Raw genomic sequence first — 72089 nt, forward strand, 5'->3', positions numbered from 1 at the left:
GAATTTATCCTACCCTCAGTCCCAACAATCATAATCCTCCAATTTATAGGTTTTTAATCACTTTAGACCCTTCAAATTAGATTTTAGGCAAAACCCCCAATTTGGGTGAAACCCTAAGTCTCAATATATAATTTCACAATGATAACGAAATTCCCATCCTAGAAGGTGATAATCGATAATCTACACTTCTAGATGATATAAACAATAATATAAACCATATTCCATAATTTTCAATAAGGGTTTCATGAATTTAGGGTTCTAGAGCTTTCATCCACCATTAATGAACCTTAAAACTAACTATGAAGACTTAAGCAAGGAAGGTAAAGGAACAAGTAATGGTTAAGATTTACCCTCAAGGAGAATCCACCAAAGCTATAGAATATTCGCCTCTTTCTCTCTTGAAAACTGTTTTTTTGAAGTTATGGGACCAATGACTCAAAATTGTCAATATAAAAGTGGGTTTCTGCCTCATGTCGACCGCTGCAGCGGTCACTATGTTCGCTGTGGCGGTCTGACCCACCGCTACGTCGGACCTCATTAACTCCCAATCCCCGAAGCGGCGACTGGCGCCCCGTTGTGGCGGACTCGTTGTAGCGAACCCCGTCCGCTGTGGTGGACTCGCTGTAGCGGACCCCGTCCACTGCAGCGGTCGCATCAAAACCAAAAACTCTAGTTTTTCACCAAGTTTCCACCCAAAATCCCGACATCAATACGAGGCCCTACACACACAAACCAGACATGCACACATAAGAAAAAATCCGCTACGGACTCACCCCTGGCCTCGGAATCCCCAACGGAGGTCTAATTCACTAAGTCAACCCCCAACGAAAACAAACAAGTGCACAAAATACTATCGCAAACCTTTGCTTTGAAATTCTAAATCTTTAAGTTCTCACTAGACTCGTTCCTAGTCTCGGAATGAACTGCCACAGGTAAAATGGTCAAAACGCTCCTAACGACTTAGCAAGTCATTACAACATACACTGGAAATATCTTCTATAAGAAAGTATTGGGTGAGAAGCGCTTCATTAAATATTTGTACCTCATAAAATTAAAATAAATAAATAAAATTAAATGTATTAAATTTTTTTATTTATCTTCATAGTTTAAAATAATATCTAATCATCTTGACCTCGACAAACAAGTCATCATACAATAATCCACATCGATAATCACAAAAGAATGTACTTTATTCTTTAATGTATAATTACTTTTCTATGCTTTATTTGAAAATTTTAATATTATTTTATAAAATCATATAGTACGTGATTCGGCATTTACGTGCAATAGACGTGCCGAGAAACTAATATATTAGAAAAAAAAAATTAAAGACCTCCCCTCACATTTGGCTTCATCACGCTAATATCCCTTGTGATATTCATTAATTTTAAATTCTGAAATCATCTTTGTTAGGAATGTTGCATAGTTTAAAATTAAAAAAATTAAAAAAATTAACCAAGATATTAAGAACTCATTTGGATGGGCTTATGGCTTTTGACTTAAAAGTCAAAAGTTAGGAATTCTAACTTATGACTTTTTGCTTCTTTTTGTTGTTTTGGCTTAAAAGCACTTTGTTATTCTACCCAAACACTACAAAAATACTTACAAGCTATTTTACCTTAAAAACACCTAAAATAAATCAATACAAACAGGCTCTAAAAAAAACAATTTAGGGGAAATAAGCTATTTTAGACGTGTTAACTTTTCCCATAAAATCAATGAAATCAAAGAAATTAAGATTTTCAAATTTCAGTCTCTCATGGAAATGGTAGGTGGCATGACCGAGAAAGTTATTTATTAGTATATTGACACAATACTACATTAGTTTTATTTCATTTTATTTTACGACGTTAAATTGTCCTTTCGAGGTCGTTTGATAAAATAAAAAAAGTTACATGCAAAAAAAAAAAAATGATAATATAAATGACCAAAAAGACACTTGATAACCAAAAATTGTAACAGAATACATATATTCCTTATGGCAAAAAAGGACACGCATGAACAAAAGCAATAAGTTAGTGGATTTGAGAAACAAACAATATGAGTATATTGAGACTATCTACATGTAGTCTTTTCTACATTAAACAAAGAAACCTCGTTAAAGAAAAGACATATTCTCTCATCAATAATTTTATATTTTAATAACACTTATTAATTAATTTATATGTTAAAGGAGAAAAAATAACATTTTTTATCATGCAAAGGAAAGCGCATACATTAAAGCACATGGTACAATGCCTATATGAATGTCTAATGTATAGAATTGCTATGTTGGATATTACTTTACTACTATATATAAGAGGGAATACTCATTTTTTGTAGTCTTCACATGAACTTCCTTGTTTCTTTTTACCCCTAATTAAATCTTTAATAACTTTGTAACGACCCGTTTCGTCGTTACTTTGACTTCTGGGAAATTCGCGACCTTGACCCCCCCTTAAAAACACCTCCTAATCTTTACACTCTTAAAATCGCTAACTTGATCGGACCAGTTGTGCGAATCGCGTGTAAAATATTGAATTTGGGCCACTGGGCCCAGTTATGCCGTCATAGCGATAGGCAGCCGACCCGATGCTTGCGCTGTAGCGACTATGTGCTCCGCCGAAGCTGACTTGCAGATCATTTAAAGGGCCGCCCCAGTGGTTATTCAGTCGCTGAAGCGGTGACGCTGTAGCGATGGCTAGACTGCCATAGCAGTTGACGAGCAGATATATCACTATTTAAAGCCCATTTGTTGATTTGACCTAATATTCATTTTCCCAAATCTGCAGCCGCCACTAAGAGAGAATTCTAGCCCTAGAGACTTAAATGTTGGGAAGGTAACTCTCTAAAACCCCTTATTTCATCCTCTTTTAATTCCCTCTTTCTTCTTGCACCATTTATGATTATGGTAGAATACTAAATGAGGGTTCTTTCCCAAATCTTATAAGGCCCTTTGGGTAAATATGGTAATGATTGACCTAGAATAATTAGTAACTTCAAGATAATTCTTTTGTTGCAAACCTAGACTAAATAGCAAGTTCTAAGCCTAAACCATCATTGGTTAATTTGTTAGAGGCTAATAATGACTTATGTGAAGTAGTAAGGTAAGTTTGATTTAGGTAAAACCTTGTTTTCCATAAAAGAGGTGAATAGCAATCATCAAGAATCTAGAAGGATTATTTTAGAAATGATGATTTTACCCCTATGACCCGGATATTCCTCAATTGTTACTCACTCGAATGCACCCATCGTTCTTAGAACTTCCAGACCTACAAGTTCGCTACGAAGATGGAAGATGGAATCCAAATGGATGTTCGCGCACCTGTTCGACCCTGAGATAGGTTACGGCTTCCTATCTTTGGTAGACTCTGGTTAGACTTACATATACGTGTATCAGATGAAATAGAGAATGCATGTATAGGATTTTGGAGATTGGGATGGAAAACCTAGGTTGGTACTCTTATGTGATTTATGTGTTTGGGCTTGTGGCCTGTAGACTCTCTAGGTTCATGTGTTGGCGTTTCCTGCGTAATAGTGGAATCTATGTGACTTAGGAGGCTAGTTGTATGGCACTTGACTTATTACGTTCTGTTGATGAGGATTTCACATATGATATGCATAATCAAGTCATATGTTTATTGATATTGCATCATAATTTGGTATTGAAGATAATAAACGAGTTAATGAAACATGGAATAATTCTAGACTTGATTCTTAGTGTTTGACCTGATAAGTTAGAAAGCGTATTTATCATATGTTGATGTCGTAGGGAAGTAAAGGAATGATGTGGTGTCGTTGACTCATCTTGATCTATTTACTTGTTGGTTTGTTGACACATTGAGACATTGGTAATTGTGGCTAGTGATATATCATGGATTTGACATTGCGGTACATACTCGTTCGATACTGAGATGAGCATAGTGATTCATTGTGGCTTATTGTGTAGCCTTACCGTTGATGTTACTTGTATGCCATGTGTGGTACTCTTTATGATTACATTGGTTGTTGATATCACATTTCATCATATTCATACGCATTTTCGTGATACATTGACATATGCATGGTTCTGGTACTGATGATGATATGTGAGAGAGTGTAGCCTCCGAGGTTTTACGTCGGAGAGCGTAAAAGAGAGATGAGTGTTCGTTGCCCGAAGTTTCTTGCCGGAAACAATGGAGTGTCCGATGCCTGAGGTCTTTGCTGGATCGTGAGAGTGTGCTTGTGATCCGAGGTTATATTCTGGAGTGAGTGGTACATGGACTTCGCGGGTCCCCCATGGGTCATGATCGCCGAGACGTGGAATCAATCCGTCCGGGACATGTTGTATAAAGCTGCATATGCATTGCATACATTAGTGCATTGCATTGTATCTTGGTTTCTGTTGATCGTTGTGATACTACTACGATGTACTGATTCGGATTGCTGTATTGAGACTTGACACAGTTGGGTTTAGCTGCTATAACCATAGGCCATGATCTCGAATTACTTATATTTGATCTTTGGTTGCTCCTGTTGTATATGTTTGGCTTCCTAATTTCAGGCTAATAATGAATATCAGAATGACGAGATAACTTCCTGATTCTAAGAGTGAATAGTGCAAATGGTAACTGACTTGTGATACTTGAGCCGAAATGTCTATGGTATGTTGGATGTGTTAGAAGGGGGTATAATGTAAGTTAGGTAAATGAATCCCTAAGGATGAGCTTTTGTAGAATAAGAACTGTATATTTGTTGAGGCGAGTGGTAGGTGGTGTGTGTTGTTGATTTGGTTGTCTACTATGCCTATTTGTAGATTCTACTGCCGTTATGTTCTTCTAACCATTGTCGGCCTATGATGCTTACCAATACTAGTATTGTACTGATACTACTCTTGCTACACCCTTTTTGGGGTGTAGAGTTTTTCAGGATATTGATTGATTAAAGTTTTTCGGAAGATGCACGGTGCCTATCTTGAAGGCCTCCATCGCTCTCCTTCCGAGATGGAGGTTCAGTCTTTAGGTTTATTGTTGTACTAAGGGTTCAATCTTAGTCGCTCTTGTACTAGTCTAGACCAGGTCATGGGTAAATGAGTTATTGTATTTATTAAATTGTTGTAAATACTTCTGTTATTTTCTTTATATATATTGGTTTGACTTCCGCTTTTGATTATAATATACCTTGATGGTAATGAACCCCGTTTTTCACTTACAAATGATTTTGTTTTTGGGCTAAGGGTTTGCCTATCGAGATGGGAATGGTAGGTGCCCGCGCGGTCCTAAAATGGATCGTGACAAACTTCCAAAGTCCTCACACATTTTGGTAAATTTTATGAACTTTAAGGACTTTAACCATACTACTAAAAATGATGATGTCATAAAAAAGATGATTGTGGCACCCACAAAGCACACTAATCATACATATTAGAGTCTTTCTTTTATGTGGAAATATTATCAAACTTGTTTCAAATATTCTTAATTATTGAATTAAATATTTTTTCTTATAATATTATTTATTATTTGTTGATGTTATTTACCATTTATTATTTGCTATTTTAAATTTTTATTCGTCCGATTAAACGTGATACGTGCTTGCAAACATGCATAATTAACAAAGATTTCACTTAAGAATAAACACAAATAACTTGTATCATTGTTAAATATTTTTAAAATGTATATAAATGTAATTATAGTCCTTCCATCTCAATCGAAAAATGAATTTTGAAGTACGATAGTTAAGTACTCTAATTTTACGTGCACACACTTTTACCATAAAATTTATCTAGAAATACTATATTTAAAGAGGAACTATAAAACAATATTTTCATATATATTCTGAAAATCTTTGAAAAAGACTGTAGTTAAAAAAAAATACAATTTGATCTCCAAACAGTAATAATACTAAACAATTGCAAAAAAACATATTCTTCACTATTATAATATTTTGCAAAATATATGATAGTTATCTTAAATAATTTAGGATAAAATAGTTAAGTTTAACATGAAAAAGTTATTACAATGTAGATTTCATAAAAAAGTTTATTAAATTAAGGAAAAGGAAAAATATGCTATTTCTTAACATACATATTTTGGAAGAAAAAAGAAATCTTAAGATTAGAACAACTTAATCTCATTGTTCTTTCAGTATTTCTTCTATGGTTTAATTTGAAAAAACATCTACAAAAGTACTGTGACATCTCGAAAATTTTTGTGTCGTTCGCGTCGTAAGTAAACTAACGCAAGCTCAAAGAGGTCATGAAACGCTTATAAGGTTAAGAAATACTTTTAATAAGTGCTAAGCAAGTGTCTAAAGGTTTCGGGATCAAGTGAAATGAAGGAATTAAGTTTGTTGAAATTTTGGGAAAACTTGGTAGAATTTCGGACAGAAATTTTAGTCCAACTTTAGAAAGGCATATCTCCTAGAATATGAGGAGTTATGGAATGCATAACCTATGTAAATTAAAGTTCATTGAGTCTTCTTTCTAATGCAACAAACCGTTCATCGATATCACATCGGAGTAGAAAGTTCTGGACGTTTCAAAATTGACCGTCAGAGCTTCTTCACGAACGCGAGCCAAGGCCTCGCGAACGCGAATAGCAAAATCTGAGTCAGTGGAACCGACTTTCTAGGGGTATAAATACCCCATCAACCCAATTTTTTTCATCATTATATACTTCTATAAGCTCTAGAAACCTCCAAATTCATCCCCTAAACACTTATAGTCCATTAGATCAAGAATTCAACAAGATTACGCTAAACTAGTCCGTGGAAAGTGAATGTTCTTGCTTCTACTTGATGTTGTGGTGAGTTTGGCCTTGAAGAAAGTTTTGAGAATTGAAGTTCTTCAAGTAGAAGGTATGTTCTTCATCTTGAATTTGATATTGAGTTATTTTTGGAGGATTTTAATGGTTTAAAGTGAAGGAAAAACATAGTATAAAGGTTGTAGTTTGATATGTGGATGTTGTTGGCTTATGGATTGATTTTTGGAAGTTTTGGGCTCGATTTGTATATGCTTGTCATGTAGTATCTTGATTATGTTATTGTTGATATTGTTAGTAATGTTTGGGAGTTGTTTTGGAATTTGGAGGAAGTAGATGATATAGGGGAAATGCTACCCAAATTCTCGTAACCCGAATTATCCTTCGATATACAACTTATCTAAGTTGATGTATGAACATGATGGAAATATGATTAAGGATATATTTTTCAATATAGGTTCGGGTGAAGGGCAAGCATCGGAATAAAGGATTATTTTGAGTGGCGGCTTGGCGAATAAGGTATGTAAGGTTTTCGCTATCGCTTTCCTTGGCACGAATCAATAGAACCCCTAGCGTGCATTATCAGTCCATTCGAGTCTATTCCGGATTTCCAACATTTTACGAAATATATCAATTTTACGAAAAATACGTATTTTATGAGAAGTACATATATTTTATGAAAGATACATATTTTTCCGAAAATTTCAATTTTTACGGAATTTTTGATATTTTTTGAAATTAAGTAAACGTCCCTAGCTAAGTCGTTCATTGACTCCTATTGAACCCGTCCGTATACTTTATGAAAGATCCTTATGATGTTAATGTGAGTATTATCATTGAGTCATTCCTTGGCCTCGATATGTGTCCCATAATATGTTCAGAGGTATAACGACCTTACGTCACTCCGAAAGACCCAATGTCACTTCTTTGACTCCTCATGCAATATATACATATATATATGTGTATGTATGCACTATTTTACTCACACCGAGCCGGGTTATAGTTGGCCGGGTACGACACTTAGATGTGCAACCACTGGTCAGTTGGGTATTCACACCGAGTGCCATTAGGGCCGGGTACTTTATGATATGATGATGTTTTTTGGGACGTGGGAAATCATGGACGCGGGGAGGATGATGATATACACACCGAGTCCTGAAAAGGCAGGGTGCGCTTCACATCGAGTTCCAAAAGAGCCGAGTACGCTTCACACAGAGTCCCACTAGGGTCGAGTACGTTATATATATACATATTTATATATATTATGTATATTTACTTGCATATGAAAAATGATTTTCTTATGCATGGCATATTGTATGGTTTTAGATGTCACAGGTTACCAGTTATCACTATTCTCCCATGTTTACATTTATATTTCTTCGATGTCATTACTTTCCGCCTTACATACTCAAGACTTTGATTCGCACCGACGTCCCATCGCACGGACGCCGCATTTCGTCCCGCAGTCCCGACGCATGCATGCGCAGACCTCTTCGCAGTAGATTGACAACTCAAATACATCGGCAAGTGCCATACCTCCGACTTGCTTATTTTGGTATACGTTTATGTTCACATGTCATGCATATGTTACTTTTGGATATGACGGGTCCATGTCCCGTCCAAGATGTCAAGTATATGTGTTTCAGAGGCTCATAGACACAAAAGGTATAAAGATGTTATGTATGGCCTTGTCCGCCTTGTTTTGGGTTTTGATATTCTTTTGATAGCCTTGCCGGCTTTATGACATTCATGATGATGTAGCGGCCTTATCGGCTCGCTTATGTATATGTATATGCTGGATTATTGCATATTTCTGTAGTTGGGCTTTTTCTGCGTGCGGGTGTCCTTCGAGTTATATTATATGATACCCCTCAGTGGGATGTGACAAGTACTTTGCAATACCCACACTTGTAATTATTTAGAATGATTTATAAGTTAACTTTATTGATTTCATCATACTATAACAATATTGTAGCATTAATATTGTTGACATTTAATATCTTTTTACAAAAAATAAATTAGCTAATATGAGTTCAATTCAAAGAAATAAATTAAATTAATTTAACATATAAAAAGCTCAATTTGGATCATTAGAGACTATAATATAAAAAAAAATCAATAAAGTAGAAATTAAAAAATCTTTCATTTGTTTTAATTTTTTTTAAATGTCTATATATAAAATAAGAAAATAAGTTTCTTTTTAACTTTCAGATGTCTTTTTGTAATTTAATATTTTAGAATTCTTTAGAAAGTGTCAAACTAAATTTACAAAAATAAAAAAGCAAGAACAGAAAAAATTAAAACAATATCCACAAATTCAATTTTAATGTCGGTTAGCACGGGCCAAATTACACTAGTAAGTATATAACTACTTGAAGTAAAAATTCAAGTAATTTGAAATGCTTTTATATTGACTTTTATTTTTACATAGTTAATAAGGAATAAATCGAATAATCTATTAGATTTCAATTTAAAAATACTTTTAACAATCAAGTTGCTCTTGCAAGGCGGTTTTGTTTTGTTGATTTAGAATTTTTAAAACTTATCAATGAACATTAACTGGAAGCAACAATGAAAGATGACATCAACAAAAAGTTATAATGGGAAAGAAATTTAAGCTAAAAAACAAAAGAAGGAATGGCATTATCTCCCTCAAGTCCAGAATATCTTTTGTATACATGAAGTATAAAAGTGACAAAGTACAAAATTGTAGTTTGGTATAAAGACAAACTTTTGGAGGGAAAAAGTTTATTCTTTCCAAAGTAGCAATTTATTTTTTAAAAAGTTCATTCAAATGTATTTTTGAAGAATACTTTACAACTACTGAAATGTTAAAATAAAAAAATAAATAAATTGACTTGATTTAGTTGAAGGCTTTTTAGATCACATCTCTTATAATACTAGATACATTAGCCCGTGCTCTGCACGGACCCAACAACTTAGATGTCGAAGTTCATTTAGCTTCTACTTTTTAGTCTCATTTCATTTTCGACAAACTTCTTGTGTTGCTTACACTCATTAGGAACTTAAACTTCATCCTTTTATAATGTATCCTTTTGTACTATAGCAATACAAAGTGAACTAGGGAAATATCAATTGATATTCTAGTCTTTCACAAATCTGAAAAAGGTCATTTTTTTTTCTATTCAAAATTGTAAGTGGTGATAGCAGATCATTGTCGCATAGATATAATATATTTTAATATTATTCACTTGTTAGAATAATACGATAATATTAGAAAAATTCGGATAAACAAAAGTGAGGAATTAATTTTCCAGAAAATGAAAAATCCAAAATAATGAGTGTTGTTAAGTTATTAAATGGAAGAGGTTACAAATAAGGAAATGGCGAATACACAATAATTGATGTTCTGAATGCTGCTGTCCATACTTAACAAAATCACCACTTTCATTATTATACTGTACTATTCCTATCTTTTAAGCAATTGAAATGCTCATAGAAGTAGCTCTGCATTTTTGGATTTCTTTATTGTTCCATTGTTAAAATATCAATATTAGATTAGGAAACAATTGAATAAGTAGAAGTGAGAAAGTAGAAACAAATTTCTTTAGAGGAGATGAAATTCCAAACTGAAAACTTTTACAAAATCAGTAATATGTAACCATCACAAGACATCATCACATTCAATACCTTTTCCAGGCATTAAAAATGACTCAAACTTTGAAAGATTTACAAAAATGCACGGGTGAGCTTGAGGTAATAAGATGCACAAGGAGGGGCCACACTCAGAAAAGTTAATACTACACCTCTTTAGAGATACGAAAGAGGATAAACAAAAGTCTGGCAAGCTTTTCTGTCAACCAAGGGAAAAGTATCTATATAACAGCACCAAGTACGATAACCTTAAAGCACAAAAATTGTGGAATACCAATAAAGTCCCTGGTCGGCAACCTGGCACGACGACCTCCCGCTGCAATTTAGGGCTCTTATATATATAGGAATATATCGTTTTAAAATGTAAATTAAAATAATATATGATAGAAAAATGTGTATAAATCATTCCAATTGAAACCTTAAAATCATAGAAGCTCATCAATTACAATTCATGATACAAGAAAAATAAAACTAACAATCAAATGTAATTTTTTGAACAAATTATTGTTAGAGAAAAGTAGGAGGGAGGAAAAAAGACAAAAGAAAGAAAGAAAAAAGACGTCATGATTTTATCCTGTGATAGGATTTGACATGTTTTGTTGTATCCTCACACGTCTGGAGATGAAAGGCAAATTCGTCATTTAACCTGAACTGTTAATTAACCGTGAAACAACCATATTTGAGGTGAGCAATTTACATGTTAGATGTATATTTGACTCGTACTTAAACAAACAAATAACCACCGAGAAAAACAAAACATAAAACAAACATTACCAGTAATCTCAAAAATTGAAAAAACACATCAAATAGAATAAATAAAAATTATTACAGTTCATAATTCAACTACTCAACCATGCTCTAAAGATTGAATCTAAGATTTTATTTAGTAAATATGACTACAATGTACTATTGTATTCCTACACTTACAATTAATTTTCTTGATAATAAGTTCGATATAAATATAAACATGTAAGCTGAAGAATTTTTTAGACGTGTATGCACACGAATAGCACGTGATAAATATATGTTCAAAAAATTATTATACATGTACTAGAATCATGAAAGTACGCTGAGTAACCGTTCAATGGTGAAGAGACGACAATTTAATTTTCACTTTATTTGGAATTTTTGAAGTTGGAATTGTATTTGGTTATAGTTTTTACAAAGAATATCTGGTTGTTTGAATCAGACTGAAAGTGAAAATAACGTGACAACTGAGTTTTAGGTGTTTTCTAAATTCCAAATATATCTTCAAGTTATATATGAAGTTTTCACGGCCAAACGCGAATTTTAAATAAATTTTAAAAAAACTCAGAAAAAAGTGAATACTTCTCATGGCCAAATGGGTATTAATGATGTCATGGTGTCATGTAGTGTTACAGTTTGTTAGATTTTTCTCTCTTTTTATAAAGGCTTAATGCATATGCTGCCCCTTAAATTTGCCCCTTTTTTTCATTTTGACACCTTAACTGAGTGTTGTTCCTATTGAATCCCTGAATTCATCCTCAAGTATGTCTATTAAACACAATCCGACTTGCATAGTATTCCATCTTCAATGTAGCAACATGCTAATATATATTCTAATTTAATTATGTCATCTTTTAGCTAAGATTAGTAGCAATTGAGAGGAGAAAAAAGAATAGCTCTTAATTAAGCTAGCAGTGGAAGAGCAGAACAAGTAGAAACAGACACATTCATGACCTAAAGAATAGCTTACCGTTGTCTAAAATATTACTCGACTTTCATTTCCCGAATTTAATTACTGCTTCTAATAAAAATTAGATTTAGGGGGTTTGATAGGCACACTTAAAGACGAGTTTAGGAGTTCAATAGAAACAACACCTAATTAAAATACCAAAAATAAAAAAAATAGTCAAAATTTAGAAGGCCGCACATGCATTAAACCTTTTATAAACTATGTTCCTTTCTTTTCTCTGCCATTGATTCCAACTTCCAACTCCTCGACCCCCCACTAACAGAGAGAAAGATCGCCAAAGACTTTTAACAGCCCCTTTCACATATCCCCACCACGACGCTTACCCTACTACCCCTAACCCTACCCCTCTGAAGCGTAAGAAAAATCACACAGAAAATAGAATACATACACAAAAAGACTATTTGGTAAGAGAAATCCAAAAAACCAGAAACTGAAATCACACAGAGTGAAGAATGTGAGATATAGAGAGAGAAAGAAAGAAAGGGCTTTAAGCACTAAAAAGAACGCTTAAAAGAAACAAACTCCTTAACTTTCTCTCTCACTAAAAACCACCAAACCCCCACGCCCCACTCCCCCAGACCCCCTGACCCCCACACACAACTCCTACCAACCCACCCCACGCTACCTTACAGTTTGATCAAAACAACCTTCAAACCTTCTTTTCACACATACACTCACTCACTCACTTTCACATACAGACACTCTTCTTCTTCACTCTGTTTATAGATATTTACATATAAATACAAAACAAACCTCATATATCTATCTCTCTACACGTAGAGTCCCTTGTACATATATATACACATCTTGTTTATCGGTGGTAATTACAACAACAACAACAACAACAACAACAGAGAGAAAAAGAGAAAGAAAGAAGGCAAAAATGGAGAAGCGGTACAGTGGGACAAACACCACCGAAGGTGAACCGGTGGATCCGGTTTCTGAATGGTCTGTTCCCGTTCGGCAAACCGGACTTGAAGGTACATTTCAATTTCATTTCAATTTCACTGAATTTGTGTAATGTGGGTTTTTTAACAACTGTTTTTTGTGTTTAATGCAGAGCCTATGTGGCAATTATCAGTTGGTACGGGCCAAGAACCTTACCCTGAACGGGCTAACGAGCCCGATTGTATTTATTACTTGCGTACGGGTTTCTGTGGTTATGGTGCTAGGTGTCGGTTTAATCATCCACGGGACCGGACTTCGGTAAAATTTTTGTTAATTTTAATTTGGGGGTAAAAAAAAGATTGAATTTTTAGGGGTCTTTTTGTGGTAATTTTGCTTGATCACTGGTTATTGTGTGTTCAATTGGGGTTTGATCGTATGATTTGTTGGGTTTTTCTCCAGATTGTTGATTTTAGGTGTGTAAAGTTTTAGTTTGATCTTTAATATTTGTGTTGGACATTTTTGAATTCTGTTGTGAAAATCTTGATAAGCATTGGCCCGAGTTAAATTTTCTTAGAAAGTATATATTTACACTAAGTAGTTGGGGTAGTTAAAATCCTGGATCCGCCTCTGGTGATTGGAGTTTATGATTGGAGTTTAAAAGATCATTTTTTTGGTTCAGCTTTCGGTGGTGTTGTTTTTTAGTTTAATCTGTGGGCAAGACTGGGGTTTAACTTGCATCGAATGTATCGGACTTAATAAAAAAAATAAAATAACGTGCATTGATTGTAATGGCCTTAACAAAAAAAAAAAAAAAAAAATAGAATTAACATGCATTGAATTTTAGGGCTCATTTTATGGTAATTTTGATTGATCACTGATTTTTATGTGTTCAATTGGGATTGATCTTTATGATTTGTTGGGTTTTCTCTAGTGGGTATCCCAGATTGTTGATTCTTGGTGGGTAAAGTTTTGATCTTTTTTATTTGTGTTGGACATTTTGAATTCTGTTGTAAAAAAAATTAACGTGCACTGATTGTATCGGCCTTAACCAAAAAAAAAAAAGAAAAAAAAAGAAAGAATTAACATGCATTGATTGTATCGGATTTTATGAACTGACCGACAGGTTTTGGGAGCGATGAGAGCTACTAGCGGAGAATACCCTGAAAGAGTGGGTCAACCTGTTTGTCAGGTAGGTTTTCGTTACATACAATGCTATCAGTTTTAGAATGTTGGGTGTTTTATTGAATGATCAAATTTAGGAGAAAATGTGGTTTCTGGATTTGGCTCTCATTTGTTAATCAATTCGTCTGCTTGCTGTTGATTCTGTGCTATATAAGCTCCCATCTTTTTAGTACAATCAATTCGTCTGCTTGCTGTTGATTATGTACTAGATTAGCTCCCATCTTGTTAGTGCAATCAATTCGTCTGCTTGCTGTTGATTATGTACTAGATAAGCTCCCGTCTTGTTAGTACAATCAATTCGTCTGCTTGCTGTTGATTCTGTATAGTTTGAGCTCCCATTTTGTTGATCAAGATTCGTCCTTTTCCTTTTTTTGGATCTCTGATGTGCTAAATGGCAGCTTATGTTTCTCTTAAATCTGGTGTAGTATTTATAAAATGCATACTAGAAAGATTCAACTTGCTAGATCTGTCTGTGATAATATTCATCATTTTGCTCTCTGATAAGTGCATTAACTTCTTCTCCTGTTAGACATGATTCGTCCTTTTCCTTTTTTTGGATCTCTGCTGTGCTAAATGGCAGCTTATGTTGCTCTTCAATCTGGTGTAGTATTTATAATCCTCCTAGACTTGCCATGTTATCTTTCATTCAATTTGCTAGATTTGTCTGTGATAATATTCGTCATTTTGCTGTCTAATAAGTGATAAGTGCATGAACTTCTTTTCCTCTTAGACATGAATTCGTCCTTTTGTTCCTTGATCTGGAAATTTTCCATTACCATGTGTATGAGCTCCCATCTGGTTAGTACAATCACTTCGTCTGCTTGCTGTACAATTTGAGCTCCCATTTTGTTGATCATGATTCGTCCTTTTCCTTCTTTTGGATCTCTGATGTGCTAAATGGCAGCTTATGTTGCTCTTCAATCTGGTGTAGCATTTATAATCCTCCTAGACTTTCCATGTTATCTTTCAGATGCATTCTTGAAAGATTCAATTTGCTAAATTTACCTGTGATGATATTCGTCATTTTGCTGTCTGATAAGTGATAAGTGCATGAACTTCTTTTCCTGTTAGACATGATTCGTCCTTTTGTTCCTTGATCTGGAAATTTTCCATTACCATGTTTTTGAGCTCCCATCTGGTTAGTACAATCACTTCGTCTGCTTGCTGTTGATTCTGTACAATTTTAGCTCCCATTTTGTTGATCATTATTCGTCCTTTTCCTTCTTTTGGATCTCTGATGTGCTCATGGCAACTTATGTTGCTCTTCAATCTGGTGTGGCATTTATAATCCTCCTAGACTTTCCATGTTATCTTTCAGATGCATACTGGAAAGATTCAATTTGATAAATTTATCTGTGATAATATTCGTCATTTTGCTGTCTGATAAGTGATAAGTGCATGAACTTCTTTTCCTATTAGACATGATTCGTCCTTTTGTTCCTTGATCCGGAAATTTTCCATTACTATGTTTATGAGCTCCCATCTGGTTAGTACAATCACTTCGTCTGCTTGCTGTTGATTCTGTGCAAGTTGAGCTCCCATTTTGTTGGTCATGATTCATCCTTTTCCTCCTTTTGGATTTCTGATGTGCTAAATGGCACCTTATGTTGCTCTTCAATCTGGTGTAGTATTTATTATCCTCCTAGACTTTCCATGTTATCTTCAGATGCATACTGGAAATATTCAATTTGCTAAATTTATCTGTGATAATATTCGTCATTTTGCTGTCTGATAAGTGATAAGTGCATGAACTTCTTTTCCTGTTAGACATGAATTCGTCCTTTTGTTCCCTGATCTGGAAATTTTCCATTACCATGTTTATGAATTCACCTCTGAAATTAAAAAAAAAAAAATTCCATATCTGATTTAAAAAAAAAAATAAAAAATCATGCAAGGGCCGGCAATTGTGTACTATCCTCAATTGTCCATGTAAATTTCAATTTTAGCCCACTGTTTCATCCCTTCTGTTATCATTTTATTGATAATGTCTTTTGTCCATGATGTGTTTTATTGTTCATGATAATAGTATATTTTAAATAAACATTTCCTGATATTGGAAAAGCATGCGTGGTTGAATTATCTGTATTACGAACTGCTTTGTTGTCTCTGTAGCAGGAGCCTGTTTTCTTGCTGACCTTTTTTTTTTTTTTTTTTTTTTTTCTACTTCTGCTAATGTTATAAGCTTTAATTTTAAGAATTGCATTCTGGATTGCTTATTTGTGTTAGTAAATCATGCTTCTATTTTTTTTGTCTATTTTGTATTTTGGAATTCAATTTTTGATTCAGTGGCTTAGTTTGAGTTACTGGGTTTAGTTCAATTCTCATCATTGTAATGTTAATAATTCTTCTGTTGGAAAATGTGCTTCCCCTATATACCAGCTCCCCATGATTCATATGTTGGTTTAGTCTGAGGAGTGATGATTTTCTACCCTTGTCATGAAAATCCTCTTTATTTGAAACTTTTGTTAGGTAATCCTCCTTTGATTCTATCATTCTATGTCATATACATTTTCCGTCTGTGTTTCCTATTTTCATCTCTTGATTATGTATAAAGTTCTGCCTTTGTCTGTTGTTTGGTTTATTAGTACATAAAGAAGCTCATTTGTTTGCCGTCCACTTTGGAGCTCTTGTGTGGTATATCATGAATTTGTTGTCTCCTTTATGTACTAAATATTATTACCACTTCAGTGTCATGCTGAAGATGTTTTTTTTTTAATCTGCTAATTTGTTAAATATATCTTGGAAAAGGCTCCTAAGTGTATGTTGATTAGATAGCTTTGCAATTGAACACCAAACATGCAGTATTTTCTCCCAATTTTGCTTAGTCAACTCCATTTTGATGGAATTAGCTTCCTATGATTTTTGTCCAATGTTAAAGTAGCTCATCTTCCTACTTTTTAGTAAATTATCAAAAGAAAAAAATCGAATGTTATCTCTGCTTGCCTTTATCCTTATGATATTTCTTTTGTACTTATATGTTGTCAAATGACAAACCACTGATTACTTAAAAATATGATATACCTATTTGCTCAGCCAAAAGTGACTGGTTATGTGTCCTGTTTCTCTGGCGACTTCTTTTTTTATATGCTTATATATTAAACTGCAGTTTTCACTGCAATAATACTAGTTGTTTCTGATTCTGGCTTGCAGTACTATATGAGGACAGGGATGTGTAAATTTGGTGCCTCATGCAAATACCATCATCCAAGGCAGGGAGGTGGATCTCCAGCACCGGTGACAGTTAACATCCATGGATACCCGCTGCGTCCGGTCTGCCTTCTTTTTATTTTTCAATCAGTCATCATCTGCTTATTTTGTTTGGTCCCATTCCTTGTGTTTTCTTTTTTTCTTTTTTGTTTTACTCCTTAAAAAAGTTTCAGTATTATTGAATCCTTCTGAGTTGGCTCATAGAGTTCCTGTCACAGGGTGAAAAGGATTGTTCGTATTATGTCAAAACTGGGGAGTGTAAATTTGGCGTCACTTGTAAATTTAATCATCCACACCCTGCTGGAGCACAGGTGCCAGCAGCTGGACCTGGACCTCTGACTGCACCAGCAGCTGTTCCTGCACCGCACTTTTATCCAACGGTGCAGTCTCCTTCTGTTCAATCAGCACAACAATACGGGGTAGTTTCTGGCAACTGGCCAGGTGCAAGGCCAACTCTACTTCCTGGTTCATATATCCCCGGGGCTTATGGTTCTATGCTTCTTCCCCAGGGGATGGTTCCTCTACCAGGTTGGACTCCTTATCCGGTAGGTACACCATAGATGCTTCTTTCACCCTTTGATGTATACAATTTTTCTGGATGCACTGATGATCTGCTGAGTTTAAATTATGCGGTATAGGCACCTGTTAGTCCGGTTCCGTCCCCAAGTACTCAGCCTGCTGCTGCAGCAGGCCCAATGTATGGGCTTTCTCAACTATCTCCTTCGGCACCTGCCTACACAGGACCATATGGATCTGTTCCTTCTTCTGCTGGTCCTTCAAGCAGCAGCCAAAAGGAGCAAGCATTTCCAGAAAGGCCTGGACAACCGGAATGTCAGTATTACATGAAGTATGGGGACTGTAAATATGGATCGTCTTGTAGATACCATCATCCACCTGAGTGGAGTGGACGTAAATCAAGTTTTATCCTCAGTGCTATGGGCCTCCCTATTCGTCCGGTGAGAATCTTTAGATTGAAATTCTACATATGATGGTCAGCACATCAATGTCTAAATTTGTTGGTAAAGCATTCTCCATGTTAAATCTGACCTTTTCTTTCTCTAATCTTCAATCCAAAATTACATTACTATTTGAGAGACAGACTCCTACAAATGCATGTAATTGAAAAGAAGACATTATGTTGCCTAGGATATTTAGGATGAAGCGGTGCACTGATTGTGGTGATAAATTGCATGAAGTGAAGTATCACGGAGATCCGCTTTTTGAATTATTGCGTCAGACAAGTTTCACAAGGAGGTTATCTGCATTTGTTGACATTATTGCTCTAAGAGTGGGCAGGGCTGCTTTTTGGAAGGACAAATACTAAATTTGGGAAATAGCTATATGACTCTGTGATGGAATAAGTTGAATTTGCCTTTTGTTTCAAAAGAGACGATTGTCATGATTGAATATGGTATCATTAGTTTGTCATCTGTGGTGCAGTAATAATTGATATAATGATTACTTCTCTTCTTCTCATACTTGAGGAAAATACTTTTCAAGCAAAAAGGTAAGTGCTTTTGAGATTCTTGGGTTTCTACCTCGTAAAAGAATTAGGTAGAACGTTTGCTTTCTTTAAAAAATGGACAAATCTTTTGGATATCAGATTCATTGAATTATTCTCTTAGGACAAATAGTAAATTGAAGAGTGTTGAAGGATACATGGGCTGAAGACACTAGATACTTGTTGAAAATACAGATTAATTCTGATGATGAAATGCTGGTCTTAGTAGCTCATGCTCACTTCCTTAGCAAAAAATAGCTCATGCTCATATCCCTAGCAAAAAATAGCTCATGCTCACATTTCTTTCTGGACAGCTTTTGGGTCTATTGACAAATAATTGATGTTTAAAGAAAACCATCATACTGATTTCAAACTTATGACACCTTAATGAATCAGCAGTTAGGCATACTATCTTGCTGTGCCTGTTTTACCCAGATCTATGTGGTTGTTGCAGCAGTAGTACCTCTCTTAGTGCTCGCTCCTATGTCACATAGAATTTGGCGTACATCCTTTCTGACAAGTTTGCCCATGTCTCTTATGTTTCAATTAAGGTGTGCCGCAACTGCTGCTGATCATATCTGAAATTGAGTTAGAATGTCCAAGCAGAAATTGTTGATTTACAATGTGAACGATCTGTTAGATACTGTACATGCTCCCTAAGCATTTTTCTGCTGTTCTTTCCATACCAACTTGGGGTATGTAAATGGGTGACATCATATGAAGTTTCAGTGGCTCGGTAAACACTATGAAATTTCAAATTGTTCGAGGTACAAATATTATAAAAGTTCAGGCTTTTACGCCTGATGCTTGCAGATGGTGAAATCTTACCCACTCTTCGGGTATTGCCGAACTTAACTTGTCTAAAACAAAAACAAAAAGGAACAATTACTGAACTTTAGTGCATGTTATTTAAGAGTCAAATAGCTTATCCAAGTGGCAAGTTTACTTGGATTTAAACTACCTTCAGATTGGTGCTTATCATTGAAAAAAACATATATTCTTGTATGACCGCAACATGTGGTGTGTGGGCTAGGCGCACATCACGAATTCAAGCCTTCTGGCAAACCAAGTAAACCTGTTATTTAAGTGGAAAAGGGTAGTGGGCGGGCCGTACAATCAATTGCTCAAAAAAAGACTAATGCCTTTCCTTCCATTATTTTTGCTACTTATGTTTCCATTAGATCTGTATGATAAGTTGATATAACAGTCTGGTTTTAGTTGTAGGAAGCAATTCTATTGGCCTTTTGGCAAGATTCTTGGTGCTCAACAAGTGATACCATAAATATGTGTATTCTTGAACTGAGATGCATCGCAGCCTTCATATACAAAGCCATCAGCTATTAGTCGCCCCTTCCATGAAGTACTAGTGGCATATTGTTGTAATTTAAGTTTTGGTGCTGTTATATATACAAACTGTTACTCTTCCTTAAACACCGTTATTTCTTGCTGAACTCTGTTAGTATTTGAAATAAGTGAAGTCTGTAGTTTGAGTTTATTCACTGCTTCGAGGATTTGGAAGATTCATTTTGTTTTTTTTTTTTCATCTGAATGATTTTTTCAGGGTGCACCAATTTGCTCTCACTATGCACAAAATGGAGTCTGCAAGTTTGGGCCTTCTTGCAAGTTTGACCATCCAATGGGAATGAGTTATACTGCATCTGCTTCTGTTCTTGCTGATTTGGCTGTTGCTCCTTACCCTGTGGGATCTTCTATGGGTATGTTGGCTCCGTTGCCCTCATCCTCAGACTTGCAGCCTGAACTCATTTCTGGATCTGGCAGGGATGCCTTCTTAACTCAAACATCTTCCATGAACACTTCAAGCGCTTCAGTTGGTTCAATGTTTTCAATGGGTGCACCTGCTTCTCATTCCGGTGTTCAGCAATCTGTTGTACAGGGTTCTAATCCTTCTTCCAGTGGTGGCAGCAGTAGCAGCAGCGCAGGCCATGGAAGTGAGGCTCGCACGTCAAGTTGAGATAAAAGATTGAGTGATCACATTTTTTATGTTGCTCAATGATCGCATAACGAGCAGTCTATTTTTTTGGTGCTAGTCCCTTTTAGGAGGATTTTATCTTATTAGCCATCTTGGTTCTTTCAATTCAGATCTAGTACACACTCTGGTTCTGGTCCATCTATTGTTCATAAAGTCACTATAAGGCCACCTTTTTTCATTTTGAATAAGTGATATCCATCTATCCTTGAAAGGTCCAATTACCCTCAGTAGAGGTTTGTAGCTAGTTTCTGAATAACGAGAAAGAGACACCACCTTCCATTTTAGATCAATCTGCAACCATACCCCAATTTTTGGACCTTGTTGTGGCTATTTATGTAGTAGTCTTTTAGCAAACAAAAACATCCCTCCTACACCATTGCCCTTCGAAATTTGGCTGTCTTCACCTATCCTTTTAGTCCTTAAATCTCCAAACTTGGACTTCGGAATGAATACCAAGGTCTTCTTTTCCCCTGCTTTCTCAAGGCTTTATTGTGAAGAAACAGTTGATGAACTTACAGATTCTGAGCAAGACAATGTTTCATTGTCTTTTATGGTATTTGTTCGATACTTATGTTGTAATATGGGGGAATTGCTCGAATTTATCAAGTACAGTTTAAAATACCAAGTGGACAACTTTGACTGTGTAAGAATTGCTACTTTTTTCTTTTTCATTCTCTCTCTCCAATCTAGTCTCATCAGTGAGTCTTTATTGCTATTATAGGTTATGGTTTCCCCTCTTAGCTGCTGTTATTTACTCCCCCTTCTTAGTAAGTGGTCTTACTATATCTAGAGCAAATTAAAGGAGGAAGCATAATAAGTCATTAGTTCATCAAAATGACTCATGGTCAAAATTTTATCTGTTTCTTGAATTTATCTCCTAAATCCACTAAGTCTCGTAACTCAGGTCATCATTGATGAGTTTAGAGTTTGGTGGGTGGTGTGCGTACATTATCCAAAGTGGCAATTACTCCTAATTTAGCACGTTTACTTTGGAAGAAACTAGTAAAAATATTTAAAAGTATCTTGCTTTTCTATTTGAGTTTTTTTGTCATTTCAAGTATCTTATTCTGGCAATCTAATTTCTTTTTTTTACTTAAAAGTGTCTTATTTTGGTAACCTGGATTTGAGGAAGAGAAACTTACAACTACCTAAAACAAAAATCAGATACTAAACTTATGAAACCATGAAATGTGATGTTATTAATCCTTTCAGAGCACTGTGCTTTTAGGTTGCCACCCTAGCTGCAAGTACGGACCATATGTACGACGCCATTCTCCCTAGTGTCTTACAAGGTGTTGTAAGGTACTAAGGTCTATTTTTCTGCTCTCTTTCTTCCTTTTAATTTCGCTCTCTTTCTTCCTTTTAATTTCACTTTCCCTGTTATACTGAAGAAGTCGCTGTTTCCTAGACAAGACTAGTAAACTACTGTACGTATCTAAGTGGAGATTGCATGTAAGTCTAGAACTTACGTCGTACTGATGTCATTATGCTTAGTACGACTTACTTGTCACTATGATCTTAATTTACCAGTGTCCTGATTAATTTTTCCTTCAATTAATTTTCAGTATGATATATTACGCATACATACATACATACATAGTTTTACAATATGATCAACTGTAACAATAAGCTTGTTAATGAGCATGATGTTTGTTTCTGGAAGCACTGGTGTTTCAAGACCTACCGGAATAATGCATGGATTTGAAATAATCTCTTGAGCTTCCAATCCCGTTCCAGTAATTGGAAGGTTGACTAACGCGTAAAATAATGTCGGAATATATACTTGACAAAATCCATATATAGAACGTACACTAAAATATTACACTCCTTGTTACATTATAACTTAATTATCCGTTGCTTCGATATGCTGAGAACAAGTCTTGTACAGCAAAAAGAAAAGAACTTGAGAAACCCTATTAATTAAGATGACACTGAAAAACTCGTAGCAACACGAAAAAAAAAAAGAAGAGGAGGAATTAATTAGGGTGGCAAAGGAGAATTAATTAGGGAGGCAAAAAAGTACATAGATGGTATTACATTGAATGAAGCTGCAAATATATCAAAAGAGAGTAGTGTATCCAAACTCAACATCACCAAAAGGTTGAAAAACAGTAGAGGAAGTAGTAGGAGTTTCAGTAGGCATCATCATCAACTGATCATTATTATTGTTATCAGAGCCTGCATTCTCCATGCTTGGATAATAGCAATTTCCCACATCCAGCATTTGATTGTTGTTCATCATGGCTGACAACTCATCACATGAATTCTCCCATGACGATGACATGTACTTCTCTTCATCCAAAAATCCACTGTCGAATGAAAATTTCTCAGATACCATACCATCAATGGAATTGAAACTAGTCATCATGTTTTCATGATCTTTGTTTTCCTGGCAAGTTTTAGTAGTAGAAGAAGGTGGTGGTTTCAAGCAGCTATCAGGAACTATGCAATCTAACAAGTAACCTGAATTAGTGTTATTATTATTATTAAAATCACTAGAAAAGAAGCTATTGTTCTCATTTGGTGATGAACCATATGAAGATGACTCATTACTATCAGAAGTAGTGGTAGTAGTGGTAGTCACAATATTCTTGTTCTTGATGATATTGTTGTTACTTTGAGTAGTAGTATTGAAGTTGAAGTGTGATGAATTAGGATGCAACAAGTTTTGGACATCAAAAGGAGTAGAAATAAGTGAAGGGAAATTAGTATTAGCAGTATCAGTTGTGTAAATAAAATTAGTTCTTGCTTGAGTGCCTTTCATAGAAAGTGCAGCTCTATCATAAGCCAGAGCAGCTTCTTGAGCAGTGTCAAATGTGCCAAGCCAATGCCTTTCTTTAGTTGTGGGGTCACGTATTTCCGCTGCGTAACGACCCCATGGCCTCCGTCTAACCCCGAGGAACCGCCCCGGCTCAGCCTGCTTACGGCGGCCCCGCTTCTCACTAGGCTGACATATGGCTGTGTTACGTTGTAACCAAGAATAGCCTGTTGGTGTGCGGATTGGTTCGAACATACCAAATGGTAATTGGTGGTTGTTATTATGATTATCTGATGATAATGGTGTGGAAGAAGAAGAAGACATTTTTGATTTTTTTTTTATTTTTTTTATGATGAGACAAGTAGTGAAGTTTGGAATGAATATGGGAAGAGGAGGTAGCTCTTTTTAAAGAGTGTTGGGATGATTATGGGGAGAGGGAAAAGGACAGTATGCACGTAATTTACTGTTTAAAGATTTTGATTTTGTTTTCCTTTCTAACAACTTTTAGATTTCTTTCTTGTAACTAGTATCTGTTGCACTGTATTTGGTACAGTACCTTTTAGTTTATGAACCCCTGTATCCCAGCCTACACATATCCTTCACCCGGTAAAAATGTATTCATATTTATACTAATTTTATGAATACACGAGACATATCTTTACATACACTTTTATTCTTAAAAATTAAATCAACTTATACACGTTCTCATTCTAAATTATGAATCTAAAAATAAACATCGAATGTTGAGTAATTTTTTACCTCCTTGACCCCCCTCATACATGAAAGCAGAGTAGTACGTGTACATGCTTTTCCTTTAGGTCTCTACTTAATTGTTTTAATAATGACGGTGTTCACGCTAGCTTGAGCAAATTTTGATAATTATATTAGATATTTGCTGATTTTTATCTCTATTACTCTCAAATAATTTTATTTATTAGGATCACCAAAGCTATAAGGTAAGACTGCGTATAATAGAACCTTGTGGTCCGGCCCTTCCCTAAACCCTGTGCATAGCGAGAGCTTGGTGTACCGGGCTGCCCTACGATCACCAAAGCTAGCTTAGACCGATGAAAAAAAATTACATAACACTTTTTTAGTTCTAATATGTAATAAATGTATGGGGGAAAACGAAAATGAAAAGCAAAGGGTTGTTTGAAGTTTTCATGCACTTGCTTAGAAATATGCTTTCAATTTATCTCGATTATATACCTTTGATAATTGCAGTATAGACTATAGAAGCCACGGAAGAATGTTGGAACCTATTACTAGCATATAGTGCACTTCTTTTTTTATCCAAAAAAGAAAAAGTGTTTGACCTCATCTGAAAATATTTACCTAAACATTGTTTAATCTTTCTGTGGTTAAACGGGATTCTGGACTCGTCTAGTTCAAATTCTTCCAAAGATATAATTTCCTTGAACATACATTTGTAAATGAAGTGCCACAGCTTTTACTGCTAAAAAGAATCTGAAAAACAATAGATTTTTTAAAATACAGATGTGTACGTGTTCATATCACACTAAAGAATATTAAATTGAAAATCAGATTGTTAAGTGTCTTTTAATGGGGATTATCTCTTTATCGTATCGGATGAATAAATAAATAAAGAACAGTCATTAGCAGGCATAAAGACAAAGTTAATTGTAATGTAGTGGTGGAATTAGGATCTAAGTTATAGATATTTTTAGTATTTTTTTTTACTATTGGTGAATTTTAACATGCTGACAGCATGTTAGTTATCATTGTTATTCAAATTAACCAATTAATGCACATAAGTAAATTTATTTGTAATTACCTACTCTCTCCGGTTCACTTTAATTGTCGTCCTTCCTAAAAATAGATGATATAAATGGTTGTCATTTTAGGAAATCGAGATATAACTAACTATTCCCTCCATCCAATTTTTACTTGTCCACTATACAAAAAATAGATGTCCACTTTTACTTATCTAGTTTGGAATAGTAAAATAGGGGTGGGATGACTTATAATAACTAGGGTAATATACTAAATTGCCATTTTATTTATTATTTCTTAAACGATGTGCCAAGTCAAACATGTACTAGTAAACATGGACGGAGGAAGTACTGTTAGCTTCCACATTCATCGTTGCTCAATAAATGTAGAGAGAGATTAATATGGTGAAAAAAAGAGTATTATTAATTTGAGATCGAAGAATAAGTAGCATAATTTTGTCAAATTACCTTTTAGTTAATATTTTTCCTAAGACGCGTAAAAAAAACATGACAAGTAAAATGGACCGAGAAAAATAATAAATGACCTGATTGCATAAATATGTTAAAATTTTATCAATACATAGAACTTAAACTAGTAAAAGTACTGCCTTAAAAGTTGAAGATTCGGTCATTGTTAATCATTTCTCCCTCTCAATTACTTGGAGCCTCCTCCGAAAAGAAAATGTATAAAAGAAGGGTTAAAAGCGCGTACGAAAAATTTGTCCACATAGTCCTTGATAATCTCAAACATTTGAATTTTGGAAGTAAAATTTATTGTACTTATTCACTTTGGATTATACTCTCAAGCACATGTATGTCCGCGTTATATGCAAGAAAAATATCAAAATAAATTCTTCTACACTTTTGTCTTCTCATATGTTTTTTCAAAGGAGCAGTTAAAAGGTGTTGTAACTCCAATTAATTAAGGGATTTAAGATCATAAGATACCAACAATAGAAAGATAAGTATGCCATGCATGTTACACAGGCAAAGGGGATTTCGAGAAAAAGCACACAAGTCAAAGCTAACTCTATCTTTTCTATAATTTGTCATATCTATAGGCTTCACGCACTAACTTAATCATCATTGTTTCGACAGGATTAGTGTCTTTTTTATTTTATTTTTAAATCTAACCTATGGATACAGTAAACTATTTTCTATTATCAATGCAATTTAATATTATTCCAAAATTTTAGGTTAAAAATAATTATAAATATAATTAGTTATCTACAGTTACCTTTTAAATTATCACTATAAAAAAGATTATATTGTTAATGTACTAAAGTTAAACTCTTTTCTTTTTAAACTCTTTTCTTTTTCCCTTTCCTCTTGATGGGTAAATGGTTATAGAAACTCAACATTTTAAAAAATAAATAGAATATAACAACTTATCATTTTATTTGGTTAGTTTATCTTGTTTTATGCTAAATTTTTGTCAGGGTTTACATTTCTATGCAATGATTGTGATATAAAGATGATCAAAGAGATTTTTAATGCAATTACAATTTATTCAAGGAGTAACATGCATCTTTAGGCTGAAAATAAAACTCCTATTTCAACAAGATACTGTTTCAAATTGTGCAAACTTTGAGGATAGAATGGTATCTCATTGCTTATTAGAACGGCTAATTGGAAAGTAGTTACCTGCATTAATTTAGTGTTCACGTAAAATTAAATAATTTAACCTTAAGAGTCACAGACTAAAGTGGGATAATAATCACTTTGTAATCATCGTTAAGTGGTAAAAAATTTAAGTTATATATATTGTCGGTGTAAGAAATATTTATGCTATCATGTCATCTTTATATGTTTGTAGCTAATAACATATCTTATTTAAGAAAGGCTTAATAAAATAGGTAGCCCCTTAAACTTGTCGGATATTCCACTTAGACACTCAAACTAAGCCCTATTTCAATTTAACATCTCGACTCCTAATAAAGTGTTCCAATTAGACACTTCCGGTTCAACTTTTGGAAAAGATTTTGTGTCTGTTTTCATTCGTCTATTACGTAGGTAAGTTAAACACATAAAACATGATCTCCTTTAATTATGCGCATTCGCCTAAATAAGCCCAAAACCGCCATGCATTTTCTACTTGAGTCGTTGACGCACAAAATTAAAGGAGATGATATATTTATATGGTTAACTTAATTATCTAATACACATGAAACCCGCACAAAAAAAAAAAAAAAAAATCAAAATCAAAATTTGATCCGAAAGTGTCTAACTGTAACACTTTATTAGAAGTTGAGGTGTCCAATTGGAATAGCGCTTAATTCGATTGCCTAAATGGAATATCCAGTTTATGGGGGCTGGTTATGAACTAAGCCTTTAAGAAATATTTACGGCATCATGTCATCTTTACATGTTGTAGCAGATAGCCTGTCTTATTTTTAAGATTACAAGTCTCACATTTTAATGAGTCTTACATGTAAATATCTTGTGGATGACCTAATCGTATAAAAATATTTTTTTACACTAACAACATCTACAACTTAATTAAACTCAAATTTATTTATTATTATTATTATTATTATTTTGCTTAAACATATGTAATTTCATTTATTACTAACTGTTACAAGATGTCTTTGCTGCATTTTTGACTCTTTGAGACCGATTATACATTAAGAAAGTAAGGTTACTGTTGTAAAAAAAAAAAAATCCAATTTGGTGCAAGCACCTAATTTGAGTAAATTTTTTCACGTTACATTTTATCTCTAGGGACAATTTTCACCACAAAAAAACTAATAACTCTTCATAGTAAGTCTAATACAGTTATATGAAAAATAAAGTAGTACTCCGTAATAAGTTGCAACGGGTTGAATTGCATCGATATTTCAGATTATAGCTTCATTTTTGTAAGTTATAACTTTGTGGTAAAAGATCAATTAAGAAAAAGTAGCATGGTCAAGGTTACTGAATTTCGGAAGAATCGCAGAAGAAAAATCTAATCAATGAGAAAAACAAATATAGAGGTGGAAAAGTGGGAAATTAATTTTTGTGCGTTCAAAAAGAGAGAAATTCTCTAAGCAATTTATGGATCTCTGTCTTGTCCAAAAGTGAGTTATAAAAGGCTATAGTCAAAAGTGCAAAGAAAAGGCGTTAGGAACACATGGAAAGCAACAAGTATCAAAACTACTCATATTAAGCAAAAAGAAATTAGTATAATTAGTGGGGGGCACTAATTAATTAGTCCATTATCTAAGCAGTTTTAACATGACACTTTTAACTTTTCTTGACTCACATGCCTAAATGGCATTGGGAACAACATAAACCCCCACCCCCAACACAAAAAGAAAGAAAAACCCTAATCATAGTCATAAAATCAAAAAAATTTGGTCAACCCCTTTTTATGTCTTTTTGTTACTACGATTTCTAAAATATATAATGCTTTGCCACCACCCTTCCGGTCTCTGTAGTGGCTTTATTTCATAAAATTATTGAACTACTATTATAAGTTAAGGAGTGGGACAAATGTGAGAATTGGGATATGATTTAAAAAAGACACGACATTATATAATTGAGGTTTGATTAAAATACTAATCATCTGTCATCTTTCTTGCATGACATGGACAAAATCTATGACCCTTGACTCATCCACTATATGTTTCTTTCCCCCCTAAATTAATTCATAACTTGAATATATACAAACAATAATTTGCAGCTTATAATTTGTTGCTAAATAGAATTAGCAATGAATTTACTGTTAGCTATAAAATTTATTTGTTGCTAATTTTTATTTTTTAGCAGTGCACGTTAAACTCTAAAAAAAAAAAAAAAAAAAATTGTGCTTGTGAAACTATTCAAATGCAGATTCGAGATATTAAATTAGTAAATGTAGCATACTACTGTATCCATTATTATTTTATTTTGTATTAATAGGTGAGTATTTACTACACACACATTACATATATAAAGTTCAAACTGAGAAGACTCGATGTAGCCGCACCCGTTACCAAAATACTACACTATAACTAGAATCTCTTAAACTTTGACATGACGAAATGATTCATACTTGTTGAACCACAAAAATTTAGATAAATGTGCTCTTGAGATAATTGCGCCCTTATGGTATCCCATCATAATTTTGACATTTTGTACAAATCTCTTTGTTTTTACAACATCTATTTTTATAAATGTCGAGTTCTTTTTTGTAATATATATTTCAAATGTCACTAAATAAATATCGAATCCTTACTTTTTATAGTGTCTAGATAGACTTACTTTTTATAGTGTCTAGATAGAATATTATTTCTTATTTAACTTTGGAATTATATAAACATCAAGTTTTTTTTTTCGTGGAGGGAGAGATACTTCGAAAAACCAACGAATTCATGTTTAGCATTTGAAAAGGATGAACAGTTGGTCAAGGGACATATGAAAAGATGTGAACCACTTGGGATTTAATTAGATAATAAAACAGTGATCATAAGTTGGAATTTCTTAAATTGAGGGGTTTGTGTTTTCGGATATTCTTGAAACAAAAAAATGATAATAAGGAGGTGAAGTGGGGGCCTCCCTTTGAAATTTTAATTAAGTTTCTATACTGACAAGGGAAACTTACATGTGTAGAGGTCAGATTAGAATTTTGCACATTCTCCAAAAAATTGCACACACTTTTGGTCTAGGAATATAATATAAAATAAATAAAATTAGGGTCATCCGGAATTTGGGGATAAAGATTATGACACATTCTAAGCCAAGGACTTGGAGAACATGAGACCTTGGACTTTGACGGGATTCTCATTGTAAGAAAACGATTTTTTGGTTTCTTTGACCAACCTTCCTGTTCAAAGAGCTTTACATGAACATGGCTCCAATTACTAGTACAATATACAACTTAATGCTGTGATGAAATTTCTGTCCTCAAATATTAAATAGAGATAAATCTCTTTGTGTGGGAAGCGCTTTACCTCTTTCAATGGATCTATTTCGCGCCAACCTAAATTAATCAAGTCATTTAGGCGTGGAGCTACGTATGTCAAAGAATGGTCAATTGAACAACTTTTTCAGAAAATTATACTGTATATATAGGTCAGATATTACTTTATATATATATATATATATATATATATATATATATATATGTGTGTGTGTGTGTGTGTGTGTGTGTGTGTGTGTGTGTGTGTGTTTGTTATTTTAGCTACCACCTACTGTGTTGAAGAACCGGGTTCTGTAGACAACAAACAGGAGTAAATTGCAGAATATCATAACACAAGGAATCTTACCATAGAAAACTCTTTGTTTAAGGGAGTAAAAAAACCACGACCTACCCTCGTAGGATTTACCTTAAAAACTTCACAGACTCAAGCAATTTTAGGTTACAAACGAATAACCAAAGAGACTATAAACTTAGTACCTTCGGCCCCTGCAATCGACCTAATTGTAGTCAACCCTTTCAAGACTAATCCCTAGTCTAGAAATCTAAATACAACTCCAACAATGATCGCATGTTACAATACTCTAGAAAAAAAATATGTTACAATTAAAGATCAAACGACTCAAACCTAACCAACGCAAGAACTAAACAGTTGCTTCCTCTAGAACAAGTTCTCTCATTGGTCAGTTTGAATCACTACTTGCACTCCTCACAGTGACTGCTATCTGCCAAGAATATCTCTGCATATGTGCGAATAGCCTAAGCTTCAATAGCAATAATATGATGCTTTATATAGAAGTAGGGTTGGCTGAATACTTCTACATTTTGTTCTTCAAAACCAAACCTAGTTTGGTTAAAGATTCCAATCCTACTTGGACTTGGTTTTCTTATTTGTTTCAACAACCTCCATATGTTTACTCATATTTCCAAAGCTCTTTCCTTTTATGAAAGTGCAGTAATATTTCCTTGTTGATCACGAAGTCCTTGATGCAACACGTGTAGCCCATAAATCCAATTTCACAAGGAATTTCACTTTCACTAGGAATCAGCTTCGCAACTTCTGATCAGCAGTCGTCTAGGGACCGTTCTTTCAATGTCTGCATAATACTTCTGCAACTCAGTTTTCATCATAACCAGTATCTCTAAGGGGCTTGGTTCTTTGGTAGTTGTTTGTCAATCAATCATCAAAACTAACTCCAGCTCTGCGCAATTGTATTTGTATATGCGCATAGGTTGATCGGCTTCTAGAAGTACATATTCTTAGATACATTTTATTTGTTACTATTTTCTTGTGTATAACTTCATCTCGACCACTTTATTCTTGATATATGTGTTTCGTGTGTAGTATATGATTTGACGGAAAGCAGACGATTTGATACAAAAAGAGATAGTAGAATGACTTTGTAGTATGATTAGACGTCTTCACAAGTATTCATATTGAGATAGGCACCCGAGGGCCAACTACGTATGAAAAGAAGTTGAAAATGACATTATCGTGAGATTTGGCTTGGTGCGACGCATGGGATAGGTACCATGTGCGGCACCAATGTTAGTTCTTACAAAACCTGTAGAATTTCACTCTCTAAAGATTTGGCTCCCGCACCAAGCATATTTTACTGCAACCCGAGTCGACTATATGAAATGATTCGGCACAAGTTAAACCTAACACTATAAATACACATTCTACACGTTTTTAGAGGCAATTCAGACTTTTGAGAGGAGAACAACGCAAGGACTGCTAGAGCATCTGAGTTAGTTATCTTTTGTTTCTTCTATTCTTATAATTGAACGATTATAATTCTGTAGACACGTCACGCATGAGTGGTTAGTTACTTATTACTTTAGGGTTTCAAAACTATTCATAAATGTCGTTAGATGAAGATTTATGTTAGCATATGTTATGATTATCATCGATATCCATTGGTTTAATTAGTTTACTTACATTATACTGAGCTTAATTATTTAATTGTTTGATCACCTATTGAATACTATCTATGAATCTAGGTTGTACGCTCGAGAAAAGAGGTCTATTTTGCACTATAGGATAAGGTAGAGCTTGTTTGGTGATCCAACAATTCGTTTGGAATTGATTAGGGGCTCTGATTAACTTACAGCTTGCAAGTGACAGACCTTCTTGCTCTACTCCGTACTGGACCTCTCCATTGCCAAGTCCATAAAGGCAACAAATGTGGTGTTCCTCCGAACCTCCCACAACCCACATCTTTCTGATGCTCGAAATCAACTCACGAGAAAATCAATCAACCTTCTCACCCTCGGTAGGGATAATGTCACGCCCCGAACTATGGACTAGAAGTAACACGACACTTAGTGTGTTGTTGCATGTGATCGAGTGAACCACATGGCTTGCTGAACCAACATGTGACATGAACTGAAGCGGAATATAAGTTAAACATGCATGACTTGTGAAAACATGGAGTTCAATAATCATAAGTCTGAAAATACTATTATATCATGAATGCAGAAATATAATAATGTAGCCAACGAGGCTAACTCAACTGGACATCTGACATGACATAACTGATTAGTCTTTGAAACCTCTAATATGAGTCTGACTGCTAAACTGTTTATCGGGACAAGGCTCCCGGCATACCTTGATTGCATAACTAACATGAAAATAAAGTAAAGGTAACACCCCGAATGGAATGGGGCTCACCAACAGTTGATGTGTGAATAGTCCTAACGAGCAGATTCGTCATCCTGTAAATCAATACCTGCATCATGAAATGTAGGCCCCGGGGCATTAAAATGGGACGACTGTACATTTGAATTGTACTGGTATGTAATGCAACTAAGTGAAATAAACATGGCACATGAAATAACAAGAACTGAAACTAAAACTGTAAGCTGAACAGGAGCATCATCCGACAAGAATATGTATGTGTATATATATATATATAACATGAGTAAAACATTTTAAGTGGGAGAGCCTTAGTATAACCGACATGTAACCACCGTGTGAGCACGTGGCGTCTGATCTCTGCCCGATCATCTAAGTCATTTCATACCTTGTCGGGGTACGAGACATGAACATGACATAATGGATCCAATAACCCGCAATGGGTAAACATGAAGGAATCGTCCTAACTGGGGGAATCGATCCTTATCCTACATTGGCATACGTAGTTTCAGGTATTAAACCTTCTCGATAATTTGTGCAATTCCCAAAACATGAACATGGATATAATTGGCTTAGAAGCCCATGAATTACATAAACATGATTGCAAACATGATTCGTGGGTGTAATATAACATAAATATAGATATATATTATAGCTTGTATGAAAACGAAACATGTGGATTTTCATGGAAATAAGAACCTATGGAATTCAAAGCATGGGTGTTCATGGATTATGGACGGATTCCCGATAACCAAAAATGGAATATCAAGAATACAATAACAAACTAGTAATACAAACATGATATAGCATGATACATGTAACTTAGGGTTATCATGAATTGAAATTAAAACCCTAGGTTTATAGAACTTCGTATTTTCATGGATGAATCATGCGTGGGGAAGAATAATGATGTTCTCACATGTAGATAGAAACCTTACATACCTTAATCGCTCCAAAACTTGTACTAATGGTCTGAACTTGAGAAGAAATACAAAAGCTTTAATCTTGAATCCTTGTGATGGGTTTTTTTTCTAGGTTAGGAACAATGATTTTCTATTTAGAATTCATGTATGTATGTACGAATTCAATTGGAATACTTGCAATAGGCTTACCTTGGTGTATTGGATTGATGGGAGAAGAGAACCTTCGTGCTAGGGCTTGAGAGTATGAAAAATAGGATTAAAACTGAAGTCCCGTATTTGTACTTTCTTTGCATTGGGAAAAGTACGGGCAACATGTACAGCCCGTACAATAATGTATGGCCCGTACTTTGTGGCCATACCTGGAATGGCAAATTCCAGTAACTCCTAATTCTTTCTGATGAGGTAAAGGCACCATGTATGGCCCCTACTTTAATGTTCGGTCCGCCAAATATCAAAAATCTCGAATCCTCTCTGATGAGGTACGGGCTGGAAGTACGTCCCGTACAATATGTACGATGACATGTACAGCCCGTACAATTGACGAAAAACATGCAATTACCGTTCTGAGGCAAAAATTCCAAATCCAACACTTGCCACCTTGGTTTCTAAGTCCCTGAATCATGAATAAAGCTTAGTTCGAAGGTATGAGGTGTTACAATGTCTCCCCCTTGGGATCATTCGTCCTCGAATGATGGGTCATGGCTGAGAATGTGACTGGACATGGCTTGAGTACATGAAAGTGAGGAAACATGACATGGAACATGGAGACTGAAATAACATGACATGGTTTCATGAAAACATGAGCATTGGGACATGAGGCATGATTAGAGAATGCATGGACGCGAAACGTGAGGCATGAATAAGTAAGGGACATAACATGGATATAGATGGTATTTACCTTGAACGCTTTCTGCTTATTCCTCAAACATATACATATATCTGGATTTGATGCCTTCTTCGGCTTCCCATGTAATCTCTTCGACTTTTTGGCTCCTTCATAGCACTTTTACTGAGGCTACTTCGTTAGTTCTCAACTTGCAAACTGACGATCAAGAATAGCCACAAGGATCTCCTTATGGGTTAGGCCATCCGTAATCATTATAGTGTCAGTAGGAACAACCAACGAAGGGTCTCCCACACACTTCCTCAACATGGATACATGAAACACTGGGTGTACATCAGCCAATTCTTGCGGCATTTCAAGCTCATAAGCCACTTGACCAATCCTTTGCAGGATTCTATATGGTCCAATATATCTGGGACTAAGTTTTCCTTTCTTGCCAAATCTCATCACACCTTTCATAGGTGAAACCTTTAATAACACCCAATCATGAACTTGAAACTCTAAGTCTCTACGCCGCACATCTGTGTAGGACTTTTGGCGACTCTGAGTTGTCCTCAAACACTCCTGAATCAACTTCACTTTCTTCATAAACTGATAGACCAAATCTGGTCCCAACAACTCTGTTTCACCAATTTCAAACCAAGCAATGGGTGATCTACACCTTCGCCCATACAGAGCTTTAAATGGTGTCATCTTTATACTAGCATGATAACTATTATTATAAGCAAATTCAATGAGTGGCAAATGATCATCACAATTACCTTTAAAGTCTAAGACACATGCCCTCAACATGTCCTCAAGGGTTTGAATAGTGCGCTCTACCTGGCCATCTGTCTGAGGATGGAAAGTTATGCTGAGGTTTACCTTGGTGCCTAATCCTCTCTGAAAGGATTTCCAAAAGTTCGCTGTGAATTGAGCACCATGATCTGAAATAATGGACACTGGGGCCCCATGCAATCTGATAAGTTCGTGAATATATAACTTAGCATAATCTTTGGCTAAATCGGTGGTCTTGAATGGAAAAAAGTGTGCTGATTTAGTAAGTCGATCCATAATCACCCAAATCGAGTCATGTCTACGAGATGAGCGAGGTAGACCTGTTATAAAGCCCATGTTTATCATCTCCCATTTCCAAATAGGAATATCACTATTCTAAGCCAACCCACCAGGACTCTGGTACTCGGCTTTCACTTGCTGATAATTCGGACACTTAGCCACAAAATCTGCTACATTCTTTTTCATATCATTGCACCAATAAATATCCTTGAGGTCATGATACATCGTTGTGGAACCTGGGTGGATAAAATACCTTGAATTGTGAGCTTATGTCATAATTCGCTTTCTAAGCTCATCAACATTTGGAACACATAATCTGCCGCGGTACCTTAAGGTACCATCATCTCCGTTGTCTAATGCTTGTGAATCCCCTCCTTCAGCTACTGTAAGAAGGGATCACTAAACTGCTTCTCCTTCACTTCGGCTACTAAGGAGTAATAAGCCCTGTTCTGAACAACAACTCCACCACCTTCGGAGTCCAAGAGTCCAATTCCTAGGTTAGCTAAGCGGTGAACTTCCTTTATCATAATTCTCTTATCTGCCTCAACGTGAGCTAAACTTCCCATGGATCGCCGACTAAGAGCATCGGCTACTACATTCGCCTTCCCTGGGTGATAGAGAATATCCACGTCATAATCTTTAAGCAATTCGAGCCACCTCCTATGCCTGAGGTTCAACTCTCTCTGCTTGAAAATATACTGCAGGATTTTGTGATCGGTGAAAATATCAAGATACACTCTATACAAATTGTGACGCCAAATCTTAAGTGCAAAACCCACAACTGCCAATTTCAAGTCATGATTGGATAATTCTTTTCATGAGCCTTAAGCTATCGGGATGCATAAGCTATAACCTTACCATGCTGCATTAAGACACGTCCGAGACCAATTCCCCAAGCATCACAATGTACTACGAACCTTTCGGTTCCCTCTGGTAGCATCAAAACTGGAGCAGAAGTCAACCTCTTTTTCAACTCTTCAAAACTTTGCTCACATGCATCTGACCACTGAAATTCGACCTTCTTCTGAGTCAACTTAGTTAATGGAGCTGAAATAGAGGAAAATCCCTCTACAAAACGTCTATAATAGCCTGCCAGACCCAAGAAACTTCTTATATCGGATACTGAGGTGGGTTTGGGCCAATTGTTCACAGTATCAATTTTCTGAGAATCAACTTTCACACCTTTACCTGAGATTACAAAGACTAAAAACGCCAGTTGCTTTAGCTAAAATTCACACTTAGAAAATTTCGTATAAAGCTTTTGATCATGAAGTGTCTGCAACATTATTCTGAGATATTCTGCATGATCAGTCTCACTACAGGAATGCCCCAAAATATCATGAATAAAGACAATGACGAATAAATAAAGATAAGCCTTGAAGACCCTGTTCACGAGGTCCATGAAAGCAGCTGGTGCATTTGTTAACCCAAATGGCATGACAAGAAATTCGAAATGGCCATAACAGGTTCTGAAAGAGGTCTTTGGAATATCAACTTCGTTGACCTTTAACTGATGGTATCCTGATCTGAGTTCAATCTTTGAATAACACTAGGCATTCTGAAGTTGGTCAAATAAATCTTGGAATAACACTAGGCATCCTGAAGTTGTCAAATAAATCATCAATTCTGGGGAGAGGATACTTGTTCTTAATGGTGACTTTGTTCAACTGACGGTAGTCAATGCACATGCGTAAGGAACCATCTTTCTTTCGGACAAACAAGACTGGTGCACCCCAAGGTGAGACACTTGGCCTAATAAATCCCTTGTCAAGAAGATATTTCAACTGGGCTTTCAAATCTTTCAACTCTACTGGATCCATTCTGTATGGCGGAATAGATATCGGCTCAGTGCCGGAATGTAGATCAATTCCATAGTCTATCTTCCTGTCCAGAGGAACTTCGGGAAAATCTTCTGGGAAGACTTCTGGCAACTCATTAATGAGTGGTATGGACTGGAGAGTTGGGGCCTGGGACCTATATCCCTGACTCAGACTAAGTGATAAATATACCCCTTGAAAATCATCTTTCTGGCTTTGAGATAAGACATAAATTTACCCCTGGGTACTATTGAATTGCCCTTCCATTCTATGACTGATTCATTAGGAAACTCAAATCTTGCTATTTTGGTTCTATAACCTACTGTGGCATAACATAAGCCAACCAATCCACACCCATGATTACATCAAAGTTTACCATCTCTAAGTCTGCTAAGTCGGCTACGGTACTACTGTGATAGACTAAACTGGAAAACCTCTATAAATACGTCTCGCTATAACTGACTCTCCAACTGGAGTGGACACTTCTAAGGGTTCATGCAACTTTTTTGGTTCTATCTCAAATTTCTTAGCAATAAATGGCATTACGTATGACAAAGTGTATCCCGGGTCAATAAGGGCATAAATGTCGAAAGAGAAAATTGTTAATGTATCTGTGTTATGACGACCTGCTAATGCATATAAGCGATTTCGACCTCCGCCTGCATTGCTAGACTTAGCTGCACCATGCCCAGACTGGGCTTGAGAATTCCGATAAGCTGCTGAATTTGTGGACTGAGCCACATTACCTCCGGTACTATCACGATCCAACCCGTTGTGATGGCACCCACACTAACCCCCCCCGGTGGGTGAACCATCCCCTTAACTAAATTCTCATACATTTAAACAACTATAAATCAATAAAAATGGAGATAATCATAAAACTGTCTAGTCTTGCCATAATAAAATAAAAGTACGGAATTCTAAACTATTACAACCCCAAGATCCGAATGTCATCGTACAAGGACCGTAAAACATAAAGTTGTCTAAACAATAAATAACTGTCTGAAATAGCATAAGTGTCTAGAAATGAAATAGACATCAATAAGGAAAGAACTTCAGAAGGCATGGCATGGATAGGAGCTCACCCTCTGATCTAATCGGGAAATGGCCTCAGGCTAACAGTCAGGTCTGGACGAAGTCTTTGGCACACAATCTGCACTCAAAAAGGGTGCAACAAGGTAGTATCAGTACAAATACTATGTACGGATAGATATCATAGACCGACTAAGATTAGTATCATGCATATGTTCATAAAATTAACAGAATAGACAGATAGGCACAACAACACGATAATCAAATAGTATCAATAACAATTCATCTGCTAGTCACGAAAATAAGGTAAGATCTAATGCAATGAAATACAACCAATAATAGTATCTCAGCCGTACACACACTCTAAAGGCATTTTTCGCACAATAGTCATGACCCGCAGACGACCCATAGTGTCTATGTACCACTGGCTCCGGAACTGATCTCGGATCATGAGCTCATAACTAGGCCACATTCTTACCCCCTGTCAAATGTGCCTTAAACTAGGCCACATCCTCACACCCTGTCAAATATATATATATATATATATATATATTTTTTTTTTCCCGATTCGATCACAAGATGAAACTCAACGTGCTTCCAGTTCAACAATCAGTATGAAACATAATTAGTCAATAATATCAATGTCAAGAAATACAGGGCACCATGCCACAAGTCACAACAAGACTCAGATAAGTCAACTCAACAACAGTGTAAATGCATAATCATCTCAATCAATAAGAAGAATATATATGTCAACCCTTCCTTCCCATATCACAGCAAATACACCTCGGGTTTCAGTACATAAATTAATGGCTACAAGCCCGCATAATCAACAATCATACCAACCTAAGTAATATCCAACCAGACGTCATGTTCGAAGACCTAATCATGCTTTATCCCCTAGATTCTACTACATATACAATCAACTAGTCAAAGTCTAACTCAAGTAAACCATAACCTACCTCAAATGCAGAACTGGAACAATGCAAGCTACTCTGCTAGAGCTTTTCCCTTTCGTAACGCCTCGAAATGCTCAAATTCTAGCAATATAACGCTACGTAAGCAATAGACCATCTAATCAACATAGAAATCAACATTGGGAAAGAATACCCCAAGCCACCATAACCATTCGAATGGGCGAAACCAACATTTAAGGGTGAATTTATCCTACCCTCAGTCCCAACAATCATAATCCTCCAATTTATAAGTTTCTAATCAATTTAACCCTTTCAAATCAGATTTGAGGCAAAAATCTCCATTTTGGGTTGAACCCTAAGTCTCAATATATAATTCTCACAATAATTAAGCAATTCTCATCCTAGAAAGTGATAACCTACACTTCTAGATGATAAAGCAGTAGTAAAATCAACAAGCTACAATTTATTCAAGGATTTACTGATTCTACAGTTCTATGACTTTCATCCTCCATTAATGAACCTTAAACTAGTCATGAAGCTTAAAGAAGGAATGGAATTGAACAAGATAATAGTTAGAACTTACTCTCAAAGAAGAATACTCCAAAGCTTTAGAATAATCTCCCTTTTCTCTCTCGGAAACTGTTTTTGGAGTTATGTGACTAATGACTCGCACTTAGCAATATAAAAGTGGGTTTCTGCCTCCCATCGATCGCTGCAACGGTCACTAGGTGTGCTGCAGCTGTCCCGCTGTAGCAGCCAGAACCTCCGCTACGGCCGAGTTCATTAATTGCCACTACTCGCCATAGCGGTCCTTGGCGGCCTCCACCCTAAATCCCAATTTCTGTGGTGGCAGCCAGCGCCCCACTATGGTGGCTCCACAGCAGTGGCCCCATGCCCGCTGCGGCGGTTGCACCAGAACTAGAATCCTCTTGTTTTTCACCAAGTTTGTCCTAAAATTCCGACATCAATTCGAAGGGCCACATACACAAACCAGATATGTACACATATGTAAAAATACGTTACGAACTCACCCATGGCCTCGAAATTCCCAAAGGAGGTCTAATTTATTAAGTAAACCCCTCTCCCCCCCTATTGAAATAAAATAAGTTATCAAACAAGTGCACAAAATACTATCAAATGCCTTTATTTTAGAATTCTAAACCTTTAAGTTTTCACTAGACTCGATCCTAGTCTCGAAATTAAAGTGACAGGGGTAAAATGGTCAAAACGCATATAACGACCCGCTAGGTCGTTACAAGTACCTTGTCTCGCAAATGTACAGTCTCTCTGAAAATGGCCCTGCTGGCCACACCCATAGCATATATCTATACACATGTGACACTCCCCTAGGTATCTCTTACCACACTTTCTGCAAATCGGATTATCATAAGTCTTCTAACCCACACTAACCTAAGAATAGAAACTTGCTGGCCTGAAATTCTATCTCTTCTGATCATTCCTGAAATTTGGAGCTGGGGCACTAGCTGCAGATGGAGCGAGTCCTGATGACCTGTCCTTGAAGAATTTTTACGCCTCCACCTCCCCCATGACTGAAATTACCTGGAAACTTAGCTCTTCTATTAAGTTCATTGTCCTTCTCTATCTGGAGTACTTCTTCTTCCTTTATTCGGTCCTCATTACCCTGAACAAAAGCAACCATCTTGGTGATAGTCATTTCTCTGTTCTAAGCAGCGATATTCATATCACCATACAAGTCGCGTATAAGGCCGAACACAAATCGCCTAACTCTGGCCCTCATATCAGGGACCATATGCGGAGCATACTTGGCCAAAGAAACAAACTTGAGGTAATAATCATTCACACTCGTATCATTCTGCCCGAGTCTCTCAAATTCGTAGGCCTTTGCATTCCTCACCTCAAGAGGCTGCAAGTGGTCAATGAAAGCATATGTAAATTCATCCCAAGTTGCGCAGAGACGCATCTTCCCTACGAGACTCCTCCCAATAGGATTCAGTCAAGGAACCTATACTATTTGACTTCAATTAAGAGTCGATCAAATGAATCCACAAATGAACAACTCTCATATGAAATAAATGGAACATGGGTTCAATAGCCAACAACGGAATCCACCATAATCAACCATGCCTCACACACTAATCATTAGATTAGCACTACACTAAACTACCAAACAAACTATCACTCAATTTAGATTATTCATCTCAACTCAACATAATCTAAGTAATGAAATGACCAAGTATGGTATTTATACTAAACAAGATAAAGAAGACTAGACTAGTTATTACAATAATACCCTCAATGAAATAAGGTCCTTGTTTGGTAGTCTTCTTTATTGATGATGGCTTGAATTTAGAGAATGGCCTCTTTGCATGGCTAGCCACTATCGTTCCCCTCTATCTTATCGTCACTCCACATGACCAAGCAATCATCCATACGATATACGCTCTCCTTTGAAGCTCCTCAAAGGTCTCCAAAGCCTCTTTTGGCATCAATATGGATTGTAGGGCTTGGAGTTCCTTGGCTCGGCCTTGGGTGAAGCAAATTGAGTAATGTGTGCTCCTCGGGATCGTATCATCCTCCCTTTCTTGAAATGGATTCATTCTCGAATTCGTACCTTGCAAGACATAGAAGAGTATGAGTGCATATTCTCTCGCACAACAAACAACGTAATCATCATAAGGAAAATGACAATACCTAAAGTAAGCAAAGCATGCAACCAACACACTAAATGGCTCACTTTTATGATATAAACACACACCATATGGATCTAAAAATAATATGTATCCAAATAATGCCAAAGACACTTAGCTATGCAATACATGTTGATAAAATGGTAGATCAAAGGAACCAATGCATTTAGGAAGACAAACACACAAGTTCTCTATGGTCCTAGCATTCAAGAAGCACATTCCTCCCTTTAAGTCAACAAAAAAGTGATATCCCTCATGGCTAAGTGCAATATCAACAACAAGCCTAACCCAAGTCAAGGGTCTAATCATTACACTAGTCCATCTTAAGAAATGAATCAATAACAAATCAACACCGGGGTCAAATACAAAGGTATTCCCCACACTATCTTGCTCACATTTTCCATGCAAGCCCGCAATAAAGTCAAGTAATAACACTAGGATAGAATCACATGAATGGATAGAAGTGCTACTACTATACCCATCACACGAAGAAGTTACCTCCATGGATTTATAAAGACCAAGAATAAGCATGAGCCACGAATACATACCGTCCGTGAAGAGAGTTCAAGATGTGACATCATACCAAGTTGTTGTCCAATGAGGTCTCCTCCAATGGGTATCCTCTTCAAGTCTCCTACTTTGATGAAACTTCACAAATAAGTCAATCAAATAATCAAGTTTATCAAAATAAAGAGTTTTACCTTTAGGTTCATTGAACCTGTGCCAAGCTTCGAATATCATCTCCTCACCCTTTAGGTTAGAAGATCTAGCATAGTCCTTCCAAAATGTAAGCTCTTTTCCTTGCACATTGCTCCCCTTCTTTAAAGAGCACTCTTTAATTTCAGAAGCCTTTTCCAAATTCGACATTGGTCCATCAAGTGGGAAAAAAACCCTTAAGAAGGACTTTTCGTCATCGGGAATGGTGTCAACAACTTCACCCACCCCATGTTTGTCATCATGACCAAGCTTATGATCATCCTATAGTGGGTTACTAAACAAATTGTAGCCTCCAAAGATGGCTACATGCTTAATAGTACAAGACATACCACTATGCATATCACCTTCACTAGTCATGTTATCATCGAATAAGACATTATCTTTAAAGAGAGAAGAATTAATGAACAATGAAGAGTCAACGCATGCAATCTTATTCTCGAAAAGACAAATGTCAACTTTCAAAACATTTTCATTTATATGACTATCTACATTATGAACTACATCAATGCCATCACTAATTTGAGGCTCATTAAGCACAACACACAAATCCTCAATTAGTGGACTATTATCACAAGTAAATTGATCTAAACAATTATTCATGCTAGTTGGACTTAAATTGACCTTGCAAGAAGAGTCAACTTGGTCATCGCTAGGATCAATTAGTGTATGAGCTGTCATATCACATGAAAATGCACAAACATTCAAATCACAAGTGTCAACACTAAGTCAACACATATTGACCTCACAAAAAGAATCAATTCGGTCATCAATAGGATCAACTAGTGTTGGAACACCCATATAAACAACATTGTCAACAAGCTTTAAAGAACTAAGCTCAACACAAGGTAAAGACTCGTTAAGCTCACATAAGGACAAGCTATCATTCACACTCATTTCAACAACATGGTCATTCAAATTATTTGAAGTGTTAAGATTAGCTATTTTACCTTGAAGCGCATGCAAAATATCTTCTTTACCGTGGTTTTCAACTTTGGAGCCCATTTGCTCATTCGAGAGGCCTTCAATTACCTCATGAACTTTCAAAATTTGAGGTTCATCATTCGGTTTGCTTCCAAGAATACTTGCACCATATCAAAACATCTAGAGAAAGAAGAAAAGTTACAAAAATTAGGATAAGGTTGTGACAACCCTCTCACAACACTCCTCACAACTTCTCATTTTTTCACTCTAGAGTTGTCACTTTTCACTCCCTTACTCCTCTTAATCTTTTCTCTCTCAATGTCATAGGAGTAGGTACAAGTTTCAAGTACCCCTTGAGAAGAGTTAGGTGAACCCTTCACCTCTACTTCTCCTCTGGCTTCACTTGGAGGGGCCTTCCCTTCCTTCACTTGCTGCCTATTGGCCAAGCTTTCCATCATTAGGTGTAGTTGATTTTCCATCTCTTCAAAATGCTTGTACTCCTTCCCCTATTGTAAAAGACCAGGACCACTCACCATAGGAGGTGAGTCACTTGTGATTGCTTTTTTTCTTTAGGGAATATGGGTGGAAAGAGAAGTCTCCATCTTCTATCCACTACATTTTTGTACTATTCTTGCCCATATGACACCTTATGTTCTTCGAACCAAGGATTTCCCAAACACAAGTGGAAATTGTCTAGGGGAAGCACATCACACCAAATTTCCTCTTGGTAGTTTCCATGGGTAAAGAACACCTTCGCTCTCTTATCAACCAAGTACCCTCTTTGATCATAGTAAGGGTTTTGTTCCATCACACATTCTATTCCCAATTCTTCAATCGCTTGAGGGGCAAGGTAGTTGTAATAACTACTATCATCTAACACAAGGACATACCCCGTACTACCAAGTAGATTTACTTTCGCCTAAAAAATTTGCCTTGTCGGGTCTCTTCTTCCCAGAAACATTGCATTTCCCTTACTTCCATCACCCACCAATACTTCCCTCCTACCTTCCACATCATAACCATATTGAGAACATGACACAGTCATATTAGGATAAGAAGCATGATTTATTGTATTTCTTGAAGTAGGAAATGTATACTCTCTTCTATTTCTAGGACGACTCCTACTTGTTCCAACCCACATACTTATACAACTTCGCTTAGGGAGTATCACAATTCAATGTACGTGAATAACCACTAGAAGATTCTTCACAAGGGTCATATTCAAACTTACTATCTTCATAGACATATTTACCACTAAGTGAAAAACCATACGGTTTATGTTCACCACAACTTTCTAATTCATGCAAATCTTCACCAATCGATTCATAACGTAAGTGTGAGGAGGAATATACCTCAAGTCGCCTCCATACCCATGGTGTGTAGTATGAGAACCTTAATCACCTTCGTCCTCATCATAGGTATCTTCACAAGATTCTTCTACTCCTTCACCTCAAAGCCCCGTGAAATCCACTCGTCTTATGTTCACCTCCGGAGTAGCACACTTCACCATCATATTGATCATGGTCATAAGTCACATCCTCTCCTCCGTAGCCTCCATCACTGTCATAGTCATATTCTCCATTACTAGAGGCATAACTCTCCAAATCATTACCACAAGAATCCGAAGCTATGGATGACATAATGCCTTATATCTCCTCTCCTTATGATTTCCCTTCTTGTACCTACAAAATGAGTAAACAAGATTATTAGTAAAGTTCCTCACATCACTCGTATTTGTACTCAAGCTTACCACTCAACCTAGAGCTTATTTCAAATTTGAAAATGAACCGCTAATCCCAAATCAATTCACAAGGTTGCTAATCTTTGTGGAAGAATAGAATCTTGTTAATGGAAAGACGGATGACTCCAAAAACTAACGGAAAGAGCCAAAGGAGTTCCAACGATGTTAAAACGAGAAAACCTTAAAAGAATTGGTACGAAAAGAATTCGGACTCAAGAACTAGTTAACAACAAGTAAGGACAATTACAAGTTGTTAATTAGCTTGGAGAGTCAAAGAAATACAAAAGAATTTGAAGTACCTATTCTGCTCCACGCATCCAAAGAAATGCGGCCGCAGATGGGCAAATGCTAGAGCAGATGGGCTAATGCTAGAGTAGATGGGTAAATGCGAGCTGCTCCACGCATCTAAAGAAATGCGGCCGCAGATGGGCAAATTCTAGAGTAGATGGGCTAATGCTAGAGCAGATAGGTAAATGCGAGAGCAGATGGGTATATGTGAGGGCAGAAGGGTAAATGCGAGGCAGATCGTAAAGCCGATGTATTTTGAAATCACTGTTTTGAAACGCTTTGGGATCTGTGAGGGCGTTTAGGGTTCTGCGACGCAAATGCTAGAGCGGATGACCAAATCAATGGAAAATTGCCTTTGATGTCACTTTTCTCTTGGGGTCCGTTTGGAAGCTTCTTTTCTGATTATTCCTTGTACTTTTTAAGATATTTTGCTCCTTTTGACCCTACAAACACCTTTTTTTCACTTTCGCACTTGACTTTTTTGATCAAAACTCCTTTTTTGGGTGTCTTCTTCCTTTGAAAATATGAAGATTGCTCAAGAACACAAGAGCACCCAAATTTCCAACTACCTTCAAATTAACTTTTTTTGCCACAAATTTTAGATCTAGGCTCCTTTTGAATTGTAGAACAACGCCAATACAAATTGAAGTCAATTGCACCCTAAATCACCAAGACCCATTTTGAGTTCTTCAAGGTTTGAAGGTCCTTTAATAATGGTGATTTCTTCAAAATACCTCCAAACACTCTTAAATTTTGGAACTAGGTAGTTTTGACCTTAAGGAACTCAAATCCAACAACAAAAACACCCAAATCACAACACAACACAAAATTTCAATTTATTTTTTAAAATTTTTTCAATTCTTATATTTTTTCAAATATGATGAACCAAGGATGAAGAATTGATGGAACAATCCTTCTGCCTTTGCTCTGATACCAAATGATACGATCCGACTTGTGGAAGACACAGAGTCAAACAATAAATATGCGAAAGATAATGAAGAAATCAAGGGATGAGAAGTGAAGAATTTGGGATGAGAAGAGAAAAGATAGAAGCAAGACCCACTTGATAATGAATCTATGGGCAAACCTAGGTATACTAAACCTAAACCCTCCCAATTGGATTCAATCAAGAAACCTATACTGTTTGAATTCAATTAAGAGTCAAATGAATCCACAAATGAACAACTCTCAATGAAATCAATGAAAAATGGGTTCAATAGCTAACAATGGAATCCACCATAATTAACTATCTCTCACACACTAATCACTAGATTAGCACTACACTAAACTACCAAACAAACTATCACTCAATTTAGAGTATTCATCTCAATTCAACATAACCTAAGTAATGAAATGACCAAGTATACTAAACAAGCTAAAGAAGACTAGACTAGTTATTACAATAATACCCTTAATGAAAGGCCTTGCTTGGTAGTCTTCTTTATAGATGATGGCTTGAATTTAGATAATAGCCTCTTTGCATGGCTGGCCACCATCGTTCCCCTCCATCTCATCTTCACTCCACATGACTAACCAATTATCCATACGCTCTCCTTTGAAGCTCCTCAAAGGTCTCCAAATCCTCTCTTTGTATCAACATGGACTATAGGGCTTGGAGTTCCTTGGCTCGACCTCGGGTGAAGCAATTTGAGTCATTTGTGCTCCTCGAGATCGTATAAACGATATAGAGTATGAAAGAAGTGAGACAATCCTAGATGTCTTGGTGGTCAACTGTTTATATGTGTGGCGTACACACACACATAAGAGTGACCCCACTGGACCCCATTTCATAGACTCCCTAAGACATTTGAACCTAGGCTCTGATACCAAGCTTTGTCACGCCCCAAACCATGGTCTGGGCGTAACATGACACTCGGCGCCTTGCTGCATATGACAGAGCGAACCACATGGCTTGCTGAACTAACATGGGACATGAACTAATGCGGAATATAAGTTAAACTTGCATGACTTGTGAAAACATTGAGTTCAATAATCATAAGTCTAAAAATACTATTATATCATGAATGCAGAAATATAATAATGTAGCCAACAAGGCTTACTCAACTGAACATCTAACATGACATAACTGAATAGTTTTTGAAACCTCTGACATGAGTCTGACTGCTAAATTGTTTACCGGGATAAGGCCCCCGGCATACCTTGATTGCATAACTAATATGAAAATAAAGTAAAGGTAACACCCCGAATGGAATGAGGCTCTTGTGGTGATGCGTGAATAGTCCTAACGAGCAGATTCGTCGTCCCCTAAATCAATACCTACATCGTGAAATGCATGCCCCCCGACATTAAAATAGGACGTCAGTACATTTGAATTGTACTAGTATATAAAGCAACTGAGTGAAATAAACATGACACATGAAATAACAAGAACTGAAACTGAAACTGCAAGCTGAACATGAGCATCATCCGACAAGAAATATATATATATATATATATATATATATATATATATATATATATATATATATATATATATATATATATGGGAGAGCCTTGGTATAGCCAACATGTAATCACCGTGTAAGCACGTGGCGTCTGATCTCTGACCGATCATCTAAGCCATCTCATACCTTGTCGAGGTACGAGACATGAACATGACATGAATGGATCCAATAACTTGCAATGGGTAAACATGAAGGAATATTCCTAACTGGGCGGAGCAATCCTTATCCTACGTCGGCATACGTAGTTTCCAACATTAAACCTTCTCGGTAATCTGTGCAACTCCCAAAGCATAAATATGGATATAATTGGCTTAGAAGCCCATGAATTACATAAACATGATTGTAAACATGATTCGTGGGTGTAATATAACATGAATATAGATATATAGTATAACTTATATGAAAACATGAAAGCATGTAAATTTTCATAGAAATAAGAATAATAGTTCGTATCTTGCATTTAAGAACCCATGGAATGCAAAGCATGGGGGTTCATCGATTACAGACGGATTCTCGATAACCAAAATGGAATATCAAGAATACAATAACGAACTAGTAATACAAACATGGTATAGCATGATACATGTAACTTAGGGTTATCTGAATTGAAAAAGAAACCCTAGGTTTATAGAACTTCATATTTTCATGGATGAATCGTGTGTGAGAAGAGATGAATAATGATATTCCCACACGTAGATAGAAACGCTACATACCTTAATCGCTCCAAAACTTGTACTAATGGTCTGAACTTGAGAAGAAATACAAAAGCTTTAATCTTGAATCCTTGTGATGGGTTTTCTTCCTAGGTTAGGAACAATGATTTTCTATGTTAGAATTCACTTGGAGTACTTGGAATAGGCTTACCTTGGTGTATTGGATTGATGGGAGTAGAGAACCTTCGTGCTAAGGCTTGAGAGTATGAAAAATAGGATTAAAACTGAAGTCCCGTATTTATACTTTGATGCGTCGGGAAAAGTACAGGCAATATGTACGGTCTGTACTTTGTGGCCGTACCTGGAATGGCCAATTTCAGTAACTCCTAATTCTTTCTAATGAGGTATGGGTACCATGTACGGCTCGTACAATGTGGCCTTACCTGGAACGCCAAATATCAAAAACCTCAAATCCTTTCTGGTGAGGTACGGGCTGGAAGTATGTTCCATACAATAATGTACGGTGACAAATTATACGGCTGTACAATTGACGAAAAATGTGCAATTACCGTTCTGAGGCAAAAATTCCATATCCAACACTTGCCATCTTGGTTTTTAAGTCCCTGAATCATGAATAAGGCTTAGTTGGAAGGTACGAGGTGTTACAGATAAGGTGAGAAGTATAGAGAGACAACATCTCGAACTTGATATTGTACTCTGAGATGGATATAGTGTCTTTCTATAGAGTCTCAAACAGTACCGTGATGGCGACTTTAACTCCCGGCGATAACCATTTCTTAATAAATAGCTTGGTGAATTCTGCCGCTTCAGCTACTTGTACAACCTCCCTGTTTACCCTGCCGACGCAAGTGTTCACCATGCTTTGTGCGAATCGAGATAACACATGATTTAAACAACTCCTTAGATTTGAGCTTGCACGATTTAGAGTAAGAATGAGACATTCCTAGAATGTTTAAGTAGCCTTCCTGATAAAAATGTGGTGCACAACACACCGATAAAGAGAACTTTACTAGAGATGATTCCATTTACTTCCTAGTAGTCGAACTAGAATATAGTGCTTTGATACCAAATTTTTCATGACCCAAAATCACGTGACCGGCAGAGGCATTTTATCCAACCCGAGCAAACCAACCCATGTAAGAATCCCTACTTATATGCCTAAATCATGAATGCATAATATTTTGGAAAAAATCCCAACCTTTACGTATAAAAAGTTATGATGAATACAATCGTTAAAACCAACCACATTTTATTTTAAATAGAATATTCATAAAAGTAAAAAGTTTCATGTATGCATGTTATATGAAAATCATAGTTACAACTCACAGGAACAATTACCATCTGCGGAACCTCTATGACCACAAATAATAATAGTCAATCGAGACAATCTCCGGTGATTCAAAGAATAAAAGTAAACGGTCCCTATGAGTACAAAGCCGAGTCTCACCAAAAGTATCAACAAAGAACATGGAGTTGACTTAACTGTGTGCCTCGTGTAGGTCAACACCAATTCTTGATTTATAGCTCACCAATTCTTGAAATCAAAAGTTGAATGGCCAAAAGACCTAAGCTTCGCATGCCTAGTATGTATCATACAACTTTCCCTAAGAAGTGAGACAAGATTTAAAGAAATCAAGTGATATGTATAGACATTGCTATAAGAAATAAATATTTAGATCAATACTCAAGTTAGACGATGAAATGAAATATAAAATTAAAACACATTTCAAATTAAGTCAATAGCATTAAAGCTTTATCGAATTCGTTTGATATTTTATCATATATCAGGAGCACTACACTGATTGGCTAACATAAATGGGAATAACACCAGGTGAACAACTTAGTTACAACCGTTTGATCCTACTTGTTCATGCAACTTCTTATAGTGTTGTACGGGTCGACTTAACCTCATTACCTCAAATAATGATCATTTGTCCTCTCAATGAGGGACTTTATCCTACAAATCTTGGCTTAGTCTTGCCATGTGTCTCTACACTGGCACGTGTAGTCCATGGTAATGAAAAGAAAAATAAGAAACCAATCTCGCTGGTCTTCACTAGTAACTCCCAAAACATTTGACGTTTCCATAATAGATTCATGGCCCAAGAGCCTCAAAGAATATATTTTATCAAATCATTGTGTTCATAACCAACCATTTAAACAAAATCAAATGAAAATCCTTTCTAAATTCATGTAAAAGCAATAAACAAATGAGAGTTATTTTAAAATTTTACCTAGTGTTATTTCAAGAACTTACACTTCACATTTTATAAATATCATGGCAATAACACCTAACCCATTTCAAAGTAAGAAATTGTGTAATCCCAACCTGCTTCTATGCTTGTTAAGAATGGCCCTAAACTTATCCTAGCTTCTCAAGCCTCAACTCGACCATCCCCACAAGTTCTAAATGGTAAAAATAACTTGTGTAGAATTTCGTAAATACTCAAAATAAGAGGTTATTGAGCCGAGGGTCTTTCGAAAACAGCCGTCCTATCTTGGTAGGAGTAAGGTCTGCGTACACTCTACCCTCCCCAAACCCCACAGTATGGGATTTCACTGGGTTGTTGTTGTTGTTGGTTGTAATGGAAGAGATTTTTAGAATTTCAAAATATTAATTTCGTAAATACTCAAAATAAGAGGTTGAGTTGTAATGGAAGAGATTTTTAGAATTTCAAAGACAATAAGGCTTTGACATGAAGTTTAAAAATTTAAATTAGGTGAGATTTTGTGAATTAATTCGACATAAGTATTTGCTGGTTTTGTCTCAAGGAATGGAAGCAAGTAGAATTCCTAGAAAGTTTGCTAAGTAGCTCACTGTCAAGTCCATGTCTGCAGAAGCTCTAATATATTTACGTACTTCCTGATTTACTTGGTAGCCAATAAAGTTATTAACAATAACTATTAATACAAGAAATCAAGCAAGAAATACATAACATCACCTCTCTTTAATTACACGCATTGTTTTCATTTCAAAATACTAGTTTTTTGAGAAACCTAATTAGGTTAACAATCACTTTCAATCGTAAATGAGAGGAAATTTTTCACAATTGAATCCAATTATACTGAAATTTGTAACTTCTTTTCAGACCTAATTAGCTTTTTATCGGTAGATGTTATCTTAATCGAATAGCATTATTTATCAAATTACAAACTGGCTGAAATATCTTAAGTCAACTGACTCAAATGTAATAGAGGGACTGATCTTCCTCGACAATTTAAGGAGTATGTACAATTAATTATGATGATATTAATTCCATGTCTTTTAAGTTGTTTTGTTGTATTGAAAATTACTTTAAGTAACTATCACATTAGGCATTGGGGCTTATTCACACCCCAAAATCTAGCTCAATGGGAGGAGGATTGCCCAAACCTTATAAGCTCAGGGTTCTCGTCCGTCACCGATGTAGTATATTCTCTTCACCCCCTCACACCGCATCCGAACATTCTTTTTTATCCGGGTTCTATTATTCGGTCTGGAGCGTGCACATTCATGGATCGGGGGCATTTACACCCCCCATCGGTCCGGGACCGTTCAATTGGTCCGAGGGCATTTTGCCCCTTTCTTTTTCGGGGTCCCGCATTGGATTGGGTCTGGACTTGGCTATGATAACATGCTAAAATCTAAAGAGAAAATAATATTTTTGGGAGAATTTTCTCTGCCTGTTCGTTCACAATATGACCTCCTTATATACAAGTTCAACCCTATTCTAATAGGAATACAATTTTTATATTACCATACTTATAAATATATTACCATAATTGTAAAGTAATCCTATTCTAATAGGACTACAATTCCTATAATAGTAACTATTTTAGATGATATCGTCCGACATCAGCTAATAATGTTCTTCTATACGCACCCTACATCCAACATTCTTTCAAAAATATGCGTAAACTACACAATATGCTTTGTAATATTATCTAAAACAACAACAATAACAGACCCAGTATATTTTCACAAAGTGGGGTATGGGAGGGTAGAGTGTACGCAGACCTTACCCCTATCTTGAGAGGTAGGGAGGTTGTTTCCAGTAGACCCTCGGCTAAAAAAAGGCATTTAAAAAAAGATTAGATAATAATTAACAAAGTAAAGAAATCATCGCAAAATACAATAAAAAACATAACATAGCATAATTTCAAAAAGAAACATTTAAGACAGCACACTACTGAAAAACTGGCAAAAACTGACGACGAAAACCGACGGACCGCGTCGGTTTTTTCAATGAAACCGACGGGAAACCGACCCTTTACGGTCCGTCGGTTTACATAGCCTCGCTTTTTGGAAACCGACGGACCACGTCGGTTTTTTGCGACGGACTGCGTCGGTTACGTGGTCCGTCGGGTTTTATCCAATAATTTAAAAAAATAAAAAAAATAAAAAACAAAACCGACGGACTGAGTCGATTTTTTTAATTTCTGATTTTTTATCTTATATAAAAACAATATAAATTTTATGAAAAAACAAAAGCACTGCGCCGGTTTTTTATTTTAAATAAAAAACCGACGGACTGAGTCGGTTTTCCGGAAAATTTCCAAAATTAATTTCCAGAAAATCGACGGACGGCGTCGGTTGTCTGGAAATTTTCCTGCATGCAATTCCTGCATTTTCTGCAGCCACACCTGCACAAAAACCAGTACCAAAACTAGTACCAAAAGCTGCTCAAAACTAGCATTAAAATGCTCCAAATCAATTCTAAAAGAGCTACAACACATAAAATCACCCTAAGTAATAATAAAACACATCAAACACTATCTAAGCACATCAAATACGGTCTAAATAGACCTTCAAAGTTCAAAAATATTTAAATGTCCAACCAAAAGTACCATTAACTAGTTTTAACATAAGTCTATAAAACATAAGTCAATCCAAACTACTACAACTGATCATCCGGTGTCTGGGCTACGTAATCACCGTCATCATCATCTTTTGGGTCGGACGGGCGCGGGGGGAGGGGGGGGGTGAAGGGGGCACACCAAATTGTCCACATGCAATGTGGCTTTTAACTTGTGCCATGAGCGATTCAAGGCTCGCTTTTATGGAGTTACTTTCCTCAACTCTTTTTGCCTCAATCTCAGCTAATTTCCTATTAAGTTCAGCAATTTGTTGCGCCATAGGCTCACCTGAACACCATCAACTCCCTCGGCTTGTCGAGAAGGCCCTTCACCTCGCATTCCTGACCGAAGGCGACTTAAGTTGTTCATTGGGCCTAGACCGTACGCTCTACCCTTTTGTACTCCCCCAAATGCTCTACACCAAAAATCTATATCTAATTCTGGTGGAGGACGGCTCGGCTGCTCAGGCTGAGTTTGGTTGTACTGGTTCACATCATCTATAAATTGTGTTTGTATATTAAACTTATATATAATTTTAATAAAATTATCACTTACATAGGAATTACGAGCCCTGTCCTTAACCCATACGGTCGGATCCGACTCCTGCTTTTTCTTTTTTGTGTGGGTCTTTAGGAATAGCTGATCTTGAGTCGGCATCTGTCCCGTAGCTTTTTTCTGCAAAAAAAAAAAAATTTAAAGATAAAATTAATAACTCAATAATGATATATTGATCGTAAGTAACTTTAAAAGTATAAAATTACTTACCATTGTCCTAGTCACGTGCCCCTGACTTCTTGCACCCGCAGTGTGCAAAGAGCCACCTTTCTGGGATGCACGGGCAGCCTTTGCCTGCTCAGACTTGGCGATAAACTTAGGAGTTCGCCAATATGCCTTAAGTTTCTCCCACTGTTCAGCGTTTAGCCATTGGGGCATCTTCATATACCTTCTAGCCCTCGAAAATCAATCAGACAACCTTGCACTCCCCTTCCTCTCAAAGTTTGCAGCAACCCTATCATTGTCCATTGAATCCCATGTACAATACATCTACAAATCTAATAGCTAATGTTAGATGATTTATATAAAAGTAAATTCAAGTTATGAAATGTATAATAAGATGCATACATTAAACTCTCTAAACATAGCCTGTCGAGTATCATATGGGATTTCACCCCATGAAGTATAAAACTGGTCGCCATAAAGCCTCCGAACAACATCCGGCAAGGCTTTTGTAGTTTCGTGATCTGGATAGAACCTGCAGTTAAAAAATTTAATGCATATAAGATTAAGATGAAAAAAACTTTAGGAAAACTTAATAAAAGACAATCTTACCCAGCTCCCTCAGGCATGATGAAAATTCGACCGATCGCATCTCTATCTCCCGGGTGTAAACCATGATATACCGGTGCCTGTGCAGGTGTAGGTGCAGGAGGACGAAGATGGGTCTAAGACTGGCTGGATGGCAGTGACTCAGGCTCAGAGCTGCTATCTCTAAGGCACAAATTAGATACACTGGGAGGTGTACCACTTGGAGAAGGAGAAGGAGACAAAGTGGCCGATGTGCTGGCAGATCTGCCCCGTGGTGGGCAATACATAGGTGTAGGTATAAAAGTAAGATAGGTAAATGAGAATGGCTGAGGTGGTGCCGCCCGAGAGACCCACCGACCGGACCGGGCACATAGAAGAGCCAGCATAAAAAAAAGAGGCGGAGTAGACTGCATATGTGGAGCGGACGGAATGGAATGACTACTAATAGCTGTAGGATCTATAGGTCTCTTATCTTTTCTCTTCCTAGTACCTCCAGCTCTACCTCTACCTTGATCACTACCACCTGATGACATCTACATATAGAAAGTTAATAACGTTAGAATAAAAATTTAACAAGTATAGAATTGTGTTATTATCAAGTATAGAATAAAATGACATGCAACTAGTTATCCTCCCACTCATCCTCGCTTGTTTCATTTTCATCAGATGATTCTGTCACGACCCAATCCCGTAGGCCGCGACTAGTGCCCGATCTAGGCACCCGTACACACCCATTAACCCGAAATAGCGTACAAGTAGCTTATACCGTGTACAAATTACAAATATTTACAGAAAAGTGGAACGTCGCCCCAAAGCTGTCACAATGTACAGATATACATATCGTTATCATAATCGACGAGATAATATCACAAATAAGCCGATAAGGCTATCATAGTATAGGGGGACGTCCAAATCACAAATTACACAAACACGACCGAACAAAGGAATACCCATAACCCACACATATATGTCTACGGACCTCTAAGGAGCATAACGTAATCATATGACGGGACGGGGCCCCGCCGTACCCGTGAACAAACATATGCATATATACAATACGTAAACCGGATCAAAGTATAGGCTCCAGAACAAGGGAGCGCTCCAAGACAACCGAACAGAATCCTAAGTTGGTGGATCCTCCAAATAAATGTCCGTACCGCGCGGCATTTAAACGACCCCGAAGAAAGCGGGGTCGTATGGAATATGTGCGAGTAGGCAGAGCATGAAATATAGTAAACAAGGTCATAATCAGGCCAGAAGTACGGAAAGTAAATGCAATATTCAAAATATCAAAATGCTTACTCATAAAATACAAATCATGCATAGGGCTCTTAGAACGGTGGTCGCCCGCCTGTCGTTGGCGCCACGCCACAAAGATCACACCGAAGGTTTCATATCTCCGTACCCCGACATATCCCCATAACACATCATAGCCTACCATAACGCCATAACACAGCATAACACCAATATAAACGGAACCCGGCCCTCTAGCGAGGAGCTCGGTGAACCGTAACACAGCATCACACCGGAAAATAACATAGTGCGCACGATATATAACCGGCCCGGGACTCGGTGAAGGATGTAACAACCAGATGCACGAGCAGAGTCGTGAGCAACTATATGCAGATTAAAACACTTTCAAAGACTCAACAAAATATCCAAAACGAGTCATCGTTTAGGAATCAAAACGATAGTCAAATCAAATTTCTTTCGTACGTCGTTCGAGAACATATCAAATCGAACTTTAGGACTCGTAGACACGTATCAAACCATAGGAAATAGCTTATGGAAGTTATGGGCATAATCGTTATTACAAAACCAATAGGGAAGTAAGTAACTAACGCTCGAGGGTTAAGACAATAATCGCCCAATTCTTTCAAAAGTCATTTGTACTACACAAGGGAAAGTCTTGGGGCCCACGGACGAGTATCAAACCAATCCGGGTCCATCTATGAAAGTTAGAGACCTTATTCATTGTAGGATCTCCCACGAACGTTCCGAAGCGATCCGAGCTCGTCTATGAAAGTTACGATTGTTCGTAGTTATAGAATCCTTTACAAACAACATTCTTTATGCAAAATTTGAAATCCAATTGTACAAAGGACTTAAGAACCATAAGTTGACCATATTAAGGACGTTAACATTAAGAAGTAAATAAGAATCGTATACGTGCTCGGATCTTAAGAATGAAGTTCCCGAGACTCGGACTTACATTAGGACATGCCAAAAGAAAGAAAAGTTAGGCTTTACATACCTCGTCCGTTTCCTAAATTAATCCAAACTTACGTCTTGGCTTCTCCAAAATCTACAATAACATCATTTGGTATCAAGCATTAGCCGTAGATTCTTAAAACTTCAATTCGACTAGTACTTAATTTTTACAGAAATTTGGGCAGCATTTCCCCTGTAAAATCAACATCCCCGAGATTTCAACTCTAGCTAAATCTTCAACAACAATACCAACAATCAAACCAACAACATCAATAATCAATTCTAAATGCAGTTTAACATTAGTAGCTCTTTTTACACAATTTCAACAACATTCACAATATTCCAATATACTCACTTTCATTACTTACATTCCAACCAATATCGACGTTTATACATTCGATTACTAATCCAAAACCATTCAAACCATAATCAAGAACGCCTTAAACAATTCACACAATTTTCCAAATAACTCAAATATCACTCTAACTCACCCGAATTCCCCTCCAAACCCGAGAATAATCCAACACACATTCTTTTCCTCCAAATTCATAAATTTCGCCACTAATTCACACATTAACAATGCCGTTCTCATACATACAAAAATTACATTAAAGACACACTAACTTCCAAATCAGTCCATAACCATACAACATCCATTTGAATCATTAACCTTGCATTTTTTTCAATATAGAATTCACAACGACAACAACCAAAATACTACATCAAATTAGTTCAACATGGCCTCACCAAATCAGCCCATACACGGCCAACATCAACAAAATTAATTTACACAATTTAACAACTCCTTCTCCGTAAATAAATCGATATTAGCACAAATAGAAAGAGATTCATACCTTTTATTTACCAAGGTAGCAAAGTCTTCAATATTTACTTTATTTCCAAGCCAACTCCAACACAAAACGATGTGAAAATCGCGACTACAAGTTGTCCGGTCTTCGATTAGTACTCCGGAACTTGAATTCTTGGTCAAAATCCTCAATTCTATGTAATATTTGAGAGCTTTTGGGAGCTGAATTTTCGGAGGTTTTTGGAGAGTTTTTGCTGAAAAAAATGAGGTTTTTGTCCCTTTAAAAAACTCGGCAACGTCGGTTTCATCATAGCATCGCTGAAATGTTGTTTCTGCGTCGACAGTTCAGTTTGTAACGTCTATAATTCTCTACTCCAATATCCCATCGACGAGCAATTTGTTGCATTATAATCTAGACTTGACGAACTTCATTTTAGGATTTTGAAACACCTTAAAACTCTTAATACACATGGAGATATGCTCCTCCAAATTTGACTCAAAATCCGTTCCAAATTTTTCGACAAACTTAATTTCCTTGATATTTCCATCCAATAAAATTATAAGCAACTTATGCCTTAAAACAATATCGGAGGTCAAAAGTCGCTACCTCGTATCCCGGAATAGTCTTGTCCTTAACTTATCGTGGTTAGCTCGGATTATCCCAATGTATAAAATACGGGGTATAACAGATTCTTCCTCATCGCTTGTTTCAGGTCCATGGATCGATTCTTCCTCAACATTTTCTATGATAGTTACATCATCTTCATCAACTTCTTCTAATATATGTTGAGGATGTTCCAGACTATTTTCTAACTCTGTGTCAACCGTTTGATGAACAACTGGTACATCATTTTGATACGCCACATCTAATGCATTATCGACCTCAATCTTCCCCACATGCTTAGTCTTTATAACCACCCACCAATCAGCCTTATCCCTACGCAAAGGATATAAAGCATAATACACTTGCTTATCATTTTGTGCAATTATAAAGGGATCATAGCGATTGTATTGTCTTGTGTGTTTGACTTCAATTACGTTATGTTGACGATTCACCCTTGTACCGCTTTGGCTTGGATCAAACCACTTGCACCGAAATAATGTTATCTTCTTCTTAGGGTAACCTGAATACTTAAGTTGTATGATCTCCTCGCAAAGACACCGTAATAATCAACGGTTACACCGCTACCATCAAGATCGCCTTTAATGCACACTCCACTATTATTCGTCTTCTTATATTGAGAAACTTCTTCGGTTTGAAACTTGTAGCCATTAACACTGTACTTTTTCATTGTCTTAACTTCATTGCCTGGTCCAAGAGCTATATCTTTCACAAATTGGGAATGCTCTCCTGTATGATAAATCTATATAATAAGGAGGAAAATTAAACTTCAATAACTTCTATGTAGCCTACATTTAATTGAAATTATGCAATGAATTTTCACACTTACAAAATCGTACAGCCAATGGAAAAACTTAGAATATATGGCTTCATCGCCTTCAAGTTCTACGAAGTAACTGCTCGACATATGCAAGATTTTCATTAGTTTCACTCTTATCAGTTACCCATTTAATTCAATAACATAGTTCGACACTCACCGAATATATACTTGAATTTCAGGGCAATTGAGCAAAACATGTGTCACAGTTGATTACCTCTCCATACTACTCAGGGTTCATTTTGGAGGATTTTTAGAACCTCGGCCTGGTTGATTAAAGATGGACATTGGTGGGTAGTTAGGATTAACCCCACCTTCATCATTACGGCTGGGCCTATTTCTCATACACGACACTTGCTCTCCGAAATAATATGAACAGAAATGCGTTGTTTTCTTTGCAAGATACGCTTCACAAATAGATCCTTCAATCTTAGATCCCTGCTTAGCCAATTTTTTGCATTTGCTAATGGTCCTGCACATGTTTAATATCAATAGGAACAGTAATTAGTTAACAAAATACATTAAAGAATGAGGTAGTAAGTTTGGTTCGTTACCTCTCGAAAGGATACATCCACCTAGTTTGAACCGGGCCTCCAAGGCGTGATCTTGTACAAGATGAATGGCAAGATGTTCCATCACATCAAAAAAACCCACATGAAAAGATCTTCTCGAGCTTAATTGTAATGACTGGTATATTCTGTTCCATTCTTTGAAGGTTTTCTACCGTCAAAGTGTTAGAACATAAATCCTTGAAGAACAAACTTATCTCTATAATTGGTTTCCATATTCTTTCCGGTAGGCGGCTAAATGCAATAGGAATCAAAGTTTCCATGAAAACATGGCAATCATGACTTTTGATACCAATCAATTTTCCTTCATTCATATCAGCACGCTTGTCAAAATTAGACGCATACCCCTCTGGCATCCGCAAATTCTTAACCCATTGACAAATCTCTCGTTTCTCCTCCAAATTGAATGAAAAACTAGCCTTGGGCTTGAACACTTTATTATTCGCTAACTCTTGCAATTTCAATTCAGGGCGCCTACAATATTCCTTTAGGTCCAATCTAGCTTTTGGGTTATCTTTTGTCTTGCCTTTAACATCCATAACAGTGTTGACCAAATTATCAAAGTAATTTTTTTCAATATGCATCACATCAATATTATGCCGTAGAAGATTATCCTTCCAATACGGTAACTCCTCAGTAACGTGCTCGTTTAGTCCAATTATGTTCAACACCATAACCAGGTAGTCTATATGGGCAACTCGTGACCTTAGGCAAGTGACAAACCCTCCCCCAAATTTCTTCTCCCCGACAATGTTCGAGGTGGGGGATAATTTTCAGTTTTATTCTTTCTAAATGCTTGTTTCATTTTCCGAATTAGTGATCCATAGGCAAAGAATCGACGATGACAATCAAACCATGAATTTTTGTGGCCATGTTTTAAAGTGAAAGCTTTACTATTTTCCATGCAATGAGGACAAGCAAGCTTTCCAAGAGTCATCAAACCAGACAACATTCCATACGCAGGAAAATCGTTAATAGTCCGCATCAAAGAAGCACTCAAATTGAAATTGCTCTTAGCTGATATATCATATGTCACTACACCTTTACACCACAATTGTTTTAAATCATCAATCAAAGGTTGTAGATAGACATCAATCAAAACTTTTGGATTATGAGGACCAGTGGATAACACAATTTAGGAATATATAGGGACTTGTCATACACATCTCGGTGCGGTAGATTATATGGAGTAAGAAATACAAAGCCAACAAGAATAGGGTGCAACCGAAACAGCAGTATGGTGTGAAACCATCCGCACACAAACCCAGACGAATGTTCTTGCTTCACTAGCAAAATCAGGACAAGTTCTATCAAAATATTTCCACGCTTCTCCACCCGATGGATGACACATAACACCAGGTGGCCTTCTATTTTCGCTGTGCCATCTCATGTGAGGAGCAAAACTCGGCGATGCAAACCTCCTCTTTAACCTAGGTATATTAGGTAAATAATGCATCGCCTTAATTGGAACCATCTTCCCACTAGGTGTCCACTTATAACGCGCATGTCGACATATTTTACATTCATTTAAATCAGCATCTTGCTTGTAGAACAACATACAACCGTTTGGACAACAATGAATTCTATCATACGACAAGCCTAATTTGGAAACCAATCTCTTTGCTTCATAGTAACTCTTAGGTATGTCGAATTCCGGACTAACTAGTTCCCCCACAAGCTTAATCATTGAGTCCATAGCAAACTTCAAAACAAATTCAATCTCGATTTGATGTTAATCATTCTAACCGCAACGACAACTTAGAATCGACTCCCTACCCAAAGAGGACGACTAGCCTCTTCTAATTCTTGATAGAAGCGCATTGCTTCTTCATTAGGAGGTTCCTCAAAATTTTGCTCAGGTTCAAACCCAGACTGTACGCCAAAAGCATCATTAACCATATCATTAACCATATCATTAACTCTATCATATTGGACATGATTATATTCCTGCGACACACTACTTTCATCGACAACCATATTATAAAATATACCATTGACCCCATCAGTCTCTCCATGATCAGCCCAAACATAATATTTCTGCTTAAACCCACGACTATATAAATGAACCCTAACCGCTTCCGGTTTCAAATACTTCATACACCGGCAATGAGAACAAGGACACCTAATTACCCCTTCATTTTGAAAAGGGTGAAGTGACATTGCATGTGTGATAAACCCATCAACACCTTCAACAAATTCATCATGTACACCCACACGATTACTATCATTCATATTATACATCCACATACGATCTATCTACAAAAATATACCCACAAATTATTAAGGTTATAGAAATATATTATAACTTAAGAATTCTAACTTAAGAAAATGCAATCCCAACCACTTCTAACTTTGAATTCTCAATAACAATTCTAACTTTAATAATTTATGGATTCTAACTTTAACACAAATACATTGACAAAGGAACATAAAAAATAGCACAATCGCAGCAAATATATATATATATATATATATATATATATATATATATATATATATATATATATATATATATATATATATATATATATATATATATAAATATATATATATATATATATATATATATATATATATATATATAAAAGACAAATAAAGTTTACATTTTTTCACAAATTGAATATCAATAATTTAAGAAAGCACAATACCTATTAATTATAACTTTGAATTCTCAATAACAATTCTAACTTTAATAACTTATGGATTCTAACTTTAGTATAACTTTGAAAAGCACAATCCCAACCAATTCTAACTTTAATAACTTATGGATTCTAACTTTAATTCTAAAAATTGAAAAGTAAATCTAGTCAAATAAAGTCTACATTTTAGTTTTGAGGTTATAGAAATATTATAACTTAATAATTCTAACATAACTTAATAATTCTAACTTTGAAAAGCACAATCCCAACCAATTCTAAAAATTGAAAAGTAAATCTAGAGAAATAAAGTCTACATTTTAGTATCGAGGTTATAGAAATACTATAACTTAACAATTCTAATTTTGAAAAGCACAATCTCAACCAATTCTAATTTGGAATGATCAATAACAATTCTAATAACTTATGGATTCTAACAAAAAGCACAATCCAAAAAAAAAAAAAAAAAAAAAAACTAGTCAAATAATTAAAGTATACATTTTTGCACATATTCAACATCAATAATATTACAAAGAATGATAGCTAAGCTAACACAAATACATTGACAAAGAACATGAAATGTAGCACAATCTCAAGCAAAAAAAAAAAAAATGACAAGTAAACTAGTCAAATAAAGTTTACATTTTTTTCACAAATTCAACATTAATAACATTGCAAATGATGTTTAACAAAGCTAAATAGACTAACATTAGGCCTAAAATCTACAAATAAAACTAAAATTGAAAGAATTTTAAAAGCCCTAATTTAAAAGAAACTAACCTCAATTTATCAAGTTAAAAATGGGTCTGGGGTAGGTGGGGGCGGGCTGCGCAGGCGGCAGGGCTGGGTGGCGGGGAAATGGGCGGCGGGGCTGGGCGGAGGGGAGGGGGGCGGCGTGTAGGGTTTTAGGGGAATGGGGAGTTTTATTTGGGAAGAGGAGAAGAAATGGGAATAAAACCCGTCTGCCCATTTTGTTAAAAAAAATCGACGGACAAAACTGACCCTGTCCGACGGTTTTTTCCGCCTATTGACCAGATTTTGACCCAAAAAATAAAAAAGAAACCGACCCTGTCCGTCGGTTTCTTAAAAAAAAAAATTGTTTATTATTTTTTTAAAAAACAAAATGAATTCCAAATTATTTAAAATATTTTTAAAAATAAAACCGACGTCGTCCGTCGGTTTTATTTTAATTTTTTTTAATAAAACCGACGTGGGTCGTCGGTTTTTTTTGGCGAAAATATATTTTCAAAATTCTGCCAAAAAAACCGACGTCGTCTGTTGGTTTTTTAATTAAAATAATTAAAAAAAATTAGAAATGCAAAAAACCGACGCAGTGAGTCGGTTTTCCGTCAGTTTTTTGTCCGTCGATTTTTTGCAGTTTTTTAGTAGTGGCAAACTACAACGATAATCAAGACACAAGAGACAACAGAGAGTGACAGAAATCGAAAGGCAATAAGCTAACAGGAAAGTGCTACTCTTACTAGTAAGGAAGGATCTGTTACTAGTAATATTATCTAAAAGACTTCATAAAGTTATGAAAACTATTGCATGAAGTTAGATTTAAAAGGGTAAAAGGAAGAAAAAATTGAGCTAGCTTTTGGCCATAGATTCCCAAAAATATTTTGAAAAATTTAATTTGGATGGAGTTTTTCAAGTTTTGAAAATGTGTTTAGCCATAATTTTTCAAACATATTTCACTTTTTTTGTTTTAAAAAACATGAAACATTACTTATACCCATAAGTTCTAAAAAACTATCAAGAATACCCAATCATACAAAACATACATACTTGTTAATCCCAAATTAAGCAGAACATGATATTTTAATAATAATTGCTAATAATACACTTACTAACTACTACAATTCAAATTACAATGCAAAGATCCATCCATGCAAGAAAAAAAAACAATGGTCGTAAATAGTTTTTAAAAGTTTTGAAAAGATCAAAACATAAATCTTGACCCAAAAACAGATTTGAACCACAATTTAAAATTTATTTTCAAAATCTATCAAAATTTCATGATAAAATAAACATTTAAAAACAAATCTTCAAAATATGCTCAAAATCTATGGCCAAACGGAGTCGAAGATCTAGGGAAGATATGAGGAATAGAAAGGGGGTCTAATCCGAGGAAACAAAAATCGGATTATGTGACCAAACTCCGTTTGCTTTTTCCCCAAATACGACCATGACCTTCCCGCTTTCCTGTCCTATAATCAAGCATTTTCTATGTAAGCTGAAGTACAGTGAACAGTGACACGTGGACACTATTACCATGTCATCGAGTGGGTCCCGTACTCTTTTGCACGTGTCAAGACCAAGTCATCAACAGATTCTGGGTCATCAGGAAAACAAGTAAAGTTTTATATACGAGGTTGAATGAGTACATACGTGTGGAAATAGGCTGTAATAGTATCCTTTACCTAAAAGGCTTAAGGGTTTCCCTTACTTTAAATAGTAAAAAGAAAATGAACAACACTCAGTTTGGCAGTCAAAAGATACAGATATAACTTTTAAATTTGTGAATGAAAAAGTGTCCATTTTCTCTGATGCTCGCCGGGCTTCACATAAATATTAGATTATGTAGGGGGAATTAACATGTACATACAATTCTTATATAGAATTGGCATATTTTTTAACCCAAACTATGAACTACACAAATTATAAACTACTGTCTTCAAATAAGTTAAGGTTATCTATATGTATATTGAATTCGCACAGATCATATTTTTTCATTTAAACTCAATTCATGTCATCATCATGATAAAGCAAAATAAATACGAAAATAAGTGTAATATATATATACGTACTTGTCTCTCTTATTTTAGTTTAATGTCTTTGCGATAATTTAGACTATTTATTAGTAATGCAAATTAATTATAGTTCGACTAATTAATAAATGTTAAATATATCTTCTTGTAAAAAAATCTTTAGGATAGTGTGGTAGACAATAACCCTTGACGGAACTGAGAAATAAAGCTCTAGCAAACAAAGGCCCGTGACATAGAAGCGTAAGCAGCATTTCCATCCAGGATTTGAAGTTATGGATTTCCAAAGTAATTGCAAATTAATTTATAATACTAATTGCATGCATTTACAATCAAATAGTATAAATATTTAGTAAAACTATTGAGTTTCTGTGAACTCGTAGCTAAAGCTTTGGATCCGCATTATCCTCTCTACAATGAGTTTACCTCTGATTTTCCACTTCGTCGATACTATATATAAAAATAAAGAAAAAGGGTAAAAAATGCTCCTTTACTTTGAAAAAAGGGCTAAAAATATCCTCCAAACTAATTTTGGGTCAAAAATACCCCTCCTGTCATTGAAGTTTTCAAATATACCCCTGTCTTAACTGAAATCCGCAACATAACCCGATTTCATTTTTAAACCCGCTCCATTTAAAACCGACCCAACTACATAAAAAACCATATGCGACCAACTTGTTCCCGAGTCTTACATCTGGAGCCACTAGGCACAGGAGCGGGCAACCCATATGCGTTTTTTATTTAGTTGGATCGGTTTTAAATGGAGCAGGTTTAAAAATGAAATCAGGTTATGTTGTAGATTTCCGTTAAGACAAGGGTATATTTGAAAACTTTAATAATGGAAGGGGTATTTTTGACCCAAAATTAGTTCGGAGGATATTTTTAGCCCTTTTCCCGAAGTAGAGGGGCATTTTTGACCCTTTACCCTAAAAATAAAGCTCAAAGTATGCTATTTGCACTTCCTCGCGAACATATGACTATTTTTAATCTCATGCAATTTTTTATGATAATATATCCTCCTTAGCATCCGTATCTCTACAATATTCATCTCGTGAATATGTTGGACTTTAGTGTACCGGCGGATCTAGTCCTTGACGTGTGGGTTCACGGGAGCCCAATGACTTTTGTTCATACCTTGTATTTGTATTAAGAAATTTACAAAAAAAAATTATAAGTAGTTGATTGTGAATCCAATTAGTATTTTACGTTAACTTGAAATTATTATAGAAACCCATAAACTTCAAAATTACTCATGGATATATCATTCGAGAAAAAAGCAAATCATATGTGATGGCGGTGGTCACAGACTCACAGTAGATATAATAATAGATTCATCCAAGTCCTCGTTTCAAATTTAGTCTCAACTCCAATAAACTCAGCCGGACATACTATATATATATATATATATATACGAGAAATATTTATGAAACGTGATGATAGTTTTCCTTATTTACAAAACATAACGATATATTACGAAACATGACGGATTTTCATATATTTTTCGTTTTTTTATTTTTTTCCAGAAAATATATTATTTTTAAAAAAATATATATTTTTTAAAAAAATTAATAAAAAAAATAATTTTTATATATTTTTTTTTAAAATAATTTTATATTTTTTTAATTTTTTTGCTCAAAGGCTTAAAAAATTACCTCAAATTTTTGTGTATGAAAGCTGTATGAAATGTGTATGTATGAGCGAAATTTTTAATCTAATTTCATACAGTTGTGAGCAAAAACTTTAAGCCTTGAATATTGTATGAAAGTTGTTACAATGTTGTTGTAGTTGTATTAATTTTTCAGAAACCTAATATGAACATTATATACGAAAAATGTGAATGAAATTCTAAGTCTTGAGCGAGATATACACATTTCATACCATTCTCATGCATAAAATTTTGAGTGTAATGTTTAAGCCTTGATCGAGATATACACACTTCATACATAAAATTTGAGCGAACTTTTTAAGCCTTGAGTAAGATATACACATTTCATACACAAAAATTTGAGCGATTATTTTAAGTCTTGAATGTTGTATCAAAGTTGTATACCATGTTGTTGTAATTGTATTAATTTTACAGAAATCTAATATAAACTTTATACACAAAAATCTGAGCGAAATTTTAAGACTTGAGCGAGATACAAATTTCATATTGTTTTCATACACACAATTTTGAGCGGATTTTTAAAGCCTTGAATGAGATATACATATTTCATACATTTTTCATACCGTTTTCATACACTAAATTTTGAGAGAACTTTTTAAGCCTTGAGCGAGATACAACTTTCATACATAAAATTTTGAGCGAAAAAAAATATTAAAAAAATATTTTTTCATTTTTTTTTAAAAAAAGCATGTTTTGTATAGGGTTTGTAATGTTATGTTTTGTAAATATAAAACTATCTTCACGTTTCGTAAATATTTCTCCTTAAGATGTATATATACGTAGTTGTCCCTACTTTATATGTTTCATTTCTCCACATTTCTAGTGTAAGTTATTACAGTCTTCCTTGGACCTTATCCTACGAAAGTAGTTCATGTATGTGTATCCCCGCATGTGCATTGCAATGTGGTATAGATTAAATTTTTTTAAAAAAAATATGATTATAGGGAATCTTCCCTTCTTTTTTTAACTACTTTACCAGTACTAGGCCCTCTATCAAAATGCAAAAACCAACTTGTATTTTCCCATTTCAACTATCTTGTGTTCCAAAAGATATGTCTGTAGTAATTAATAAACCAAAGCTATCAAACTATAAAACTGAAGGAAAATTGTGAAAAAGCCTGAAACAGGGCAGAGGGGAAAAAAAAAGGCAGGGGTAGTGGTAAGATTTTGGAGGGCGGGGGAGCAAAGTACTTCTGAGACATTAAGGTATTGTTTGGATCACAAACTAGTTATGCAAGAATATAACACATACTTATGTGTTGAATAATGATGGAAGATTGTTATAAGATTCATAATCCTCTAGTAATGTTGGAAGAATAAAAATTAGAAGAGGAACTTCACCAAAAACAATTACAACAACTATTATCAACTTACTTATATATGGTCATTTGAAACTTTAAGATATTACAACTATGTCTCAGTCCTAAATAAGTAGGGCGGCTATATGACCTCACTGACCATGATCATGTTTCTAAATGGACAAAAAATATAATATCACATAACTCCACTGTCACTGTCATAAATTAACAAATGGGGATAATGATGCATATCATTGCACCAGAAAGAAGAAGCTGCATTATTCCGGCATGAGACGAAGATGTTCCGAGGTGGTCCCATATCTTCTGGCCCCACTCCTCTTGCAGCACTGTAAGGTGTTTTGACCGAAAATGCTCTGCTAAATTGGAGGCATCATTATATTATTCAAAACTAGAGTGTGAAGCTACGCAGAAAGCGGATATAAGTTTATGACGATCGCAAATTTATAATTCACATTGGCACAAAGGGAAGAATTTCTTTATGTAATGTCTTGATTGGATTATTCACAACTTGAGAGTATGAACCTACTCAGAAAGCGAGTATAAGTTTATGACGATCCCTATAATTCACATTAGCACAAAGGAAACGATTTTTTATGCAATGTCTTGAACAAAATTATAGTACTTACATGTCTTGACCGTGGTGCAGATGTATAATATAAGAAGATTGTCAGCAGCTCTGGTTTAAGTTCTGGGAAATGCCACATGAAGGATGTTTAGTCTTTTGTACGATTTTTTGATCAGCAGCACATTTGAAAGAGCAACCATGAAATTATCGACTTGGTTCTGCAGCCCACTTCCTCCTACTTATAGAGCCTGCACTATCATAATCATGCCACTCCAACTCCATCTGTGAAAGAATGATGCAAAACTCAGTCATATTATCCCCAACACTTGCACATATATTATCAGCAAAAACTGAAAATATGCTGCTAAATGAGAAAAAGCATAGCAAGAACCCTATTCACTCAGTTAAGGCAACATATCACCGAGGATGTAAACGATTTTTTATCATGACATGCAAAAAAAGCTATGTGAAGTACTGGTAAGCCTTGAATATACGAACTTAAGTTAAAGAATACGAAGCTATCAGCAATTAAGTTCAATGCAAATTACGGGAAAAGAAGCAATTATGCAGTCTAGTGGCTAAGATGAGCTAGGAATAAGGAAGCAAAGTAGCATAGGCATACATCTCCAACGACGACGGTGTCACCCTCTTTCACACCAAGCTTGAGCAGAGATTTATTCACACCACATGCCTCCAAAACGTGTTGAAATCTTCTGTCTGAATCCATATATCTGCCACAGAGAACAAGATTCCTTTTTAATGGAACTCAATGTAATTTTGATAAGCTTAATAAAACTTGATTTAAAACAGGAGCCTTGAAGCAAGGAAATGGACGGGACCGGGCTTCAGGACTATATATCATCTACCAATGTAAAATCTCCGTACACCTAAATTTAGGATGATATGTGAGACCACTAGAAAAAGTTCAACTCAACCTGAAAATGTTGACTAGTCTCAGCTATGATACAAGAAAATGCAATTAACTTCAGGGCCAGCATGCTACAACCAAAACGTATTTCCATAGAGATGCTAATCCAAATGAAATAGGGGGGAAAGGCGCTTGGTAAAAGGCAATAAACAAGAAGGTAAAAGAAGACACGATCAGAGAACAGCAAGATCCATACCTCCAGTTTGTCATTTGGACAAAACGTTGCAGGCCTGATCCTTGAACATACCAAGTTTTGGAAGAACTATCATGGGTGATCTCAAACTCGTTTATGGGAGCATTTCGCTTCTTTTTCACCAAGTCAGCAACATAGTTCAAGTTTACTGTGTCTGTTCTCACTGTACAAGAAATTAAAACCAATACAATCAAAGAACTGGGCACTATTCCCCCTCCGCCCCTTTTAAATTTTTGACATGCAGTTAACAACAATAGATGAAACTCAGTGCTGAATATACTGAACAGAAAAACCTCACGGGAACCCTCAAATTCTTCCTCTTATTATTTTTTTATTTATTTCTTGATAAACACTTGTTTTATTTCCTCCAAAAAGACTATAGGAGTTTACCCTGGGGGAAGGAGGCAGAAAAACTCTCATTTCATATGTCACATTCACAAAGAACGAAGCAATCCAATTGCTATGGAGCAATTCTCGATGACTGACATACAACTTGGTCACTCCCTTTACGAGGATACGGAAAGGTGTTCATTCAAAATTTAATATATGTTACTTCATCCGTTCCTAATTTTTTATGTTCTTTATAACCACGTTGTCCGTTCAGCTTGCACGCATCTCGACTAATTCCACAAGGGTACCTGCTTCCTCCCACCAGCACAGGTATAGGGTAACTCTGTCCACCAAGACATAGACAAATGGATAGAAATCATCTAGTGCTTTTGCCTTTACTAGGATTTGAACCTGAGACCTCATGATTCTTAACCCACTTCATTGACCACTAGGCCACACTCTTGGGTGTTACTCCATCCATCCTAATTTGATACTCCACTTTTTTAATTAAGCTCAAGTAGTAAGAGCATAGTGAATACATGAATTGTTCATTATTTCTTGAGAAACATGGATGCCATTTTTTACTTTTGCATTATGGAAAGGTAGAAGAGAGGATAAAGTATGGAGAAAGGTAAAGTCGGGGCATTTGAAACTTCTGTGTATTTAAAATGTGATAATTATGAAATGGACAACATTTTAGGACAACCCAAAAGTAGGAAAAAAATTTATAGGAATATTTATTTAGCTAGAACAGACACCTGAGCAATTTAATTGCACTTGTCAAAACAAATTAACTGAACATGAAAGCAGGGGCGGATCCACCCTTTCGGGTTGGGGTGGCATGGCACCCCCTCGATTAATAATTTTTTTTATATACTTATGTTGTAGTTTGCTTAAATTAGGTTAAATATTTGATCCTGCCACTCTCGATTTTATAAATTAGACAAAGGTGCCACGACTGGTAGACACAAGTTTGAATGTATCTTGAGCATTTTTTGACTCCCATTTTTCTTTGCGCTTTGTACTTCCTTTGTACCAGTAATTCCCTTTTCGGCCCTCCCAATTTTCTATTTATCTTTCTATTATTTATATTGCTTCCTCTTTTCTATTATTTTATCTGTGATCTCTAGCGAGAACACACAAATAGAAACTTCAAAATCCCTTAAATTAAGCATTTCTCTTAATCTCAAATTTGTGAGTATTTAAATCGAAAAACTTGGGTCTCAATGGGAATTTTGGATTGAGATCAAACTTCAATTTTTTTTTTTTTTTATAATTTCTTTGTTTATTACTCCCTCCGTTCATGTTTACTTGTCTATATCTGACTTGGGACACTCTTAATAAGCAATAAATAAAATGAGAAATGAATTGGAATACTTAATAATAAGGGTAAAATAGATATAAAATGGTAAATTATGTCTTGGTTTTTCAAACTATATAATCTACAAGTAAAAGTGGACATATATTTTTAGTATAATGGACAAATAAAAATGGACGGAGGGAGTGTATAATAAAAATTTATGCTATTCTATAATTGTTAAAATCAATTTAAATCACTTTTACTACTTAAATTGTGATGGAAATTTCGTAAGTTAATCGCTTAGAAAAAACATGAAATTTATGATTTA

At 35.8% G+C, this 72089-nt stretch overlaps 3 protein-coding genes across 6 annotated transcripts in view; 1 reads left to right on the forward strand and 2 right to left on the reverse strand.

Annotated features, from left to right (window-relative positions):
* The first annotated feature begins 12376 nt into the window (after positions 1-12376).
* LOC132034332 (zinc finger CCCH domain-containing protein 58) lies at positions 12377-21487 on the forward strand. The gene is made up of 7 exons (XM_059424647.1): positions 12377-13028; positions 13109-13254; positions 14060-14125; positions 17269-17388; positions 17544-17870; positions 17964-18281; positions 20388-21487. Exons 1-7 carry the CDS (start codon positions 12932-12934, stop codon positions 20796-20798), a joined length of 1485 nt encoding a protein of 494 aa, XP_059280630.1. The 5' UTR covers positions 12377-12931; the 3' UTR covers positions 20799-21487.
* A 1159-nt stretch (positions 21488-22646) lies between these two features.
* Positions 22647-24277, reverse strand: LOC132032402 (ethylene-responsive transcription factor ERF086). The gene has a single exon (XM_059422022.1). The coding sequence runs from the start codon at positions 23896-23898 to the stop codon at positions 22876-22878; it is 1023 nt and encodes a 340-aa protein (XP_059278005.1). The 5' UTR covers positions 23899-24277; the 3' UTR covers positions 22647-22875.
* A 44185-nt stretch (positions 24278-68462) lies between these two features.
* LOC132034334 (GTP-binding protein OBGC, chloroplastic) overlaps positions 68463-72089 on the reverse strand; it is a 6921-nt gene continuing 3294 nt past the window's right edge. Inside the window, exons 4-7 of one of the 4 annotated variants that reach the window (XR_009409051.1) lie at positions 70135-70294; positions 69633-69741; positions 69072-69292; positions 68463-68798 (exon numbers count right to left, since the gene is read on the reverse strand). Coding sequence is in view for 1 of the 4 variants with exons in the window: in XM_059424648.1 (XP_059280631.1) it covers positions 69215-69292; positions 69633-69741; positions 70135-70294 (347 nt within the window). In the remaining 3 variants the exon portion in view is untranslated. Of the gene's footprint in view, positions 68847-68968; positions 69293-69632; positions 69742-70134; positions 70295-72089 lie in introns of those variants that run through there. The other 3 variants (XR_009409050.1, XR_009409052.1, XM_059424648.1) reach the window with 3 other exon arrangements.

Source organism: Lycium ferocissimum, chromosome 10 (genome assembly GCF_029784015.1).
Source record: "Lycium ferocissimum isolate CSIRO_LF1 chromosome 10, AGI_CSIRO_Lferr_CH_V1, whole genome shotgun sequence".
Lineage (NCBI taxonomy): Eukaryota > Viridiplantae > Streptophyta > Magnoliopsida > Solanales > Solanaceae > Lycium > Lycium ferocissimum.

What these genes read in the sequence shown, in the direction of transcription:
- LOC132034332 (XM_059424647.1), top strand. Translation starts at nt 12,932, where the DNA reads ATGGAGAAGCGGTACAGTGGGACAAACACCACCGAAGGTGAACCGGTG. An exon ending in ATCCACGGGACCGGACTTCG is followed by an intron (nt 13,255 to 14,059) that starts GTAAAATTTTTG and finishes ACTGACCGACAG; the next exon opens with GTTTTGGGAGCGATGAGAGC. An exon ending in CAGGTTGGACTCCTTATCCG is followed by an intron (nt 17,871 to 17,963) that starts GTAGGTACACCA and finishes TATGCGGTATAG; the next exon opens with GCACCTGTTAGTCCGGTTCC.
- LOC132032402 (XM_059422022.1), bottom strand. Translation starts at nt 23,898, where the DNA reads ATGTCTTCTTCTTCTTCCACACCATTATCATCAGATAATCATAATAAC.